Source organism: Peromyscus leucopus, chromosome 20 (assembly GCF_004664715.2).
Source record: "Peromyscus leucopus breed LL Stock chromosome 20, UCI_PerLeu_2.1, whole genome shotgun sequence".
In the NCBI taxonomy this organism is placed as follows: Eukaryota; Metazoa; Chordata; class Mammalia; order Rodentia; family Cricetidae; genus Peromyscus; species Peromyscus leucopus.
This window is the reverse complement of record NC_051080.1, coordinates 60884378-60956466: the sequence shown is the minus strand read 5'-3', so window position 1 is coordinate 60956466 and position 72089 is coordinate 60884378. Positions and strand designations below refer to the sequence as shown.

The 72089-nt window shown below is 40.9% G+C and overlaps 1 protein-coding gene across 1 annotated transcript; it reads right to left on the bottom strand.

The window, feature by feature from the left end:
- Positions 1-24712: 24712 nt before the first annotated feature.
- Ccn3 (cellular communication network factor 3) lies at positions 24713-33022 on the bottom strand. The gene is made up of 5 exons (XM_028871923.2): positions 32672-33022; positions 32312-32537; positions 30650-30901; positions 29436-29650; positions 24713-26213 (listed from the first exon to the last, which is right to left on the bottom strand). The coding sequence occupies exons 1-5, from the start codon at positions 32753-32755 to the stop codon at positions 25917-25919; spliced, it is 1074 nt and encodes a 357-aa protein (XP_028727756.1). The 5' UTR covers positions 32756-33022; the 3' UTR covers positions 24713-25916.
- Positions 33023-72089: the final 39067 nt, after the last annotated feature.

Genomic DNA, 72089 nt, shown 5'->3' with positions numbered 1-72089 from the left:
CATGAGCATGTCTGTCTTCTTACATCATTTCTTATTTTTCATATTTTATAATTTTCATCATGGAACTTTTGTGCTTATTGTATCAGATTTATATTTAGTGCTTTTTTTTTAGCTTAAATGGTGTAAATTATATTGAATTTTTGGTTTTGGTTTTTTTTCATTATTGCACTTAGAAATGATTTTTAAAAATATATTTATGTTGTATCCCACAGCTTTTCAGAACTCATTGATTAGTTAAAGGTTTGTGCAGGGTGGTGGCGTACACCTTTAATCCCAGCACTCGGGAGGCAGGGGCAGGAAGATCTCTGCGAGTTTGAGTCCAGCTTGGTGTACAGAGTGAGTTCCAGGACAGCCAAGGCTACACAAAGAAACCCTGTCTTGAAAAACCAATCAACCAACCAACTAAACAACAAACAAAAAAAGGTTTGTGTCCAGGCTTTGGACTTCGTGTTGATTTGTTTTGTTATTATTATGTTGGGGATTGCATGTAAAATGTCTACCACTGAGTTATATTCAAGCCCTTTTAAAATCTTTTATTTTATACAGGCTTACAGCACAATGGGAGAACCCCAGAGGGCAGAAGTTTGCTATCTATGTTTTACAATCTTGCATCTAAGCTGTTAACATCCATTATGCAGGATACACAGACAAGGAACTTCCCTTAAGCATTCAGGAGATTGAAACCCAGGAGGAAATTAGCATAGGGAGGATATCAAGGTCACGGTTAGCAAGCAAGGCAACAGTTACCCAAAACGGGGGCCAGGACCCTACAGGTCCCCCTTTTACTAATAAATGAGCTTCTGACATAGGTTGTATGGGATGTCAGGAGGTCACTTTACCCGTCATGGAGATGCCTGCCCAGGCCACACAGGCGCTCTGTCTTAGGTTGGTGAGCGCTGCCCAGGCATTACCCGTCTCTGAATACTCATTATCATACAGGCTTAATCATGTGTGAACTGCAGAGTTAACTGCTGCCAAAGATTTCAAAGTGGTGCTGGGCTTGCAATCTGTGTGTTCTACACAGAAAAGACCAACAGAAGTCCTAACTCACCCATAGCCAGTAGGCTAAAGGCAACTGAGTCATTCCCTTCCTTAATGAGCCTTACTGCAAATTGGAGTCCTTGTAAGATGATATCCCAAAAGCAAATGGAACTTGAGTTTATAAATTTATAATTTTGAAAGCCAATTGAAATGTTTGTAACTATTGAATTAAATTTATCATGCCCAAGGGAGGCAGAGGCAGGCGGATCTTTGTGAGTTCGAGGCCAGCCTGGTCTACAGAGTGAGATCCAGGAAAGGCACAAAGCTACACAGAAAAACCCTGCCTTGAAAAACCAAAAAAAAAAAAAAAAACCAAAAAAAAAAACACTTTTATTTTGTTCTGAGGCAGGGTCTTACTAAGTTGCCTGTGCTGGCCTTGAATTCTGTCTATAGCCCCAAAAGGATTTGGATTTGTGACCTTTGGCCTCTGTGACTCCACAAGCTGGAGTCACAAGCTTGTGTCACCAGATTGGTGTTAATTTTTATTTGCAGATTTGAATTTTTCAGGGATGTTATCTGGGCCTGACACTTCATGGGGGTTGTTTGCCTTTTATTTATTAAATCTTTACCTTTATGTCCAGATTTTCTTCTCTTGATTCAGTGTAATTGTGTCTTTCTAAGAATTTGTCGAGTGAGGTAACCCAGACTCAGAAAGAGTGAGATAACCCACACTCAGAAAGACAAGCATAGTATGTACTCACTCATAAGTGGATACCAGATGTAAAGCAAAGGATAACCAGACTGCAACTCAGGGAAGCTAACTAGTAAAGAGGACCCTAGGAAAGACACAGGGTTCGCCCAGCAACAGAGAAATGGATAAGATGTACATGAGCAAACTGGGAATGAACTGGGGTGCTGGTGGTGGTAACGGAGGGCAAGGGATGAGGGAAAGAGAGCTTAGGGGAGCAGGAGGTCCCAGCTGGATCAGGAACAGAATGGGAGAACAAGGAAAGAGATACCATGATAAATGAAGATACCATGGGAATAGGGAGAAGCAGAGTGCTAGAGAGGTCCCCAGAAATCCACAAAGATACCTCCACAATAGACTACTGGCAACGGTTGAGAGGGTGCCTAAGCTGACCTACTCTGGTGTTCAGATGTCTGAACATCCTGTCATGATAGAACCCTCATCCAGTGACTGATGGAAGCAGGTGCAGAGATCTACTGACAAGGCCCAGGTGGAGCTCCAGGAGTCTAATTGATGAGAGAGAGAGAGAGAGAGAGAGAGAGAGAGAGAGAGAGAGAGAGAGAGAGAGGAGGGATTCTATGAGTGAGAGATATCGAGACCATGATTGGAAAAAGTACAGAGACAACTAGCCAAACTAGTGGAAACACATGAACTGTGAACCAATAGCTGAGGAGCCCCCATGGAACTGGACCAGGCCCTCTGGATAAGACAGTTGTTTAGCTTGAAGTGTTTAGGGGGCCCCCAGGCAGTGAGTCCAGGACCTGTCCTTAGTGCTTGAGCCGGCTTTTTGGAGCCTAGTGCCTATGCTGAGACACTTTGCGCAGCCTTGGTGCAGGGAGGAGGGGCTTGGACCTGCTTCAACTGAATGTACTGACTCCCCAGGGGAGACCTGACCTTGTAGGAGGTGGGAATGGGGGTGGGTTGGGAGGGGAGGCTGGGGGTGGGAGGAAGGAGGACAGGGGAATATGTGGTTGATATGTAAAACAAATAGAAAATCTCTTAATTAAAAAAAAAGAATTTGTCCATTTCATTGGTGTAATTTGCTACCACACGCTTGTTTGTAGTATTTTCTTGTAGTGACTTTTGCTTTTTACTTTTGAGACAGGGTGTCATGTAGCACAGGCTAGCCTCAGCCAGGGATGATCTGGAACTCTTTATCCTGCCTCTACTTCCCAGTGTCTCCACATGGTGCTCTGTCCACTCCATAGTTTATTAACCTATTCTAGTCTCCATGTTTCCCTTTCTACTTACTTTAGATGTTGCTTGTATTTTCTTTCCTTCCTTCTCCCTTTCCTTTTCTTTCTTCTGCTGGCCAGAGCCTTGTACATGCTAAGCCTGAGCTACATCTATCTATCTATCTATCTATCTATCTATCTATCTATCTATCTATCTATCTATCTATCTTTCTAATGAGGTATGTGAGTGACCTCATGACATGTGACTGGTTTACCCAGTGGCAAATGGGCTAACAGACCAACAGGGAAGTCACCTGCCTTTTATGCTTTAGCTCTGGAAGTCTCTCACCATTACTCTGTTCATCTCACAGAGGCTTGTCTACTCAAGAAAATCCCTAGGAGAGACTAGGACAGGATGGAAAATGGGATCTTTTCGTTTGCATCTCTTCCATTTTCAAATCTGATTTGTTGCTTTCCCAGGTTGTCAGATGTTGAGCTAGTTTCTTCAGAAATTGGTGCACATAATCTCTGGACTCTTTCTTAAAAGACAGTGTGTTCAGGGCTGGAGAGATGACTCAGTGGTTAAGAGCACTGGCTGTTCTTCCTGAGAACCTGGGTTCAACTCCCAGCATCACCATGGCAGCTTATAACTGCCTGTAACTCCAATTTCAGGAGGTCTGACACCTTCAAACAGACGTACATGTGGGCAAAACACAAAATGTACACGAAATAAAAATAATAAATTATTTTTAAAAAGACAGTGTGTCCATACTGGCTGGAAATCAACAACCACTAGAGCATATGGGACACACAGTAGAATCGGGCTTAAGGTGGAAGGTCCTTGTCTCTGAGTCTCCTTGAGCTGCAGACTTGTTTGATGACGGGAACTCTTATTTGCCCTTTTTGTGTGTGTGATGAAGAGTGAAATTCATCTTCCTAAACTCACTTGAACTTGAACTCAGTTTGATGTGTCTTCTTAGCCTGCACCTGTACATATTCAAGATTGTATGTAATACTTATTAGCAAGTAACACCCTAAAATTTAATGTACTATGTATGTAGCATGCCTTAGCCCATACCTTATATAATGTAAGGTATTACATGTATGTTATGCCTTGTTGTGCTTTCTGATACGTAGAGATTCAGAATTTTGGTGAAAGTGGGATCAGTCCCAGAACATTCGTAGGCTTCCTGTTGCTGTATACTAACCTCCCTTTATCATATTCAGCTGTCCAGAATTCTGATTGGGCAGATGTTGGGTATTTCAATTCCATATTTAGCATTTTAAAACCTTTTTTCATAGCTTAACATTTTAGAACTGTTTACTCTATTTAAATTTGGTTAGTTTTTAATCTCATCTTTATTCAAACAACATCTTAAGCTGTTTTATATTTTGCTTCCAATGGTTTTGTCTCATGTGGTTTAATCCCATGTGTTGGTGACTTTTGATGATGAGATCATATATAGTTGGATTAAATTTCTGGAAAGTCCCAGAGCAAAAACAGGAAACTTTCTTCCAGATAGGATGTACATTTGCTTCTACTTGAAGGTAGGGATGGCTTCTGCTTTGAGGATCCTGGACTTAATGAGGCCTGTATTAGTCAGGGTTCTCTAGAGTAACAGAACTTACAGAATGAATCTTTCTATATATAGAGAAAAAGGGGATTTATTAGAATGACTAACAGGCTGTGGTCCAGCTAATCCAACAATGGCTAGTTATGAACAGAAAGTCCAGTAATCCAGTAGAGTAGTTGCTCAGTCCATAAGGCTGGATGTCTTAGCTGGTCTTCAATATACGCTGGAATCCCAAAGAAGTAGCCTCTAATGCCAGTGAAGGAATGGATTTGCCAGCAAGGTGAGGGCAAGCAGGCAAGTAACAAAAGCTCCCTTCTTCCAATGTGCTCATATAGGCTCCCATCAGATAGGATCTAGATTAAGAATCTGGATTAAAGGCGTGCCTTCCTACTTCAAGGATCTGGATTAGAAGAAGATATTCCCACTTCAAATTAATTAGAAATCCCTCACGGGTATGGCCTTTATTTTGGGGGATTAAGTCCATATGTAGTCAAGGTGACAACCAAGAATATCGATCACAAGGTATCAGTCTCAGCCTCTGCCTCAGCCTCAGCTTCTGCCTCAGCCTCTGTCTCAGCCTCAGTCTCTGACTATTTGTCTCTCAACTAGTAAGAGCTCTCTCTCTCTCTCTCTCTCTCTCTCTCTCTCTCTCTCTCTCTCTCTTTTTTAAACTTTCAGTAGGAAGAGGATGAAGGTTCTTTTCAGCACACCTTTAACTAGGGCATTTGCTTTACTCAGGATGGGCTTCTGTGGAACAGATGAGCTTCAATAGGTGATATGTGTGCTGTCATTTTGTATGTCCATGTATGTAGCCTCTCTGCAGATCTTTCTCCATCTTGAGGCATGGCCAACTTGCATGAGTTCAATCCAGCTGTTTCGACATTATTCTTTTGCTGCTGTTTCCATAACAGAAGAACAATGATGCATGCTGCTTTCAACTGCATTGATCACCTCTATAACATGCAGAAAGTGACTTCTCTTTTCTATTTGAGAGTGAATAGAGTAATGTAGATATACACACTATCCTATTACCCTGAACCTTTAAACTCTGGATCAGGCCACTGCACACATGATTGAAAATTCTGTCTTCCAAACTGTCTTATACACAGACTTGAAGGTAATGTTTGATAAATGATGAATTCACTGGAGTGAGGGGGAGAGTGAGGAATCCAGTTTCCTCAGAAATATCGCAGGTATGACAATCTGAGCAGACTGTGAACTGTGAAGATGGAACTAAAGAACAGCAGCTTCATTTTCTGTTTCATTTTGAAAAATCAGAATGACTAAACAAATGTTGACATTGGTTCCTTCTTGTGCTCAAAACTAATTTGACTGTAATTGACCAACTACAAAGAAATGTACGTAACAAAGGCGCCCCCTAGTGGCTATTTCCTGTCATAGGCAGCACCAAGTTAAGATGTCATTCACCAAATAGGTATTTATTTCACAGAATTCACCATTGCAGACTGGCATGTCTTTGTAATCAAAGTCTAAATGCAGATGTCCAGGGAAGCCTCTATTCCCCAAGAGAGCATTCCACTCTCCCTCCTAAAATTACATAATATTGTCCGAAGGAATAAAATACACCCTTTAAACAATGCATACTGAAAATCAATCCCAGGGTTGTTTCTCTAAAGTTGTTCACCTGTTCTCTGAGACAGTCCCTCCCTGGGGTTGGACTGAAGATGGCTGAGTAGTCTAGGATCACTGGCCATCAATCCCCAGAGAGCCACTGGTCTCCACCTTTCCATGCCCTCAGCACCGTGGCTGGCACGTGTGGTGTTCTGGGAGTCAAGCTCAGGTCCATGTGCTTGTGGGGCAAGCCCCACCCAGGTAACTCTTTTCCCACCAACATAGCAACTTCAGCTGTTTGACAATGAGAAACCTGGAGTGCTCATGACTCCTGTTCAAAAAGAGCTTGAAATACTGTGGGGAAGTATAGATTCTTGAACAAAACCTATTCCTTGTTGGGATAAATTAAAAGCATGAGTTTCCACAAAACTGAAAAGGAGAGAGTGCAGATAGAGAAGATTACCTAAAGTGTGTCCCACTAGCAGCGTATGAATCACGTGGCCATGTGCAGCCAGGGGTAGCTATGAATGCAGCCCAAGACAAAATCCTAAACTTTTTTAAAATGTGATATTCTCTCTCCTCTCTCCCCCCACCCCCCCGTGTGTGTGACTTGATTGTATGGTTCACTAGCATGAACTTTGTAGATGACAAAGTCGTGTTGCGATGTTAAAAGGTTAGATGCTTGTGAAGGTGACCCTTGGAAGAGAGAGCAATGGATGGACATTCCGGATGGGTAAAGTGTGCGGCACCATAGATTTGAAGGGGGAAGACATGGCCAACCAGGAACTGTTTGCAGGAGCTGCAAACGTGCATCTGTGACTCAAGCACAGGGGGACTGCAGGGCTCTGGAAGAGGGTGCTGGATGGAAGACAGGGCTAGCTGTCACATAACGCAAAGACGTGGGTTACTACAAAGGTGTACGGCTGCATGTGGAAATGGGGAACTGTGAGCATGTGTGCATGTGAACATGTGCGGTGGTCTGTGTGGAGGTCAGAGGACAAGCTTGGGTGTCATTCTTCAGGTGACACATACCTTGTTTTTTGAGACAGGGTCTCAGGCCTGGAATACCAAGTTAGTCAGACTGTCTGGGCAGTGAGCCCCAGAGACCTGCTTATCTCCATCTCCCGGTGCTAGTGTTATAATCATGCTATCATGTCTAGCTTTTTATGTGGGTTTTGGGGGTCAAGCTGAGGACTTCAGTGACTGAGCTATCTCCCCAGCCTCATAGACAAATTTAGCAAAGTTTTTAAAAAAATTATTTAATTTAGTGTGTGTGTGTGTTATAGCAATTCCATGACAATAAAGTAATGTTAATGAAAAAATTAACTTTATAAGTAAGAATTAATTATTAAAATAATACCTTTCAGAATGATTTGTGATTCAACAATAGCTAAGTAAATACTGGCCACATGGAGCTTCAAGGGAGGGCTGAAACTCTAGTTTGGTACAGTCCCATTACTGTGGAAAGGAAGGAAGGATTTAAATAAACAGATTTAATTTAATTTCATTTCATTTAAAGGTCTTTACCACCTTATACCAGTGGTCTTGGCTTTTGATAACAGTACAATAGCAAGCTTCTCAATTATGTTAAAGAGAAGGGTGGACTATTCCCAGGGGAGAACTATAGAGTACATACATATGTGTGCAGAGAGAGGAAATGGAAAGTTGTTGTATGATATTTTGTTTGTGTTCTGACAAATAAAAATTGCCTGGAGATCAAAGGATGAAACTAGCCACTAGTTAACCATAGAGGCCAGGCAGTGGGGCCACACACCTTTAATCCCAGCACTAGGGAGGTGGAGACAGGAATGTAAGGCAGGTAGAGACAGGATCGTCCCTATTCAGCCTGAGGATTCATAGAGACAGGATTCCCCCGAATTTGGTCTGAGACTTCATAGAAGAAAGACGTTTCTAGTGTCTGGCCCCTCTTCTTCTCTGATCTCCAGGCAAGCTTTGTCAGAACACAAGCAAAAGGTCACACAATAGGAAGTCGTCTTGGAAAGCTTTGGATGAGAACTGTTCAGATGAGAAATATTTGTGCCTGGAACCAGAGTGGAGGTAATGTCAAGAGGAACCCAGGAACACTCAGAGTATGCTTTTCTGAAAAAGTAAGTCATGAAGAAGTGTTTTTGCTCAAAAAATTAAAAAAAAAAAGTATGAGGCAAAGAGTGTGCTCGAGGCAAAGTAAAGAGACCCACATAAAAACACAAAATAGGACAAGGTCTTCTGAGGTTAGTACGGGAAGTGGTTTGGGGTAGAAAGCCACTTGCTGGGGGTGATCCTTAGCTTCACAGAACTGTGGTCACTCTTGCTGTAATTCCTGGGGTGTACTTCCTGGGGTGCTTCAGAGCACAGCGCAGCTGTAGCTTTCATCCCCAGAGCCAAACTAGAGTGTGGGACTAGCTAAGGGGGAACGATGCTGTGTTCTGGCCTGGGTTCTGATACCACACATATGATCTCATAGAAGACTCACGGCAACTTCGCAAGGCAGCTTGATTATGATGCTTTACAGAGAAGTAACCTGTGGCTCAGACTCAGTGTCTTGGTGTTCTGTTGACGTGAAGAGACCCATGACCAAAGCACCTCTTGTAAAGGAAAGCATTTACCTGGGCTTGGCTTGGAGTTCAGAGGTTTAGTTCATTGTCATCAAGGTGGGGAGCCTGGCAGCACACAAGCAGACATGGTGCTGGAGAAGGAGTTGAGAGTTCTACATCTGGATAGGCAGGAGAGTGACTCTGGGCCTGGCTTGAGTTTCTGCAACCTTAAAGCCTGCCCCCTGGAGAAAGTGGCACACTTTCTCCAACAAGGCCACATCCACTCCAACAGAAACACACTTCCAAATAGTGTTAGTGTCTATGAACCTATGGGGCCCATTTTCATTCAAACTACCACAGTAAATGACCTGAGCAAGGAAACAGAGACTAAGTAGCGCTTGAACCCAGGAGTACTGACACTGAACCCTAATGTTTTTGAGACACAGTCTCACTGTATAGCCCTGGCTATCCTGGAGCTTGCTATGTAGACCAGGTTGGCCTCTAACTCGCAGAGATCCACCTGCCTCTGCTTCTGGTGTAATGAAATTAAAGATGGCCCCTACCACACCGGCCCTGAGATTTCCTTTCAGCCACTCAGCTCCAATGCAGGTGCTCAATTAATATAGAGAGAATGGATGGATGAGTCAAGGGGTTCTGTTTTGGGCTTTTCTTCTCATTTTTTTTTCAGAGTCCAGTGCCTCTAGTTCTTCAAAGCAGCCAGGTCGAGGCATGCTATTGGCATTCTCAGGCTGGTTTGACAGTGAGAATGGGAAGCTTATCTCAAGTCATTTTCGGGACAAGTATTGACTCAGGGAAATCTGGGTCAGCTGGGAACAAGTCCGGCAGGATTTCAGTGTCAGTAGCTAATAGACTAGGTTGTGATTGTATATTAGTGCTTGTTTTGGAGCATTCTCAACATGAGGGAAAGGGGTGTGTGTATGTGTTGTGTTATGTTGTGTTGTGTTGTGTTGTGTGTGTGTGTGTGTGTGTGTGTGTGTGTGTGTGTGTTCCCAGTGATATATTTAGAGGTCAAGAAATGAAATTATGACTCTAGAGTTAAAGTCTCCATTTCTTATCTGCAAACAAGAAATCTCTGGTGACCTTGAGTTACCACAGGGCTAGATCCAGGGAGTAATTTGTGCAGGACTGAGATAAGACATTGATCTGAATAAAGCTGAGCTGACTTGAATGCAAGAGCTTAGTCTTGGAAGGACTTCAGGCCTTTGATTTAAATGGGAAATTACTCTCTAGAAAGGATTAACTGTCATTTCTTACACCCTGGCCCCAGAATGACTAAAAGGGTACAGATATTGGGCTGACTTAAGAAAAATACAGCTTTTAATTTACAGAATACATTTTGGACTTCTTTCATTTATTCTCTGATAATAACCTAGAAGTTGAGTCAAAGACTTGACCTATAAATAGTGGCCAAGTATTTGGAGCATCACAATAACAATAGTAACTGCCACTTAAAAATAACAACAGAATTGTTCTTTATATTGTTTGTTTACTTATTTTCCAGTGCTGGAGATGAAGTCCAGGCATTACATGAGCTAGACAAGTGCTCTGCCACTGAACTACATCCTTGGCTCTGGTTTTATAAGGCAGGGGACTGGCTCACTATGTAACTCTTGTTGATCATGAACTTGGTATGTAGCCCAGGCTGGCCTTAAAGTCATGACCTTCTTTTCTCTCTTTCTTGAGTGCTGGAATTACTGGGTAGTGACACCATTTCTGACTTAGGTGATCTTTCTAATAGAAAATTTCCTCAATTCAGTATTCCTTATCCTGATTCTCCTTAAAAATTTCTGATAGTATTATTTACTATCATTTGAGTTTGTGTTATAAGGTAACTGACTAGTTTGGACTGCTATTACAAAATATTGGAAACATTTATTATTATAGTCTGTGTCTCAGTTAGGGCTTCTATTGCTGTGATTAAAAAACCACAACCGAAACCAACTTTGGAAGGAGAGGATGTATTTCAGCGTACAATTCACATTACTGTCCATCATCAAAGGGAGTCAGGGCAGGAACTCAAGCAGGGCAGGAACTGATGCAGAAGCCACAGAAGAATGCTGCTTACTCGATTGTTCTGTGTCGACTGCTCAGACTGCTTTCTTATAGAGTCCAGCACCACCAGAGGTTGCACTGCCCTCATTGAACTGCCGCACCCCGCCCCCTCACCCAGCCCCACATCAGTCATCACGTGAGAAAATGCCCACAGGTCAATCTGCTGGGGCCATCTTCTCAACGGAGGTCTCCTCTTCCAAAATGACACTCGTGCTTCTGTCAAATTGACATAAAACAAGCCAGCAGAGTCTGATAGAAAATCCAGTCTCCAAGTTTCGGCAGCTGTGGGATTTAGCGAAGGCTTGTTTCCTGATTGTAGATTACTAGCTTTCTGTGTTCTCTTATGCACAGAGAGGCAAGCAGACACAAGAGACTAGCTCTCTTTTCATTGGGCCACTCATTATGTTTATAGGCTGCATTCTCATGACCTAATGGCCTCATTTCCCAATGTCGTCACACTGCCGGGTCGGGTTTTAATATCTGAGTTTGAGAAACTGCGACATCAGCAATTTCGAGACTTGCTGGTGTGTTGTTGTTACAGTGGTCCTTAGCACGGCGCCCGGGACCAGTTCAACAGCTGCTGGTTACAAATAGAATGTTGATGTTCTGTGTTTTCACTGTGGTGTGCATGGGCGTGCACACACATGACTATGTTATTGGAAGCCACGGTGCTTGGTGACATAAGTTCTAACGCTGGTTTTGCATGGGAACAGCAGAGCTGAGTGGTTTCAATAGAGATCATCTGGGCTACAGATCCTAAAATACTTACAGTCAGGCCTTTATAGAGAGGGTCAGTGTGTTTACCCACACCCTTCTCGTTCTATGTTTTCAGAACTTTTACTGTGTGGATTATTGACCATTACAAGGCTTTTAAATTGCTAAAAGTTTCTCCAGTGAAAATAAAAAGCAGGACATGGTTTTCACCACCTCCGTTAACTTATACCACTGGGTGTCTCTCTTCCCTAAGTTTCACAAAAGCAAGTGTTGAACCAGACATCAGCCAACTGGGGCTGTGACATACCAGACAAATATTGACAGTTGCTAAGGCAACTGGGGTAAAGTATTGGCCAGGGGATAATATAGGCGCCAATTGTGCGTGCCATGTTCCTCACATAGGGGAGATACAGAGAGAGACAAACGAATGAAAAAACATGTTTGGAGGCCTCTCTTCAACTGTGGCTTAGGGGTAAGTCACAGCTGATGTTTATCTTCGCCTCCATCCTGGTCTTTCAATTTTTCTTGAACTTCACACTTTGGGGACTTGGGGACTCTTAAGTCAGCTACAATGCATCACCAGAGGGAATTTTTTTTTTTTTTTGAGTATCAATTCTTTTGTTCAGTTGTGGCTGGAATTTACTTTTCTAAGTAAATTCTAAATCATAATGGTAGCTCTAATAGATCATGTGAATTTTTGGTCTGTCTGATTTTGTCACATGCATGGTTTTGTTTCTCCAGCTTTTCTTACCTTTCATTATTATTTGTCCTGCACCCTGTTCCTAGAAAGATGCAAAGAGGCAGGACCCCTAGAATACTACCTCATTTGAAGTGTAAAGGACCCAGAAACACTGGCTTGGGAGACTCTGGGGGAGACTACAGGACAGTTTGGGGGTAGGGGAGTGCTATATAAGTGGTGACATCTTTTCCTGCCACTTCTTCCCTTTTTATCACTCTCACATTTGATGTTTGGAGTAAGCCAAGACCTGGTGGAGCTTTGTAGTAGGAAATGGTTGGCTGTGAAGCAGGGGAGGTTCCATCCACAGACAGGAAGAGCAAGGCCATCCCCTTATCCTTCCCTCCTCTTGATGCTGACTACAAAGAAAGAGTTGAGAGTTTTCCCTCACAGAGTCTAGGCTTTCCTTCCAAGAAGAGCAAGCTTGGGTTGGTTTTCAGGTTCTCAGATCTGCCTCTTCATCTGCTTCCTCCTCATTCCAAGACTTTGTTAAGGGAGTGTCTGATCCAAGATCACTCATATTTGGATTGTTCAGGTCAGTGGGGGGCATCAGGACTAGAAGTAGGAAGGGTCTGTAGTCTTCACAGACTCAGATCCTCTATATGATCATCCACTCTTCCTGTTGAATAGCTTTGACCAAGTCATTTTTCCTCTCAAGGATTCTGCTTTCCTCCAGATGTATCAGGGGTTGGTGAAGGATCTTCATAAAGCAGGAACACACATGCTCCATCCTCATCCCCAAGATCAAGAAGTCCTTCTCACTCCAGCATGCTGACTTTCATGAGTGAGATACTACCTTGTATCTTTGTGACATCAGCCATAGGATGGAGCATGTATCTGCCACTTTTCTTTTGCCATGAATCACAATCAAAAGCAACTTAGAGATCAAATAGTTTATTTTGGTGTATGGTTTCAGAGGGATAGAGCCTATCATGGCATGGTAACATGTGGTAGGAGCAGGAACCTGAGAGATCACATCCTAACTGCAAACAGGAAGCATAGAGGAAGCTGGAAGTGGGGTGAGGTCCTTCCTCCAGCACAACTCTACCTCCTAAAGGCTCTGTAATCCCCCCAAGCAGCATCACCAACAGAGGAATGCTCAAATCCATGCACCTATAAAAGATGTTCCTCATTTAAAGCAGTACACCTCACCTCATAGCCGCACAGGCACATGGCCAGCTCATAATGCAAAATGTATTTAGTCTGACATCAAAACTCCCAATAGTCTTTAACAGTCCCAATACTGTCCAAAAATCCAAAACCAAAACGAACGAACGAACAAACAAACAAACAAAACACCCTTCCTCAAACCCACCCAACATGCTTCAAACTATCTCTGGCTATAAAATATCCTCATAGAATCTCTCCCACTCCCTAAGGCTGCTGGACTCTAGACCTGCATAAGGATTCGGGTCAGTGTCAGACCTAACAGTGTTGTCTGTCTGTCTGTCTGTCTGTCTGTCTGTTCCAGAGAGATGTTGTAGGCAGGGACTCAGATTTCTTATTGTTCACTATAGCAATCCATTTGTTCTATGCTTTGCTTCCTACAACATGATGTGAAAGCAATTTTTGTCCATTAGCTTTGAGCTTTTACCATTGGGTAAACTTAGTCTTTTACCATTATGCTAATTTAAGGTTCTCAGCAGTGACACTGTGGACATCTTGGGGACAGACAGTTCCTTTCTGTGAAGGGACATTGAGAATCAGATCTGGTCTCTACCCACTAATGCCAGTGACAGCCTTACATTGTTATGATTAAAATTGTCTCCAGACAGAACCAAATGACAGTGGGAGCAAAATCATCTCTGCTTGAGACACACGAAGTAGCAAGACTCTTCCCATGTCATCTTTGGATTATCCTTAATTAGAACTAAAGTTTCAGATGCCAATGGTGGGTATTTGACTATCTAAGCTGCAAAGGACGATATCAGTTTTTTTTTCCCTCCAAGATTAAAAATGTCAGGAATTAGAATTAGGAGACTACTCAATTGGTAAAATGCTTGCTACATAAACATGACGATCTGAATTTGATCCGCAGCACCCGTATGAAAACTTCAGGTTTTGCAGTAAGCCCCTCTCATGCCAGTTCTGAGGAGGTGGAGTCAAGAGGATCTCTGAGGCTTGATGGCCAGTCGGTCTAGCCAAATCAATAAGCTCAAGGTTCAGTGGAAGACCCTACCCTGAGAGATAACTTGAAGCGTGATAGAAGACAACAACTGGTGTCAGTCTCTGGCTTTCACTTGCACACTCACAAACATAAACACACACACATATACATATACAGGCCAGAAGTAAAAAAAAAAAAAAAAAAACAAAAAAAACAACACTGATAGAATTAGAAAGTCCTCATCTTCATGGAATGCTTGTATTCTGGATAGTGACACACCATTCAGGATGGCCTCTGAACATGCCCAAACTTTGCTGTTGCCAAGCATCTCCAGTGAGTAAGATTGGCTCTGTGAGTGTGGAGCACATGGAACTGATTAGGGCATGGCATCTAGGAAAATCCTACATCTGACATTTGTCTTCTAGAAAACCATCAACCTGTCTGCTGGCTCTGCAGTCTCCCCAGATTTTGAGTCTCTTCTCAAAGGCTGAGAAATTCCATTTTCTCCCACTGGACAGGAGGGGCTGGCTGAGGTCATTATGATGATTTGTAAGCAGCATGTTGGACTGTGACTCCCAAAGGAGCTTGAAATATTGATTTTATGCATGTCATGTTAAAGATTGAGCAGTTGTAGTTCTGCTTTGTATATTACTTCTTGAAATCTTTAAACAAGATAGTTCTGCCACCAACATAGCTGACGCATCCTAATTAGTCTTTGTGGAAAGAATCTGACATGTTTCAATGAGCTCATTCAAATAGCATCAGTTCTCCTCTGATACTGAGGATAAATTGGAACAAGGCATGGTTTATAGGAAATAGAAGTATCACTCCCATTTCTTCATTTTGCTTGGGTAGGTCAATCACCTGCAAAATGGGTTATGACTTACAGATTTTGTAGAAGTGTGCTATAGAAATTAGATATTCCCAGCATATGATGATGGACTGATGTAAAGTAAATGGTGATCATCTTTTCCAAGTTCTGTAATGGACACTAAAGAACTTTTCAGAAAAGGGCAAGTGCCACAAAACCAAAAGGATACCTTTTTTTTTTTTTTTCAGTTGGGAAAGTAAGATAGTAAGTCATTTGTGGGAAACATGACTGATGGTTCAGATGAACTTATACACGAGTCCTTTCAAGTTTACAGATTGTATGATCATACAGTTTTCTAATGAAGAAATGGTAAATGTCTAATAAATACGTCAAAAATGTTCAATGTATTTAGCTATCTTGGAAATGCAAATCAAAACTAGATTGTGATTTTATCTTACCCTAGCCAGACTAACTACTACCAAGGAAAAGGAATGACAAATCTAGCAGGGATGTAGGAGAAAAGGACTCCTTATAAACAACTGATGAGCCCCAAAATTAGTATGCTATGAAAAGTGCTATGGAAGTTCCTTCAAAAATTAAATGAAAATTCTATACAATCTAGCTGTAGCATTCCTGGGTATACATCCAAGAATTAGTGTCACCTTACTGTAGAGGTAACTGTATATCTCTATCTATTGTGTCATTGTTCATAATACCCAGATTAATGATTAGCTTAGGGCCCACCAGAAGAAGAATGGATAAAAAATATGCTGTATTATGTATATACACACATGATAGAGTTTTGCTCATTCATTAAGAAGAATGAAAACTTTGTAAGAGAACAAAGGGATACATATGTCTGTAATTCTAGCACACTTGGGAGACTGAGGCAGGAGGATCACACGTTTGAGGCTAGTCAGTGCTACACACTGAGACTTTTCTGAAAAACAAGCCAAATAAACACAAATTCAGGAAAACAGAATTGTGTCTTTTTCAAAGAAATGGGTGGACATGGCTATTATCCCAGTAAATGAACTAAGCCAGGCTCAGCAAGAAGGGCATGCCAGATTCTTTTCCACAAGTGGAGTCCAGCAGGGATGAAAAGACATGACAGTAAAATGGAACTAGTAAGAATGTGGAAATGGAAAACCAGGAAAGTGTGTAAGAAAAAGTAGTGGTAATGGTATGAATATATAAATTGCATACATTGTGGAAACAGCATAATAAATCCTTTAATAAAATTAAACAATTTTCAAGAGAATAAAACAATACTTGACTATTACTTTTGTCCTTACTTGGAGTGATCTATTTTATTAAATGTCCTACTTTGTACTAAAGTTCAACTCTTTTGTCAAAGAATCTGTGTCCCACAATGCAATGCAAGAATTCATCTGTGATGGCCAGTATAAGATGACAAGAGGCCCATTGTAAGATAATCCCAAGTTTTGGTTGAATGAAAGTAATAAATAATAAGCCTTCTTGCACAAACATTATAGATTGATATTAGAAATGGCACTGAGGCTCTACTAAATGGAGTTATTATTCTCAACATATTAAATCATTAACTAGTTAATAACTTGGGCTTCCAAAAGTTCCTTGGTCATAATGACCCATTTCCAAACTGACCTGACTAATTTAATGAATCTGTCTATAAATCTTTGTATTTATGATGCACCTTGATATCTCCTTTGGACAACCTGACAAAGCAAGTGGGCCTATAAAAATAACAAGTCAAATTTATCGATGAGTGAGATAATAGTGACTTTTTTTTAACAGCTTCTGTTATTTCTAGATATGCCATAAGTACAGTTTTAATGAATATTTCCTTACAGGTATTTATTCTGTGCTTTCAGAGACCAGAATGCATCTGAAAGCCATTGTGGTGTTTTTAAATTGAGAAATCAAAAGGCCTTTGTGACAGTATAGTCATCCAGATGAGTGTGTACCTGAAGAAGACAGAGGTGGAAGGTGACTAGAGTCAGGCACTCTGGGTGTGAATCCCTTTCTAGTAGATTGTAGTGAAGGAAAATCAGGATGTACAGTATTTACAAGTCTATCACATTGAGCAGTCTAATAAGTCTTAATATGTTGGGGCCACAGAAGTTGCTGAATCGAACATCTTTGTTGGTGGTCACAGAAGCATCAACAGTGGGCAACCTTGACGTGGTTTGGTTTTCTGACTGCAAGCACACTTTTTCCTAAAAGATTTTCTGATCATGGCCTTGCCTTTGTTGGTCTGTGTTGGGGGTGGTGAGAATCTTGGTAGAGAGTGTTTTATTGTTGGTATTAAATGATAGACAAGATTTCATAAAGCAACATCAGAGTAAGGAGGACACTTAGAAAACACAGCAACATGGAAAATATGAGCACAGGAAGACCGGAGCCTTCTTGGCCAAAGGGAAAAGGAGCAGAAGGTGAGGTCTCTGCACGGACCATTAAACATGTTTGGAATGAGAACTTTCTCTTCATGAATGAAGGGAATCATCTGAAGCTCCCCTTTCTGGAATCTTCTAGGTATGTATTTAGTAGGTAGGGGAGGAGTTAGCCTTTTCAAGTAGATAACCTCATGTCACCTCAGAAACTGGCATCTGAGGGATTCTCATAGGAGATGGGGTCCACATAGAAATGAACAGGGGCTCACCTGCATCAGAGTGACCTTCCAGGGCTCAGCTTTAAGATGTCTACCCCCATGATCATGATTCAAATAGCGATTGGGAGAGGAAAAGTTAAAATGACCAGGGAATTTGTTCTGGGCAATAAAGGATGAAGGAAAAATTCATATAACTATATAAGCATCACAAGCACCATATTGACTTCTCCCTTCCTTCCAACGGTTTTCATCAAATGTCAATACCTTTCCTTGCTAAAGGGCTATGTGTGACTTCCATTGCCTGTTGTTTTGGAGATTCCTTAGGTGGGGATCTCTATCTAGAACAAAAATCCTCCAAGCTCTGGAGCAGTTGACCTCCCTTTTGTATTTTTTCAGCATCCAATGACATATGTGCAGTCTAAGATATAGGAAGGGAGGCAGAGGGCTCAAATTAAATATTACTTATTTACTTTATTTATATTACCACACAAATTAGTGGATCTCATCATGGCATTTTCATACATAGGTCATTAACCCTTTCCCACCTTCATTTGCTCCTCCACTGGCTTTTTTTCCATGCTGATTGCTTCCCTCCGGGTAGCTTGTTTCCTTCCTTTAGATTGAATGTGGAGGACTCAGATCTTGACTTGACTACGTTATTACAATTGTAATCTATTGATTTACAGCCTTGTACAAACTGTTCATATTTTCAAAACTTGGTTTTCCTTAACTGCAATTTTGTGAGAACATAGCACCAGCTGGATATAATGCTTGGTAACTAATAACCTTGATAAATGTTAATTCCTTTCTTCTACCTTTCCCCCCACCTTATTTCCCCACTCTTTTCTATTTTTCCATTTTATTTTTTAATTTCAGTTATTTTGAAATAAACATTGAATTTTTTCCTTTGTATTAAAGAGAGAGGGAGAGAGAGAGGGAGAGGGAGGGAGGGAGGGAGGGAGGGAGGGAGAGAGAGAGAGAGAGAGAGAGAGAGAGAGAGAGAGAGAGAGAGAAAGAAAGACCCAAGTCTTGCAATTAATGAGGAGTTCTGTGTTCATTGATAGAATTTTAAATTTTCCTTTTGATATATGAATTACAGTTCATCTTAAAATCAGTGATGTTTACAGTGTAATCTTTTGGGAACTATTGCTAGTATTATCAGGACTGATTTGACATTATGAGGTACAAAAGAAGATGTGTGAGGCTTCAGTGTAAACATGTACATTTCTCAAAGAACTGATGTCTTTTTGATAGAAAAGGTTGCATACTCCAGCTAAGAAAAAATGTTAGAGATTGTTTTTATATTTTTTATATAAAATTATATATTGTTTATATATATATTTTTAAAAAGCTAAAGCATGCTAAGGAGAAATCACAATTTGCCTGAATTTTAAAGAGAACATATAACATGCCTCACAAACTTTGAACTGAATTCTACAATTTTTTTTTATGTGAGATTTTCAGATGGCAAAAGCTCAGCGTATTCCTCTGTACGATACATTGCTCTGGAAAAGATTGAGAAGTATCAGATAAAACAGTGGTGAGAAAAACCACATATGGTCCTTGCAATCACATATTGGAGTCTAGTGAGAGACAAATGTGGAAGTAGTAACAATAATAATTGTTATAAGAAATAGTTGACCCCAAAGAAGGGACTGGGGCCAGTGAGATGACTGAGTAAGAGAAGAGCACTTGTTGAGCCTGATGACCTGATTTTGATCCCTGGGATTTTGAGTCCATATGGTAGAAAGGACCAACTTCTGTGGGTTGTCCTTTGACCTTTAACTTCTCCCAAACTTCTGAAATGTTACCAGCAGAACCCGCTTTTTAGATTCTGCTAATAAAATATAACTCCAAGTAACATCTTCGTCCTGAATTATACAGTATTTATTTCTAAGCTCTGGTACGAAGTCTTGCCATTAGAATGGAACTGCATATGGTATGTGGACCTTCTTGGACTGACATTCAGTCCTAAGGAGAAACACATCTATTAGGAAGAATGTGTCAACGTTGCCATCCTTGCCCTTTACACCTCCTGATTATCCCTTGAACAGCTGGCTTAATGTAACAGTAATTTACAGTCTGCAGCTGGAAGGCTGCAGAGAATTCTTCATTATCCATAGTTTGGCCGATGCCAAGCAATGTTATTGAAGTGACAATTGAATTTTGTGAACCCTCTGTGGTCCAGCCAGCATAGCATGCAGTGTGCTGAAGATGAACACGTGGTTTACAATAAAGGATCTTCTGCCGAAGCACGGTAGCACTCAGCCAAAAAGAACATACTGATTTGATGACTTGACTTCTGATACTGAGTGTTTTGGACTGGGGTCCATTCAGAAGCATGATGATTGGTACCTACAAGAAGGATATTTAGAGCAAAATCTAATCTTTCCCAGAAATCTTTATCAAAAACTTCATTGAAAATTTCATCAAGTAGAGCTTTGCATATGACAAATTATCTCCTTGTCTAGTCAAGAGTATCCTTGCCTCACTCTTTAATTGAATCCTTGTGTGGGAAAGAAAATTCCTGAAATAAATTCTGATGATAATTTTCAATGACGTCGTGCCTTATCACAGCTCCAGTGACCAAGTGCTTTCAAAATTTCACACTCGCAGAATGACCTCACACTCTCACTGCTTTGCAATGCTGTTGCTAAAAGAGAACGTTTATGGCTTGGGAAAACAGCTCCAAAAATGAGAACTGTTGGAATTGTTTTGGTTGCTGGAAATATACTTGGCCTCAGTGGCTGCAGCACTCTTGAAAGGAAGCAGCTTTGGCTCTGAGCTTAGGCAGACCCCGAGTTTGAACCCTCCCCTTCTCATGCACTCTGTCCTTAATAGGTCATTCAGCTTTTTGTGTCCCTTTCTCTTTCCTGACAAAACTGAGCTTCCCAGGGCCTGGGGAAATGGCTCATTTGTAACGTGCTCGCTTCATAAGGATGAGGATCTGAATTTGGACACCCTGGACCCATGCAAAAAGCTGAATATGGCAGTGTACCCTGTCATCCCCGTGCTGGAGAGTGGGGGATGGAAGGGTCCTTTGGGTTTGTGGGGGCAGCCAGTTTAGCCAAATCAGTGAGCTCCAGGTTCAGTGAGAGACCCTCCCTTCCAAAATAGGGTGGAGAGCAATTGAGAAAGACACACAGTGCTGATCAGGCCTCCACACACATTCTGACCAACACATACACTGCACACACATACACAAACATACACACAACTCAATAATCTGCACATGCATTAACTATATGTAAAGAAGGGCTGGACATTTTACAATAACATTTGTCATGGACAAGCCTGCTATGTGACAGGCACAATCCACTGCACTGAGCACATATTATTTTAACTCTGTAAGTCTTGTGTAGAATAACTGGCCTGACCTCCTTTGTCTGAGACTGGACTGAGTTTACAACGGAAAGTCTTCAATCTTCAGGACCATCTCAGCTGAGGACAAAGTAAAGCAGTTCTTCACCCATCACTTTGTGGTCTCACTTTACAGGTATGGAAACTGAGACTCGGGCACAAACTACTGCCTAATATGTCAGAGCTGGGCAAGAATAAGCCTGATATTCAAACCCAAGCTTGAACACATCCCAAGCCAGGGCTGTCTGTGGTCCTAAACTAGGCTCAGTCAGGGTTGGTTCCCCTACTGTGTTACAAGAACATCTTGAACTTTACAAAAATTCAGACGTCAGATCACATTTTTCTAACCTTTAATTTTAATTTCAGGAATGCATTTGTGAGGGGGTGTTTGTATGTGTTGGAGAGTGAGAAATAGTGATAATAAGAATGAAAGCCTAAAAGTCTGGTCTTTGTTTAATAGAGCACCCTGTGTTTTGTGAATGTAGAAACCATTCATGAATTATTTACTCATTCAACAGGTATACAAGGAGGTGTGCTGTGTGTAAGATACTTGGGGAGATATAATGAAGGCTAAAACACTCAATGTGTCTGTAACAGGAGTATGAACAATCAGTTGCAAAACAGTGCTAGAACTTTGGCAATAGTGACAAGTCTCAAACCCATGCCCTGCAAGGACATTGCCTAGCTGCTTTCTCTCATGAGATGCTTGAACTACATGAAGCCACATGGGCCTTCCTTCATGCTTCCAGCTCCCCCCATTTCTCTCCTCTTCCCTCCTTCCCCCTCCTTTTTCTCCATTGGCATTAACTGTTATTTTTTGACTGGAGGGTTCATTTTCTTATCTTTTGTTATTTGGAGGAAATGTCAACTCTTCAGGAATAACTGAAGGGTGGTCATTGGCTGTCTGTGCTGGACAGTTTTATGTCAACCTGACACAAGCTAAAGTCATCTGAGAGGAGGGATCCTCAGTTGCGGACATGTTTCCATAAGATCAGAAAGTAGGCAAGCCTGTAGAACATTTCTTAATGTGATTGATGGGGAGGGCCCAGCCCCTTGTGAGTGGTGCCATCCCTGGGATGGAAGTACTGGATTCTATAAGAAAGTGGGCTGAGTAAGCCATAAAGAACAAACCAGTAAACAGCACTTCTCTGTGGCCTCTGTATCAGTTCCTGCCTCCAGGTTCCTGTCCTGTTTGAGGTTCTGTCTTGGCTTCCTCTAATCAACTGTGATGTGGAAATGTAAGTCAAATAAACCCTTCCCTCCCCAACTTGCTTTTTGCTCATGGTGTTTCATTGGAGCAATAGAAACCCTAACTAAGACTCTACCTCAAGCTAAATTAGCCACTGTTTTGATTGTAGGATGTACGTATTCACTACCAAATATTTATACTCATTGCTTTTTGTTCTAGCTTTTCCAAACATAAATACCAGAAAGAAAGGGGAACCTATTTAAATTATTTCTTGTTTTGTCTTCAGCTGTATTTGCAGGATTTAAAACAATGCTAGGTGCATAGAGGCAAACTAATATTCATTAAATGAGGAAAATGAATTGATTAGCAACTGTTTCTAATGGGCAGCTAACTCTACATGAAGCAGTCATCAGAGGCTTGAAGGAACATCTTTGTCCAGTCTTATTTTTTTCTAGTTACAACAATAGTGCATCCTCAGTTTAAAAAATGTTGACAGTCATAAAAATTGTAAACATCATTAACACTAATCTTTTTTTACACTCATAATATTATGCTATACATTTTCTCCTAGATCTCCTTTGACTGATGTTCATAGATGCTATTGTTTTAAGACAAGGTCTTGCTATAACACCAGCTGGCCTTGAACTTGTGATTTTCCTGCTTCAGCCTCAGCTGGAATTATATGTGTGTACTACCATACCAGGTTCCCAGATAATCTTTAAACTAAACAGTAACAATTTCTTTTTTTTTTAAATAGCTCTTTGTTTGGAGGTATGTACTTTATCTTTTTTTATGTACTTTATCTTATTTTTCCATTCTCGTGTTAAATATTGCCTTGTTTTTCCTCAAAATTGATACATTATAATTTATCTAGTTAAATCTATGTTGTAGGAACTCACTATGAAAAGCATGGACTTAAAGAGCTCCAAAGTAGATAATTCTGTCGGGAACTCACTCAGCAGCTGAAACACAGTACAAACAAGATTTTGGTTTAAATTATATATTTTCTTTGAACAGTGTTTGTGTGTATTTGTGCATGTGTGTATGATGATTTTGTGTGTGTGTGTGAGTGTATGTGTGTAGGTCTGCGTGTGTTTGAGTGTATGTGTGTGTGTTTGTGCAGGTAGGTATGCGTGTATGTGTGTCTAGGTGTGTGTATGTGTGTATATGTATGTATGTATGTGTGTGTGTGTGTGTGTGTGTGTGTAGGTCAGAAGTCAACGTTGGGTGTCTTCCTCTTTTTCTTTTCACCTTCTGTTTTTGATACGGAGTCTCCCACTAAACCTAGATCTTGATGTTTTAGTTCGACTGTCTGGTCAGTGAATCCCGGGATCATTCTGTCTCCACCTTACTCCACCAATGCTGAGACCACAGGTGTGCACTGCCACACACAACTTGTAATGAGTGCTCAGATCCCTCAGGCTTGTGTAGCAGGCACTTGGCTTACCTTGAGACTTCTCCATGGCTCTGTCTTTTAACTTTCTGTTTTTTTAAAAAATGTTTTTTTATGAATAATAAGAGGATGCAAAGAGTACTGACTTCATGTTATTATGCAAATTAAATGACGTCACAGAAGTGAAGTGCTTGGGCCAATGTACAAATGCAATAAATGTTAGATGGCCTTGATAATCTGTGAATCAACTCCTACTAGTCCAATTTGCTTTCCAGTTTATCTTGAAGGCAAATATGAACTAGCTGTAAAGATGGATGGGAAGGAGGCTATAGTCTGAGGAAATGGAGTCAGAAAAAAATTCTTTTTTTTTTAATTATGGAGGAACTGTGGGTTTATTCTGCACCAGCCAGAAACTTCAAACTATAAAAGCTCATATTAACTGTGGCTTGGCTCTTATATCACCCAGATGGCAGCTCTGGTTATGTTCCTGCTTTACATCATCACTGGAAATACAGGTGCCTCTTGGTATCTCATAATCCACAGATGCTCAAGGCCCTCATACAGAACAGTAGTCTTTGTATAGGACACGCACACACCCTCCTCTATACCTTATCATCTTTGGATTATTCAAAATGGCCAATATAACACTTATGCTATGCAAATATAGTTGTTACCTATGCAACCAATCTAGGCCAACCTCATGGTAGAAATTAGCTACAAAGTAACCTTTGTTTGCCCTAATCTCTTCGGTCATAGTTGGCCGCATCCCTTGGTACAGTGCTGATGGATGGGTAACTGTATGTTTTTCTGGACATTTAGTGCAAACTGATCAAGAGAATACTAATGATTTCACCTGGGTAATGGGAATGGAGGCTGGGATGTCCGTTAATTTGATAAGCGAGTCAGAGAAGTGAAGATTGATCCTCAGACAGCAAATTAAGATATCAGTGTATAAGGATGAGGGGGGCCATCTGGAAAATGACCGGGGTCGAAGATAACGGTCTGAGCAAATGGCACAGAGAATCTTTGAGACTTTGGGAATGGTGATCACGGAACACAATAAAAGCTGTCTTTCATTTCCTTCTGATAAAGAGTTATGAGCTCATCACAAAATATCCACTTTGCTTTCAATAGATGCTACTGGCTGATGTCCTATTTAATTCATGGATTTTTATTTTCAGTAAACAACATTAAACTTGTAACACGAAACTAATACCAGAGTCACGCACTGATAACATCGTATTTTTAAAAGTTGTGTCTGACAACTAGAGAAATTAAGAAGAATATTTTACAAAATGTATAATTTATATTTTTATAAATACTTTAAGGACAAAAGTTGATCATGTGTGGTGACATTAGAGGGTTGTACAAATTGTATTTTGCAGCACATTTGGTGATCTTCATCTACTAGACACACATACGTACTCATGCATATCTTGTATTTTCATAATTATGACCAGAGGATGTATTTTAAGCAGGTCTTCAGTAACTTTAAGCTCTCATAAAATTTGCAGCTTCTGCCTTTCCTCCTCTAAATTGCACTAAAAGCACATTTGAAAGTCATCAGAGATTGTAATTAGGTGGCTTGAGCCTCAGTGTACTGTGTAAGTATGAGAGAATCCCTGCTGGATTATGAAGGAATGAGCCTCAGCAGCCTTCAGGGTACAAATGATGGCCTGAGAGGCCCAGTCATCTCTGCACTGGGAGTTTTTGGTTCAGCTTCTTTCGATTAGAAAGGAGTCAGTTTGTCTATGATGGAGAAAGTTCATGACATCAGTCCCACTTAATTAACAGACATTCCACTGCTGTAGATACAGCACATTTTTTACCACTAAGTAGAAAATTAGTCTCTGAACTTCATGAGCAAGAGCTGCATGTAGCTTTTCATCTTAGACTTGGGAGTGCAGAGTTGACCTATCCCAAAAGAGCTCAGTAGAGATCCCTCAAGTCAACGTCAGTATATGGTGATAGATATATGTACATGGCCAAGGTGAGCTTAGATTTCACTGTGTCATTCATTTCTGTGACATTTATTGGGGTTGAACTGGTGCACAGAAAATGAGTGTAATGTGACACATTCAACAGATTACATCACCTATCTGACTTAAATTTATACAAATTTACACTTGCTATAAACAGCACAGGAAAGCAAGACATCCTTAAGCCATATCCTGTGCTTACCTCAATTCCAAGTTTACATTTGGAACACCTTCCATTAAAAAAGACAAATATAAATGACCTCATGTGATCACAGAAACATACATGGGACACTCCTTCATTATGTTTCTTATATTCAGGTGATGCTGGGTCATGCAGCAGCAACAGTTTGCCTCCATCTTCAAGCTTCCTTGGACACCTGTTACATGTCTCCTCTGCTGGTCTTCAGCTCCAGCTCCTGGAGGAAGGCCTCGTTGTTCTGAGGGCAGTTGGAGTGACAGGTGCAGGTCCCGATGACCATGACTGGTTTCTTGATGGTTTGCCCGGGGGAGCACTGAAACTCCACCTGGATGGTTTTGGTGTTGTGGGGGGTGCAGCACCGACCATCGCTGCAGACCCCACAGAACCTGGGCTTATAGGTATGCAGGCTAGTGCAGTTCTTGAACTGCAGGTGGATGGCTTTCAGGGACTTCTTGGTGCGGAGACACTTTTTACCTTTCTAAGAAAGAAAAAAAAATTACTGAGTGGAAATCCTGCAGTTCTTCTGAAGGACCACTTTAGCAGTAATCCTGCCCACCTAGCGTCCTTTGTTCTTTCATCTTTTTAAATAAATCATTAACTTTAGTTGGACAATCTTGTCAGCTAAAAATCAGTTGTTTCCCTAGAGTACGTAGGAACTCGTAATAATATTTAACTAATAATAACACCAATCCAATAATTCTGGACAATCCTCTGCCTTTTGGACAATTCTTACTCCTCTCTTACACTCATGTTCTCTTCTGCCTAGAATTTGAACATAATGCTAAATATGCAGAATGCCCCTTTGTCTTTGAGGTTGTGAACATGAGGAAGAAAGAATCTTTCTCATTTAAAGCCATTATTTTATTTAGCTAAATACATTCTTTGGTGTTATTGAAAGAGGGACTAAATGTGGCATTATTAAAGTCTATTCATGTTTAAAAGACTTTCTAGGCATCAATTCATTTAACTTCAACAACATTCATTCACAAAAGGAATAACTGTTAATACAAGACACAACCAACCTAATTTTATTTGAAAAGCAGAGTCTCAAAGGACTGAAATGATCAGAAAATATCAAGCACTGGAATTTGTCTGATGCAAAGCCAGTTCCTTCTAATACATTGTGACCTTGGAAATTCTAGGACAGTGAAATTTAAGATTCTTTCTATGAAACTGAATTGGGTGGAGAGTTTATTCAATATCCTACCAGTTCAGATAATAAAGAAACCATCCAAGTTTCATTAAATAAGCCAACAAATGACTTTTATTTCCTACTCCACTTTGAATTTGCCACAATTTTCCACTGCACACTTTCCTGGGTGAGGCTCATGGTATGTGGGGTGATGATTAGGAATCCCTTCATGTCAGTAGCTCTCAGACCCTCGTGCACACCAGCATCACCCTGGTGGTTTGTTAGAACACGACTGTTCTTCCTACAACCAGAGTTAGCACATATGATACGAGGCCCATGAATCTGCAGATGCTGCTGTTTACCTGGGGGACTACACAATAGGATCCTCAGTCATAGACTTAAGAAACCCTAGAAACAAGGATCTAGTTCTACATTCCAAACACATATCCAGAACCTGTATAAAACAAGCACATCATATAAACACCTTAAGTATAGGATTTCCCAATATGACGTGAGGTGTTAAGTTAAAAGAAACACTGATTTTGCAAGGGAATGATACAAAAGACCAAATTCTAGAAGTGTTGTGTAAAAAGGCCTTCTTTAACAAAGAAGTAACCATGTTCATGAAGATATTACAGGGCCTATTTCTCCTTTTTTGTAGCTAATGTTTAGGATATATTCTATTCTATGGCCATTGAAAGCCAAAGGGAGCAACTTTGCTGCAAATTGTGTGTGTGTATGTGTGTGAGTGTGTGTGTGAGTGTGTGAGTGTGTGTGTGAGTGTGTGTGTGTGAGTGTGTGTGTGAGTGTGTGAGTGTGTGTGTGTGTGAGTGTGTGTGAGTGTGTGTGTGTGAGTGTGTGTGTGTGTGAGTGTGTGAGTGTGTGTGTGTGTGAGTGTGTGTGAGTGTGTGTGTGTGTATGTGTGTGTGTGTATGTGTGTGTGTGTGTGAGTGTGTGTGTGTGTGTGTGTGTGTGTGTGTGTGTGTGTGTGTGTAAGTAAATGTGTGACTGCTTATGTGGGTGAACATTCATTGTGAAGCTACACATATGTCTCCTAAAGTGTCAGGAGGTACATTTCTAGGGTATAATTTTGGAGAAAAGGTGTTTCTAAGTGTTCTTTCAAAATTTGCAGAAGGAACTCAAAGTTGAGGTAATTATGTCTCTAAAATCCTATAGCTGGACAGCCACATAACCAGTGAGATCACAACAGACTCCTGTTTTAGTGGTAGGGAAAAAATTTAAGTCTTTGATGGCTAAAATTAACAGAATATTTGATCTATGTCCCACAGTTTGCAAATCCATTTTGTTTAATCCTTATGACAACCTCAAGGTAGATGTTTTCTCTTCTTCCCTTCCTCCCTTCCTCCCTCTCTCCCTTCCTCCCTCTCTCCCTTCCTTCCTTCCTTTCTTCTTTCTTTTCTTTTTTTTTTGTGGCAAGGTCTTTCTATGTAGTCCTGCCTTTCTTGGAACTCTCTATATATATCAGGCTGGCCTCAAACTCACAAAGATCTGCCTGCCTCTGTCTCCTGGGTGCTGGGATTGAAGATGTGTGCCACTATACCCAGCAAGAGATATTTTCAATGGTCACACTCTCTGGGGGAATAATTGAAAATAAATTGCCCCAATATCACACAGCTAGCTAAGTCATGTTGAAAGGATTTAAAGCCAGGCTGAACAGGTCTAGTGTTGTCCCCTTAAACATTATATGATACTGCTTCAGAGTAGAGATACACAGAGCTTGAGTTTCTAAGGGCTGTTCTATTTTGGCCTCAGGCTGATATGTGGATCTATGTAATAGTGAAATCTGATATTACATTTATCTGATCCAGTTCTGTAACAAGACCTCTTATGTCATCAGGAACCAATTAGGCCTCTTGAGCTGCACACCTTATACCCAGAATCAACATACTGTGTTGACATAATTCCAAGCCCCTCCCCTCCCCCACACACAAAAGAAGGAAAAAGGAAAGAAATATGTTGTTTCATTTGGCTCGTGTTGCCTTACTCTGGCAAGGGTACTACTTCTACCAGGCTTTTAAAAATATTGTTGGTAACTCCCAGACACCCCTTCAGGCATGTCCTGACAGCTGTTTATTGTGTAGACAGTATGTTCCAGGGTGCACAGTAGGATCTGGTGACTTAAGATGAACCAAGCAGACATAGCCTCTATTCTCCTCCTTCCTATAGCTTGTACCTGATTTATTTAAAAAAAAAAACAAAAAAACTAACCTTGCTAAAGTCAGCATTTGACGACCGAAGAGCTATTTTATTTCCCTCCAGGCGTGGGATGGGATTTACTCAAGCATCCTAATTTGGAGGAAGTATTAGAAGTGTGTGGCCTTTCCCATTTGTTTGTAGAGCTTCTGTGAGTTGCTTGAGGGGGGGCATTTATGTAGATTAAAAATGAAAGATAGAAAGTACAGTTTTGATTCAGGATGCTCCCTGCCCTTTGGGTGGAAGCTCAGCTCGAGCAGATTTTTCACTAGTGTGACAATGACTTTCTGAAGGTCAGGCTTCAAGGAGACCTCTAACAGCTGTAAAAGTGGCAGGCTTCCTCTAGACTCTTACCTTGTCTGTCGGTTGCTTGGGCTCTTGTTCACAAGGCCGAACCATACAGAGACGAGTCTGCTTTACCATCTCACACTGGCGATTCCTGTTGGTGACCCGGGTGGACAAGCCCATCCCACAGCTCTTAGAACATGCGCTCCACTCTGTGGTCTGCTCGATGCAGTTGACACTGGAGTCAGAGACTTCGACTCCTACGGTGGCTTCTGGTCTGTAGGCTACCGAAGGCATAAATCCAGTTATTTGAGCAAAATGTGGGGAATCAATAAGTGTTGACCCCCTGCCAGACAACATTAGACAATGGATTTTAATTCTGTAGCTAACATATACCAGTTCATGCAGAGCACAGAACTAGGTTTATTTGTAAACCCCTAACAAACAGGGAAGGCACAATACAGGATATCAGGAATTCTTTATTCACTTGACCCTAAGATGCTTAGGACAACTTGTCATAGAAACTTAGTAATTATATGAATATAGGACCATATTGCATCATAAGCTGAATGTTTTCAACACGTGATTTGGTATACAGGAAGGTCATGCTGACAATTTAATTTTTTGTGTATATATTCAGGTGTGTGTGTGTGTGTCCATGTGTTTGAGGGTGTACATGTATGTGTATGTATACACATGTGTACAGATTTACTTCAAAGGTTGTTCCTCAGGAACTCATTTACTGAAATCTTGGGCTAATTGATTAGGTTAGTCCAGCTGGCCAGTGGACTCAAGTCACCTGCAGATCTCTGCCTCCTCAGCATTAGGATTACAAACAGGGTGTTTTTTTTTTTTTTTAAGGGTCCTGGGGTTGCAAGTAAGGTCCTCACACTTGCATTGCAATCAGTTTACTAATTAAGCTATTTCCCCAACGTTGCATTTTAATTTTGGTGAGTAGGTAGAGACAGCCAAATAAAAATTCCAGAAAAGAAGTTTTTACTAAGAGCCAGTCAGGAGAAATAGTCAAAGAATACCTACCCAAGAAGGTAAAAATTAAACAAAAATGACTGACTCCATCAGGCCCCTTTAAAAGAGAAGCTGTGTGGATATTTCTGCAATCTAGCTCAGACTTAAATAAATGATGCATTTGATCTCCGTGGGGGCCACCTGAAATTCACAAGAGAATGGCCAGAAGCTAGCCGGCTTCCCATCCCAAACTCAGAGCCATGCCTGCTTTATGACTACATTTACCCTTACTCCCCTACGTCTGCTGAGTTCCTCACCTGGAAGGGCCAGGCCTCCCAGGGTCCCCTGCTCATTTGGGCCACAGGTCCACTTTTCACAGCACTCTCCAGGCACTGCAACTTTTCTTGGAGCTGGGCAGTCTGGACCCGGCAGCAGCACATCCAGCTGGCAGCGGGGCACGCAGCCAATCTGCCCATCTCTGCAGGTGCAGTGGTATTGACAGTTTGGTTCAAACTTCTCTCCGCTGCGGTAGATGACGCCATCGAACACACAGTTGTCTCCCTCTAGAACTGGAATATTCAGGAAGGAAGGCAGAGGGGGGGGGAGAGAGAGAGAGAGAGAGAAAGAGAGGAGGGAGGGAGAGAGGAGAGAGAGAGACAGAGAGACAGAGATGGGGGAGGGAGGGAGAGAGGAGAGAGGGGAGAGAGAAGGGGGAGAAAGAGAGAGAGGAGAGAGAGAAAGAAGAACAGTTAAACTGGATTGCCGGGACATGATTAGAAGTTGTTTCTTTTCTATTTCAGGTGAGTGACTTATACATCTCAAGGAGAAATGTGTTTTGATGCTTCCAGAACAGGAGGAGGCACCAATCTTTTTCTTCACCTAGTTCTAATGATAGGCAAAGAGGTGGACTCTGGACACTGCCAATATACATGATCTGACTAACTGATGGCTTCTAATACATCTCTACTTCCTTGCCACATCTCCTACTCTGAAATAATCTCGTTTCTTTCTTTCTTTCTTTCTTTCTTTCTTTCTTTCTTTCTTTCTTTCTTTCTTTCTTTCTTTCTTTCTTTCTTTCTTTCTTTCTTTTTGTTTTTTTGAGACAGGGTTTCTCTGTGTAGCTTTGTGCCTTTCCTGGATCTCACTCTGTAGACAAGGCTAGCCTCAAACTCACAGAGATCCACCTGCCTCTGCCTCCCATTTCTAAGACAGAACAAAGGCAAGGACAAATGGTAAGGTCATACTCCGGAGATCCTATCTCCAAAGACAACATCACTTCTCCAGAACCGGCTTTGATTCGCCTTCTGCAGTAGTTTAGGATTTTAAACCCAATGGTTTCACTGGTCAGATTGGGAAGGGCATTAAGAGTTCTTGGCACTGGAGCACAGGAAGTCACCACTAGCTTGGAGGGAAAAAAAAAAAAGAGAAGACTCATTTCAAACTCGTACCACAGGGAGGTAGGGCTGACTGACCCTATTACAGCCGTGGACCTCGTGGGAAATTGATCTCCCATTGATTTACATGAGCCTGCATTGGCTCGTTGCCTGCATTATATTTTACTGCAGCCCAGCCGGGAGTGACTTAGTCCTCCCAGGAGACAGGAATTGCTTTGGCTCAAGTAGGACAATTACAGGTGTGAAAACAAATGTGCAGGGCGACAGTCGGGGGAACTGGAGACCTATGAGTAAGCTCATACTTCTATGACTCTAAGTGTTCCCTTGGAAATGGCCAAATAAAATGACTTCCCTGGCCCTTACACTCTGCTTTCGTCCCCTCTCTAGGCGGCAAGTGATGTACCTGCGCTGAGTATGTTTCCTTTCAGTCTGATGCCTGCTCCGCAGTAAGCTCTCCTTACATGTCACTTACTGTACTGTACTATTGCTACAAATGTTTTCGCTTAGTTCTCTCCGGGGAAAGGGAAGACGAGGGCAAAGGGAGGGAACAGCTTCGCTGACAGCAGGCAGGGCGGACAGGATTACCCATGCATATGCCAGTCTGGTTGCTGGGGTCTGCGCTGCGGTCACAGTAGAGGCCACTGCTCTGGTCGCAGGGCTTCAGCTCCGAGCAGCTCTCTCCGCGCTGGCGGGCGCACACCAGACAGCAGGAGCAGCCATCCAGCACCGAGCGCACCCCGGGGGCGCAGGTCGGCGGTGTAGTAGGGCACTGGAGCGGGCACGAAGATGGGCAGCGCTGACTTGCAGACGCCTAGGAAGAGAGGCAAGATAAGAAAAGGAACCCTGGTTATCAGGGACAAGCTAAGGCAGAGTGAGCCCGAGACCGATTAGGGGCAGTCCAGGAGGACCAAGTAACCGGGGGCATCTTAAGCGTGCGCTACTTACTTGATTTATGAGATGGAAGAGCAGGAAGCCTAGGCAGAAGCATGGCTTTCGCAGGAAGGTGCTCATGGTCTGCATGCTCCGCATTGCTAAGGCTGTCAGGGGCTGGAAATGGGGACTGCCCCTTCACTCAGGTCAAGCTGAGCAGCGAGCGCCACCCGTGCAAGGTTTTATAGCGCGCTCCCGGGACGCGCACAAGCGGGTTGGCTGCGCTGGGAGGGGTGGGGGGAGTCAGCTGGGTGGAGAAGTGGAAGGAGCTCCGCTGTTGCCATGGTGATGGGCCCCAAAGCTGCTCTCCTCAGGGCGTGGCGCCGGGTCTGCATGTGCCTGTGTGTGGCGACTGGCTTTTCCCAGAGCACCGGGAGGGGCAGGGTGGAGCCCCGAGGCCAAGACCTAGAGCCAGCAACAGCTCGTGGGAAGGAAACGCCCTCTTCCTCTGAGTAGTTGTTTCACCTTCCCCCAGGACGAAGACACCGCTACTCCCTCCGCCCTCGCTGTTCAAGAACCAGGGCTACAAAGGAGGAGCTCCTGACTGGGATGCCTGAAGTTTGGGGCCATATGAGCAGGGCAGGGATTGGCCAGAGGCCCAGAAGTTTAGTCATAAGGGAAGCACATGCAAGTTTGTCACCGTTTATTAGGGCACTCTTTGAAATGTGTTGACGGGGGTGGGGATGAAGAAAGGACGCACACACACACACACACACACACACACACACACACACACACACACCACACGCTCTGTCAGAGTGGGGGATGCTATTGGCCCAAATGGTTAAATTCTTCTGATTGTAATCATTCCAAGATTTGCAAAGATTTTTAGACCCAAGTTCCACATGCTTGGTAGAAATAAACACCAAACAATGAAATACCAATAAAGAGAGGAGGGGGAAACGTTTTGTGGTAAAGGAAAAGCCTTGAAACACCTGCCGTATCGCACCAAATATAAAACCACTTCAAAGAGTCCAAGGTCCTATGAAAGCCTTACTGGGTTGCGCACGATGCCCCGATGAATTGAGAAGGTTTTTTTGCTAGACTTAACAGAACAATAGCTCTCCAACCTGGTATTCATTGCAAAAAGGAAAGAAAAGGTGGGCTGCTGTGCTATGCTTGCCGTCTCTAGTGACAAAGAAAGAGCTGGTTTCACTCCATCAAAGGTGACTCTGTGTGACCGATTTAAAACAGGTTTTTCCCCTGTACATCAACATTGCCCCCGAGAAAACTATGCCCAGCCCCGTTGAGAATAGCTACTTCAGAAAGACACTTTGTGAGAAAAATTATGTAGTCCTGTGATGGAACTCTAGACTTTACAAAGAAACAAACTGCCCCTACATGACTGACCTTCCACAGCGGGGAGACCAGTGGCAGCATGTCTCGTGAAGCTGGGCTGTTTCTACAATGCTCCAAGATGGCAAAGTCACTTCCATCGCCTTCATGGTATTTTTTTTTTTTTTTTAACAGCTGGAAACTAACCGGATTCACTCCAACAGCAGCAATTCTGCTTTCTTTGAGACGCACTCAACGTTTACACAGAGGTGGGAGAGCTAATTCGCACATCCGATTGGGGGCATTCATGTACTTGTCAGGTTAATAGGCTTCATGCGTCACCTGGCTTGGGGATGGCTCCAGCCGGCTGCACATCAGAGACCATTAGGCTGTATGCTTTCCCAAATTACAGATTCTTGGGCTTGACACTTGCCCCTCTTCTTGGTGGTTCTTGGTAGGCTGAGTGTGTGATAAAACGGAGGCCAGCTTTGGGGAAAGCAAGTAGGAGCAGAGCTAGTGGGGAGTGGGGGCAAGAGTGTTGGCCATGCTCCCTAAGTATGGGTAGACTAAGAAGGGATGAGGACAAGCGGGGCAGCACCAGGTTGAGCTGACTCTAGGAAAGGGTGCGGAGGGGAAGAAGGTGGAAATGGCTGTCCCTGCTGCTGGGACTCCTGCTGGTGAACGAGAGAAACCAAATTTGAATGAGTTTTGCCTGAAGGAGGGTTTTGTTAGAAAGATGCTGTGATGTTTCCATAGTAACTGAACGGGATTAGTGCAACTTGGTCCCAGGGTCTTGAAAGCGGTCAAGACCAAGTCTCTTTAACAGCCCTCACAGCTTCTCTGTGTTGTGACAACATAGGCCAGTTTCTTCCCTCCAAATCAGTGGTTCTCAATCTTTCTAACACTGCGACCCTTTAATACAGTTCCTCACGTTGTGGTGACCCCCAACCGTAAAATCATTTTTGCTGCTACTTCAGAACTGTAATTTAGCTACTGTTATGGATTGTAATGGAACTGTCTAATATGTGACCCCTCTGGGGTCATGACACACAGGTTGAGAAACACTCACATAAAGAGAGACCCGATCCTTCCAAGTCTCTGATTTTTATGGCCACATCCCTATTCATTAGACTCAATTTAGGGAAACTGAGGAATAAGGATCCAGGAATCCATCTGGGCTCATCTGAGAAGGTGAGGTGTGATGAGAAGGTGAGGTGTGTTGTTAGTTAACATGAATGATTGGCAGAGAAAGCAGAGGCAGTTTCTTGGGAGAAGGGGGCTGTTCTTTAGGAAGAGAGTGGATTTGACAAGCAAAACAATACACCTCTGTTCTATGATCTGCTAAGCAGGGTGGAATGAAGACCCTGAAATTGAAATAACTATACACTGAAGACAAGACCATCTGGCAGTACCCAAGGGACATCAGGCTTTGTGTTGTCCTTGGAGCCAGCCAGGTATGGCTTGTTGGTCTTTTACATCACTTTATAATTTAGATGCTGCGAGAACTGAAGTCGCTGGGAAGGGAGTCCTTATGAGAAAGTCTTACTGAGTTACTGGGTTAGGCAGCCAGCCCACGTGGTATGGGGTTAGAAGCTTCAACTTTGGTTATCTTTTTCCTTCTTCATCTCTTTCTCTCTTCACTTTCCCTCCTTCCATATTTGACACCAGAGGCTCTTGTCTGCATTTTCTGTATCTAATGCAACCTCATTACTTATCAGTCAGTACTCCTACCCAGAATGCACTTGGAGAACCTTCCTTACTTTTTGTATGTGAGATGCTATTTCATTAACTTTCTCATGATTATAAAAAGTTTTTGACTATTCTGACAGGTGTAAGATGGTATCTCAGAGTCATTTTGATTTGCATTTCCCTGGTGACTAAGGGTGTTGAGCAATTCCTTAAATATCTTTCGATCATTTGAGATTCTTTTGTTGAGAATTTTCTATTTAGTTCTATAGCCCATTTTTTAATTGGATTGTTTGGAATTTTGATGTCTAGTTTCTTGAATTCTTTATATATTTTGGAGATTAGCCCTCTGTCAGTCAAGCTGGAACAGGGACAGAGTGGGAGAGCAATGAAAGAGATATCTTGATAAAGGGAAACATCATGGGGATAGGGAGAAATCTGGTGCTAGGGAAGTTCCCAGGAATCCACAAGAATGACCCCCCCCCCCCCCCCGCTTAGATTACCAGCAATAGTGAAAATGGTGCCTGAGTCGGCCTACCCCGGTAATCGGATTGGTGAATACCCCAACCGTCATCCTAGAGCCTTCATCTAGTAACTGATGGAAGCAGATACAGAGATCCACAGCCAAGCACCAGGCTGAGCCCTGGGAGTCCAGTCAAAGAGCAGGAAGAGGGATTCTATGAGCAAGGGGCATTAACATCATGATGGGGAAATCTACAGAGACAACCAAACCAAGCTAGTGGAAACTCATGAACTTTAGACCAAGAGCTGTAGAGCCTGCATGGGACTGGACTAGGCCCTCTGCGTAAGGGAGACAGTTATGTATCTTGGTCTTTTAAGGGGCCCCTGGCAGTGGGATCAAGATCTATCCCTGATGCATGAGCTGGCTTTTTGGAGCCCATTACCTATGGTAGGACACCTTGCACAGCCTTGATGCAGAGGTGGGGTGAGGGTGTCGGGGGTTGTGGGGGTTGGACCTGCTTCATCTGAATGTACCAGGCTTTGCTGACTCCCTATGGGAGGACTTACTTTTATGGAGGAGGAGATGGGGGACAGGTTAGGCAGGGAAAGGAAGGAGGGATAAAAGGGGGATCTGTGGTTGGAATGTTAAAATGAATAAAAAAAATTCTTAATAAAGAGAAAAGCTTTAGAGAACACTGGAGCTTACTTCTACAGTAGACAACTAAACCAAGAGCCTCCTTATTTAGAAATGGAACAATGAAGAGCAGTTATAGACGTTGCCATCTTTGGGACAACACGCAGTGTCCGCTCTTCCTCAGCCTTGTGTTTTCTGTAAACCAACAGACACCCATGGCATTTTAAGTCAGTCAGACTTTGTTCAACCCCATGTGCTTAACTAGCATAATGGGCCTCATAGGTCACCCTCACTGTGTAAGAGGTAGGTATCGGCAGCAGAAGACTCCCAAGGCCAAGTTCTCAGCACAGAGAAGATTTATCTGCCCCAGAGAGACAAAGGGCAGGGGATAAGAGACAAAGGCAGGAGCTAGAGGATGAGGGAGAAGGGGAAGGGAACAAGGGACAGGGGAGAGAAAGGGTAAAGGGATTTTGTCCTAAGGGACAAAGGACTGCCTCTGGATAGAGAGGAGGCAGACATGGCCCAAGACAAAAACGGCAGTTTATAAAGGTAAAAAGGGGGAAACCCCTTGTTAGGATGAGGTGTTTAATTTTAATGGGGCATGTTAATTAGGTGAGCCAATGGGGGATTTTGATTGCTGGGCTTCAATACTTTGATAGCTGGACCTTGGTAGTCAGCCTCAGGAAGAGAAAGTGTCCATATAAAGGAATAGACCTTCTTGGCTAGCTTTAGGAATGTAATCTAGCAGTTGTTAGCAAGGTAGAGGGGATGGGAGAGAAAGGCAAGACCTGTCAGAGCCATATACCCAAGTGGGCTAATATCCCTTCAATTGGCTTTTTCATAATTGTCATACTCTTTTCTGAATTTCCTTCATATGTGCCTTTTCTGGGGCCTCAGGGAGTTGTTAGCTCACAGAGTAATTCCCATCTTATCTGAAGCAGGCCAGCTGCAGCTGATGTCCAGTTATATGGATCATGTCAATCAAATGTCGTACTTTTCAGACAGGTCTCCTATTCTTGCTTTTCCAGGAACACGACAGGCCATTTAAAAATATGGTTATGGGAAATAAAACATTGAGTTTATAATGTTCATGGTGTGCAGCAATGGCTCAGCAGGTGGTGTTTGGTCTGCAAACACAATGACTTGAGTTCAGATATCCAGCACCCACATGAAAAACTAGGAGTTGTGTGCTTCTCTAAGGCTGGTACCAGGCAGATAGAAACAAGTGGCTCCCAGGGACTCACTGGCCAGCCAGTCTAGCCCAGTCAATGAGCTCCAGGTTCAATGAGACCCTGTCCCAAAATCACAAGGTGAAAAGTGATAGAAGAAAACACCCAACCCTGACCTTTGGTTTCTACTTACACACACACACACACACACACACACACACACACACACACACACCCTCTTATATTTAATCTTCCCTTCTTTAACTGTAAAAAACAGATAGAATTTAATGAATTTCTTAAAGAAAAAAAATGTCCAGAGATTGAGAAAAGATTATGCAAGTGAAAATTGCTGGATGTGTGAAAAATAAGTTAGCTAAGGACTTCCTTTTAGGGAAATGGCACCAAATTTAGGTATTCAAATCATGTTTTTAAAGTTTTCTTTACTGGAGGGGACTCTGTGTGTCTTATGTTCAGGCCATACTCACAGCTCTTGGATACCAGAACTCTCTCCTTTTCAAGACAGGGTTTCTCTGTGTACCCCTAGCTGTCCTGGAACTCCCTCTGTAGACCAGGCTGGCCCCGAACTCAGAGCTCCACCTGCCTATGCCTCCTGAGTGCTGGGATTAAAGGCATGCACCACCACCACCTGGCCAGAACTCTCCTTCTTTATGTACAGTTGAAGTGGCTTTGGACTACTTGGCAGAGAGAAGCTAGTCCTACTTCTAAGACTTGAACACTTGAGACTAGAAATTGACACTGGAGACAAGGCACCCATGTATGGAATGCACATCAGGTCATCTGATAGTCTGTCTACAGTGCTTCATATTGGTTGATAGGAAACTCAACTCATAAATGCCGGGGACAAAATGTATATCAAAGAAGGAGGTCATAGTTAAATACAGGTAAAGTCCCAATTAATTTGTTGTTCTCAGAAAAAGAAGATAAAAATCACATTCTGTGTTTGAGAGAGGTCCTATTTATATTTGGAGCCTGAAAATACTTACATAATCTCTCCCACTTTAAAATTTCTGAATTTTCAGCTGGGAATACTAGGAGATGTGTGAGGACAGAACTTTGGGGAAGTTGACAATGTGAATGCACACACTGTCCAGTCCTTCATAGATAACTGTTTTATATTTCATGGTGTGAATCAAGGATAAATAAGATGCTTTGTTTGAAGGATTTTATAACTTAGTAGGAAAATGAAGTAAAAATAACGACTGTGTGGAGGCAGCATGTGACAATTCCTATAAATAAACATAAGCAAAGTGGCATAGCAGTGTAGAGAAGAAAGAAATGTCTTTCCTGTGAGAATATGAGAATGGTGGAGGATGAGAAGAGATAACTCCACATGCATTATCTTCTCAGTAAATTGCTTTGTAGATTGAATGTCATCAAATTTGGTTAAGTTTAGAAAGGTGTGTTGGACACAAACAATGTAAACAAAGGTATGATGAGGGAAATCCTGAACTTGTTCAGGAGATCACAAGTGGTTGAATGTGTCTGGAGCATGTGATGGTAGCAAGAGATAAGGCTGGAAAAGAGTCCACAGGAAGTATCTTGCATTTGGAAGCTGAGATATCAGTAAGGTGAGGTTAGCTTGTGGCTGTTCCTCTGTTCCTATTCCTCTGATCTCTCTCAGGCTTTAACCCCTGTACCTGACTCAGTGTTTTTTTTTTTTTTTTTATTTATTTAGTAAGACTGTTTAGAAATTCATCTACACTTATCACATTGGCTTTTCTGTTCTTGGAACCCAGGTATTACTTCTGAATTTATTTTCTTGTTTTGGTGGAATGCCTCCTCTAGTAGAGTCTGCACCAAATGGGCATGCCAAGTAGATTTTCTTTTCCTAGAGTACATAAACTTTAAACTATTCTGACTAATGTCTTTGGTGGATGGCATGCCTAGGCATATTGTTGGAATCTATGGACTCTCTGAACTTTGAAGTAAATTTCTTTATTACCTTCCAGCTTTTAGTTTTGCTCCTTATCTTTTTACATGGTATGTTATCTTTCTTCTCTGAATGCTTTTAGAAACTTGTTTTCAACTAGACCTTTAAAATGTCAATAAGCCATGATTTTCTTGGTTTATCACCTTTGTATATGTGCATGTATCATCTATCTATCTGTGTATCTATCATCTATCTGTCTAAGAACCTATGAATGCATATGTTTATCTATCTATCATCTATCTATCTATCTATCTATCTATCTATCTATCTATCTATCATCTACCTGTCTGTCTGTATGTCTATTTATGTATCTTTCTGTCTATCTACCTATCTATCTATTATCTATCAATTTATCTATCATCTATGTATCTATCTATCTACCTATCTATCTATTATCTATCTATTTATCTATCATCTATGTATGTATGTATGTATGTATGTACCTATCATCTATCTATCTATCTATATATCTATCTCTATCTATCTATTATCTATCTATCTATCTATCTATCTATCTATCTATCTATCATCTATCTATCCATCCATCTATCTATCATTGATCTATCTACCTAGCTCTCTGGTTTCATTTGGTATTCTCTGAGAATCTGGTTATACTTTCAGTTTAGAGATGTTTATGTTCACTTTTTGTGAGGTGCTGGAGACTGAACGTCGGGCCTCACAGATAATAGAGAAGTAATCTATTGCTGAGCTATATTCCCAGCACCCAATTTCCCATTTCTATTATCTTAAAAAACAAACAAACAAACAAACAAACAAACAAACCAAAACTGGTGATCAAAGTATAAGAAGACTTTTCAGACTTTTAAAACCTCTTAGCAGTTTTTTTCTCGACTTTCTAGAAAGTCTACACCTTGACTTCATATACAAAACTCTTATTGAGTTTTAAATTAATTAATTAACTAATTAATTAATTAATTGTTTTAAATACATCCTGATGGTAGTTTCCCTTTCTTCCATTCCTCCCATTCTCCAACCCTGCCCTACCTCTTCTCTCCCCCAGATCCATTCCTCCTCCATTCCCCTCCAGAAAAGAGAGGACCTCCCAGGAATATTCACCGAACATGGCATAGCAAGACGGGATAAGACTAGGCACAAAGCCTCATATCAAGGCTGGGTGAGGCAACCCAGTAGGAGGAAAGAGGTCTCAAGAGCAGTCAAAAGAGTCAGAGGCACCTCAACTCCCACTATTAGGGGTTCCACAAAAACGCCAAGCTAACAACCATAACATATATGCAGAGGACCTAGACCCAGGCAAGCTCTGTGATTGTTGCTTCAATCTCTGTGGACCCCTGGGAGCCCTACTTAGTTGAAGTCTGTGGGCCATGTTCTCCTGGTATCCTTGACCCCTCTGGCTCCTACAATTCTTCCTTCCCTTCTGCTGTGGCATCCCCCAGCTCCAAGGGAAGGGACTCAATGCAGAGCTTTAATTTGGGCTCTGTGGTGGTTTGAAAGAAAATGGCCCCCAAAGGGATTTGCACTATTAGGAGCTACAGCCTTGTTGGAGGAAGCATGTCACTGTGTGTATGGGGTCTTTGAGGTCTTTTTTGCTCGTTTCCCTCAGTGTGACTGTCAGGAGACTTCCTGTTGCCTCTGAGTCAAGGAGTAGGATTCTTAGCTCCAGCACTACATCTGCCTGCACGCTACCTTGCTCCCCACCATAATGATAATGGACTGAACCTCTGAAACTGTAAGTGAGCTCCCTCAATTAAATGCCACTTTTCAGCAACAAAAACCTAAGACGGGCTCTGTGTAGTTGGAAAGTTTCTCTGGTTCCACCAGATCTCTGCAGTCCCATGGCCTGCTTATAAAACAATCACCCAGAAGCCTACATCAATTATAACTGCTAGGCCATTAGCTCAGGCTTATTACTGACTAGCTCTTATACTTCAATTAACCCATAATTCTTATTTATATTTAGCCACGTGGCTTGGTACCTTTTCTCAGTTCTGTCTTGTCATCTTGCTTCCTCTGTGTCTGGCTGGCAACTCCTATTCAGCCTTCCTCTTCCCAGAACTCTCCTTGTCTGCTTACCCCACTTATACTACCTGCCTGGCTCCTGGCCAATCAGTATTTTATCAACCAATCAGAGCCACACATATTCACAGCATACAGAACGACATTCCACAGCAGCTCTCTAATTGGCTAATGTTTGACTGTGGGTCTCTGCATCTGCTCCCATCAACTGCCCTTGGTAGCCTCTTTGATGATGATTGGGCTAGGCACAAATCTATGAGTGTACATGTACATCAATAGGAATCATTTTATTGATTCTTTTCCTGTCATAGGTCTCTGGGCTATCCAAATCTCTGATTCCTGATCACCAAGGCATTGTCAGGCATGGGCTCCCTCTTGTGGTTGGGCCTCAGGTTAGACCAGTCATTGCTTGCCCACTCCCACAAGTTCTATGCCTCCATTGTCCCAGTACATCTTGCAGGCGGAATGGCTAATAGGTTGAATGTTTTGTGGCTGGGTTGGTGTCTCAGTCCCACCTCTGGAAGCCTTGCCTGGTTACAGAGGATGGCTGGTTCAGGCTCCAAATCCTCCATTACTAGGAGTACTTGCTTGGGTCACCCTCATCGAATCCTGAGAGTTTCTACTGCATTAGGTTTCCACATCAACCCCATCCCCCCAAATGCTCTGGGTAACTATTGCTGGAGGCAAGGTCTCCATACATAGTTTAAGTTGGTTTGGATCTCAGGATCCTCTTGTCTCCATTTCCCAGGTGCTGGAATAGATGTGCAACACCATGCCCAGTTTGGGGTGACTTTATACACATTAACCTTCACACACATTTTCCTGCTCATTTCCATGTCATCTTATAATGGTTATGTAGTCATTACTGCACCATGGCACAGCAGTCCTGCCACACCCCAAATGGTTCCCTAACATCTTTTAGGCAGGCTCTCTCTCTACAACTGGACCCTGACTATCACTTATCTGATATGTCACTTTATACCTTTGCCTTTCTAGAATGTCACTGAAGCTTCAGATGCTTTAGGTAGTTGTTCTTTGTATGCCATACAAGTTCTTCAGCTGGGAGAGACAGAGAGGCTGCCAGGCTTTTCCACGTTGACTGATGTGGCTGTTTTCTCCTGAATTTGGAGAAATCATTTATCTTCTCCTATAATATGTTAATCATGTAATATATTATGTAAAAGTTGCTTTAATGGTCTTTCAAATGTTGAATCCGTCTGGTATTCAAAGAGAAATCTCATTTGGTCTTATTTTTACTGTTTTGGATTCAATTTGCCAGTTTTGTTGAGAATTTTCATAACTACACTGATGAGAAATATTGCTTTGTATTTTTCTTGCTTCTATCTTAATTATTTGTCTAGTTTTTATAGCAGAGAAATGCCAGCCTCAGAGGCTGGACTGGGAAATATCCTTCACTTTTATTTGTTATAGAAGAAATTTCAGAGTTGATATTGATTTTCTATGTAATGCTTTGGCAAAGCTTATTGATAAAGCTGTTTGAACTGGAACTTTTCTTTAAGATTTATTTATTTGCATGGAAACAGTGATACTTCTTGAAGTCTGAAGAATAATTTTTGAGAGTTATGTAGTACAGAGTCCATATATGACACATCCACATGCTGGCGGAGAGTTGTTATTCCATAATTAATTTACATTTTCTCATAGTAATTATGGATCATTATACAATAAGGCTACAAAGCTAGAAAACTTTAAAAGTGGATGTTTCTTTCAACTCACTTAACTATATGGTTGATTTTGTTTGATAGGACATTTCTTCTACTGTGCCATTTTCTGATCATTTGCCTTTGCTTTTTTCTGATTTTAAGGTTCAATTGAATCCAAAGGAATTGGCATACCAGATTTTCTCTCATTACTTGGATACAGTGTTAGCATCACTCCAGCCAAACCCGCCTGTCCACACCAGCATTATATTCAGGGTGGTACTTGTAGTCCATCAGTGTTCTGAGTTTATGAAAGATATCATTCTGGTGAGTTCCAGTCATGATTTTTTCAGGAAACAAGCAAAATGGCTGTATAATTACCCATTCCAACTTATCCTGAACCAGTATTTTTAGGTTGTTAAAAAGTTGTAATCATTTTTGTCAAGCTCATAATGCCTTGTGCTCGACTGTAGGTATTCAATACCCTGTACCACGTCTTCCACATCTGGAGCTTCCTTTGAGTTGTAGAGAATAACATTTTTCATCCAGTCATGGAGAAAGGTTTTCTTACATGTGTTCTTAATGTCCTGAAGATACAGTCAATTTTCATTTCATGTGGATTTCATTTCTTCTGAACTCAACTCTGTATACCTTGCATGCACACAAGATGTAGATCACCAGGTGGGAGGCAGGTACTCATGGATGGTGATCTTTTTCAGCTTTTATAGTGATACAGACATTGTGTACAGATAAAGCCATGTCTGTGTACCACCTTCAGAAAAACAGAGTCACCGTGGATAGGGTACTCTATGATGAAGTCTTGTTCTATGTTCTCAAGTGTCTCCCAAAGTCTTTGTACAAACAGTTGTACACCTAGGTCTTCAGGATTAATTGTTATCATTATTGCTTTTGAGGTGATCATCAAATTTTGCTTAAGTCAAGCCTCTACTAAACTCCCCGTTATTATTTTTACCTCTTCTTAGTGTCTACATAATGTATCGTGGCTTCAGATAAGTGCTTTAAACCTAGTTGTTCTAATATTTCTTTTGACAGTTGGCTTTTTCATATACAGATTGACACCTGTGGTTATCACTTCACCGGATTCTGTCAGTTTTTTGGTTGTCCTGTTACCAAGTGTAAACACCAAAGGCCTACACTACAGGTTGCATTGTACGATGGTGTTCATTCATCCCATGTTTTGAGTACTGGCCAATAGACTGCATGTGCACCAAGGCACCAAACACAAGAAGCCAATCCCGGGAGCTTCACGGTCCTGTTACACAGTTGGTTCAGGTTTAAGGACCCCAGGAGACATGGTCATAATGATGACTTTAATGAAAGATTAAGAGTCTAGTTCAATTTTCAAAATTAGCAGTAGGAATACATGGGTAATTTAATTCTTACTAATTCAATGAACTTTGGTAGTATGTGTCCTTTGATAAGTTTGTCCATTTTCATCTAAGCTGTGAAATTTATGTGCACAAAACTGTTCATAATGTTCCCTTCCTGTCTTTTTAGGCCTCTGGTCACTGTAGTGAAAATTCCATTTTCATTTCTGATACTGGCACTTTCTTTCTCCTTATTGATAATTCTGAATAGAGGTATATAGTATTATTGATGTTTTCAAAGAACAAACTTTTAGATTTGTTGTTTATTTTCCCCACTGCTTTGAATGACATTGGTTTCTGGTTTTTTTTTTTTTTTTTTTTTTTTATGATTTTTCCATCTACTGTCTGATTTGCACTCATTTTAACCTTTTATTTCCAGGTTCCTAAGGTGGGTCTTATGTTTTTTTGAAATCTTTCTTGTTTTCTAGTATATAGGTTAATGATATTTTTTAAATAAATATTGATTTAGCTGAATCACAAATATTTTGATAGCCTCACCTCAATTTAAATTATTTCTCTAGTGACAATTGCTATCACTAATAAATTACTTATAAAAACACTGTTTAATTCTTTAGTATTTGGGGATTTCCCCGATAGCTTTATGTTACCTATTTCTAGTTAAATTAGATATGATTAGTGTGGCGGATTGAAAGGAAATGGCTCCCATAGGGAGGTGGGGCCTTACTGGAGTAGGTGTGGCCTTGTTAGAGGAAGTGAGTTACTCTGGAGGCGGGCTTTGAGGTCCCATATATGCTCAAGTCATGTGCAGTGAGACAGTTTACTTCCTGTTGCCTGTGGATCAAGATGTAGAACTCTCAGCTCCTTCTCCAACACGATGTTTGCCTACATTCTACCATGTCCTGTCATGATGATAATGGACTAAACCCCTGAAACTGTAAGCTGCCCCAATTAAATGTTTTCTTTTATAAAGATTGGTGTGATCATGGCATCTCTCCTCAACAATAGAAACCCTAACTAAGATAATTAGAGACTGTACTCTGTATAGTTTAATTATTTTTTTTAAAACTTTGGTATGTATTTTACTGTTTAAAATTTTTTATCAGTCATTATAATTTTGTTTTAAGGTATTATTATTCACATAATTAATAAAATAACCTGATTTGTTGAATACTCTAAAGTGAAGGGTTTTTTCTTTTATTAAAAATAGTTTTTTTCTCATATAATGTACACCGATGACTGTTTCCCTTCCCTCTGCTGTTCCCAGTTCTTCTCCACCTCTCCTCCCCTTTAAATTTACCCGCTTTGTGTCTCTCATTAGAAAACAAATAGGCTTCTAAGGGATAATAATAAAATAAAATATAATGAAGCAGAACAAAAACTAGCAGATCAGAATAGGATAAAACAAACAAACAAACCGAAGGAAAGAGCTCAAGAACAGGCACAAGAAGCAGATATAGATACAGAGACCCATTTGTTCAGGTGCCCAGGAATCCTGTAAAAACACAGAACCGGAAGCCATAGAAGACACTCAAAGGATTTGCAGGATGAAGGAAGAGAAAAACAAATAAATTAAAAATAAAAAGGGATAAAATTAAAAAGAAAAAGAAAAAAAGGAAAGGAAAGAAAAGGAAAGGAAAGAAAAGAAAAGAGCCCTGACCGCACTATGAGACAAGGACCCTACAAAGATGCTCCTGAGTTCATCTCCTGTTGGCCATCTCCTGCTGGGCATGTGACCTATCTTTTAAGAGGAGCTTGTTTGTTTCCCCAGTGAGACTCACTTGGAGGAAACTAAATTTTCATTTGCAAGTGCTTACTAATTGTTTTTAGGGACACAAGTATGAGCTATATTGGTGACTATTTTTGTGTGCACTTGAAAAAAGAGTGTTTACTCATTTTAAAAATGGAAATAATTATTAAGTGGCCTCCAGGGGCTTTTTGAAGAATAAATGATGTAATGTTTATAAGAGTTTAAGGATCCTCACATATGGGAAGAACCAAAATAAAATAAAAAAAAAAACCCCTCTATTTTTATTGTTATGATTGTTTTCTTCTCCACCCAAGAACACACTGACTTAACTTCCTTTTTTAGTAGTTTTTTTCAAAGTAAACATTTACCTCATTAAAGCCTAATTTTTGCTGGCTAAATTTGTTCCTAATCATATAATCTGGCTACTGTAGAAAAAATATTTTGTAAAACATTACTTGTTACATTTGATATATGAATCTGTACAATATATTATTAGGTCTCAATCCTTTCATGCATGCAGGGGTCTTGCAGTATTGGACAGCACTGGCTATTTCCTGCTCCTTTTATTACTGTCCTCTTGATCAGTTGTGTATTACCACAGCATTAGTGTCTGGGCCAGTGGCAGAGGATTCTGCCTTCTCTAAGGCTTTCATAATAATTTTTCTAATATTTTGCAACCAGGGTCCTATAGATTTAAAGAAAATGTTGTAAAGTCATGCTGTTTGTTCAGCCTCACTGGGTCCGTTTGTGCACGCCATTATGTAGATTTGCAGTGATTACATAGATTTTCCCATTAACTTATGCTGCATCACATTAATCGACCTTTTGGTTATTAAATGATTCTGTATTCTTGGAAAAGGCTAAGTTGGTTATAGGATATAATGCTAAGTTGATTTATTAGCTTTTATTTAGAACTGTTGTCTCCATATTCATAAGTAAAATGTTATCTTATGCATTTGGAATAGAAAGTTCTTCTTTTTATGTTTTGGAAGTTTATTTTGCCTGAAGATCATTTTTTTCCTCCTAAAGTTGGGAAAGAATCATTGTAAGTTTGTTTACCTTTCAAGAATTTGAAAAGTTTATTTTCTAAGATTAAAATCAGCATATGGAATTAAGATTATTTCTGATGTTACTAAATTCCTCTATATATTACTTTATGCACACTAATGTTAGTTGTGCCAAAAGATTGTTAGTATTTTCCATAAATTTATTTTCATCCTTTCTATATTTGCAGCCATTTTCAACATATTAAATGTATAATACATGTAACCAATTTCTTCATAGCAAATTCCATTCTTTCTCCATGAAATTTTTCTCTTCTGCCTTTTTTTCTTTTTTTTTTCAAGACAGGATTTCTCTCTGTAGCCCTAGCTGGCCTGGAGCTCCCTCTGTAGACCAGACTGGCCTCAAACTCACAGAGATCTACCTGCCTCTGCTTCCTGAGTGCTAGAGTGCTGGGATTAAAGTTGCATGTTACCAATGCCCGGTTTTTCTCTTGTGTCTTTATATAATTTCTCCTTGTATTCTTTTTTTTTGGTCTGGGAAAAATATTTCAACTCCTATCTTCCTTCTGTTTTTCTGGTGTCTTCTTGATGATTTATTGGTTTGAAATATCCAGATTCATCTTTTTGTGTACATATTTCTCTATTTCAAATTCCATTTTTCTATCTCAAGTAGCACCCAGAAACACTATTATCATTGAATTGCTTTTCAACTAATTTGTAGAATCATTGCTTTAATAGGTGATACTCATATGTATTTGCTCATTGTCAAAATCATCAGGACAGACTTTCTATCTATTAAGTTGTTCTGCATCCTCTAATATTTGTGGTATTTTGTTGTTTTGTTGTAGTACTTTTTCGCTGCTTTTATTTTCTCCAGATAATTTCATTGTTGTTACATTTTAAAATCAACACACTTTCCACATGTGTATTTGGAAATTAAGTTGCTCAGTTTATTTTGTTAGTCCTTATTTTGAAATGAAAATGCCTGTTTTATGTCATGAAGCTTAAGAGTGACTATTTTGCTTTAAACTAAAAGACCATTTTGCATCCTAGGTTTTGTTTGTTGAAATTTCTGTATAAAATTTCATATTATATTTAATATATTGTTACACATTTTTTATAGTTTTATTTTTATTTCTTGATGTTAAGGTTTCTTTATGTAAAACCACAGAGCTATTAACACTTAAATGTATTTTTCCTATTTACATAGTTTTAAATTAACTTTCTATTATAGGGTATCATGTGACATTTTCATATCATGTATGATTTTATACTATATATTTATAAACAAAGTTAAATTAAAAATTGTCATTAACATTTCATTACTATATTTAAAGTATTATTATGACCCCTGACTCCTGCATTGATTTCCTTTTTGTCGCATAACTTGCTTTGGCTCATTTCTCAGATCTTTGGAGTATAATATCAATAACTTTTTCAGGAGGCCTAGCTGAATTATGCATTTTCTGAGGAGCTTTTGCATATAGAGTAGTCCTTTTCAGCTGAAGGGCAATTTAGCTGGACACAGAATTTTTGGATGAAAATGTTCCCTTTAGGGCTGGGGAGATGGCTCCATGGGTCAAGTACTTGCTGTGTAAGCTTGAGGACTGAGTTTGGATCCCCAGCAGCCTATCATGACAATGTATGTCTGTAACTCCAATGACAGGAATGGAGACAGGAGGCTTCAGTGTGGTGGTATTGTGTTCCCCAAAATATTGTGCACCCTAATAAACTTATCTGGGGTCAGAGATAGAACAGCCACTAGATAAAAAGGCTAGAAAATGGTGGCACTCACACCTTTAATCCTAGCACTCCAGAGGTAGAAATCCCTCTGGATCTCTGTGAGTTCAAGGCCACATTGGAAACGGCCAGGCATGGTGACACACGCCTTTAATCGCAGGGAGTGGTGGTAGAAAGCAGAAAGGTATATAAGGCGTGAGGACCAGGAACTAGAAGCATTTGGCTGGTTAAGCTTTCAGGCTTTCAAGCAGCAGTTCAGCTGAGAGCCATTTGGATATGAGGATACAGAGGCTTCCAGCCTGAGGAAACAAGATCAGCTGAGAAGTTGGCCAGGTGAGGTTAGCTGTGCTTTGTTCTGTCTCTCTGACCTTCCAGTGTTCACCCCAATACCTGGCTCAGGTTTGATTTTATTAATAAGAACTTTTTAAGATTCCTGCTACACTGCAGTACTTGCTGGTCAGCCAGTCTCGCTAAAGCAGCTAGCTTTAGGTTCAATGGGAGACCTACCTGAAAGCCATAAAGGTGGAGAAGTTATTAACAAGACATTGTTGATAAAACAAGGCCCTCATCGTGTGCACATTTGCATGTAACACAAAAGAGAAGGGGGGTGAGGAAAGAAGAGAGGTGGGAATGGAGAGAGAGAGAGAGAGAGAGAGAGAGAGAGAGAGGGGCATTATACAGCATATACAGAGAGAGACCATATCCAGAGCTGTTCTGAGTAGTACATATGTATTGCATGTATCAATTCATTAGGAACATACATGAAATCCTGCGTGTGGTATCCTGGTGTAAAGATGCTTCATTGGTAACTGTTTAGGTAACTTGCCAAAGGTTTACGACTGGCAAGTTGAGAATTTAAACCCAGGGGATTTTGTCTCAAACTCTGTGCAAATAACCACTAGGCATTTGGTGTGTTCGATGGTCACTTGTCAATTATTGTCTCTAGGCATTTGTAGATGTTAAATCATTGTCTTTATATGTTGAGTTTATAGAAGAGATCACCGAGGCAAGTTATTCTCTTTCATGGATTGGGAAAGAATATAAAGGAATGCCAAGCAGAGAGAGCAAAATGCATGATGACCTCCAGTAAGGCAGACACAATGAACTATAGACCAGGTAAGGGATAATGAGCTGTGGGAAATGTACTCTGTACTCAGAAACTAGATGAATGAGTCTGTGTGGTTTGTGTTAAGAATTGTTGCTCTTTAGAAAGGAGAAGAATTTAAAGTTTTTACACAGTGGAGTTAGATAATTTCCAAATATCCTACCTCAAGAATGGGTTGGGCAGAGCACACAGGCAGATGAGGAACACAGTTAGAAGGATGTGCAGTTATAGATGATAGTGCCTGGGTCCAGTTTCTGACAATGGAGACAGGAAGAAAACACAATTTCAGAAGTGATTACAAGCTAAATATTCCATATGTATAGGTTGGTCTGATTTGAGTCTTGATAGTGGATTCAGAAGGATATTTCATAGTAAATATCAAGATTCTGGGACTAAGCTTTGGATTAAGGGTGCATGGGAGGGAGTTATAATTTAGTAACTTCATCTCTCATGAAGCAATAGACAAGACGGACTGTTGTGAGAGTCTAAGAAGGTGGAAGAGTCAAGGTTTGAAATGACCATTCCAGAAAGACGAAACCAGTAGAGTGCGGCATGCAAATGTTGAGGTACCAAGGGTTTAAGTTGTAGATTCTGACAAAGGTGAACCATGTGCTTTAAGGATGAGGAGATTTGCATAGACAGGAAACTTCCAGGTTGAACAAATACTCTGAAGTAGGAGAGCTTGGGAGAGTCTGAGACACCATGAGAAATTAAGTACAAGATGAAGTTGCAGGTTGGCTTTGCTGTACTCCACACCCAGCACAATGCCTGTGGTGGTCAGGCCATATGCAGTAGCTAGGTGATGCATGAATCTAGTCTTAGCTGTGTGAAAGCTAATGGTTTTCCCTTAACACCTCAATTCTCTAGATGAAATTTTTTAGCTTAATGATTGGGGCTTTTTATATTAAAAAGTGGCTACATTATCCTGGGTTCCAGTCCCCTTTTCTGTTAAATATGGATATAATAATAATACCTGCCTCATGGGTACTTGTGAAGCTTCAACCTAGTTATTTGTATGAGGTGTTAAGCTTCTGATTTAGTAATCAGTCAATACCTACTAACAATAGAATTATTAAAATTTTATTGCTATGGTCATCCTTCCAATCTGTGAGTTCATCTGTGTTTGTACTGGCTGATTTTCTTGTTGCTATGTCAAAAAGATCTGAGAGAGGCCGGGTGGTGGTGGTGGTGGCGGCGGTGGCGGCGGAGGCGGCGGCGGTGGCGGCGGAGGCGGCGGCGGCGGCGGTGGAGGCGGCGCACGCCTTTAATCCCAGCACTCGGGAGGCAGAGCCAGGCGGATCTCTGTGAGTTCGAGGCCAGTCTGGGCTACCAAGTGAGTCCCAGGAAAGGCACAAAGCTACACAGAGAAACTCTGTATCGAAAAACCAAAAAAAAAAAAAAAAAAAAAAAAAAAAAAAAAGATCTGAGAGAAAAACTTAAGATGTACTGGGCTCACAGTTTCAGAGGGGCCAGTCCATGGTTACTTGCTTCTTGGGTGTAGTTGCATGTCCTCCACTTCATGGTGATAAGGAAACAGAGAACAAGATTTGGGAAGAGGCTAGGGCAGAGAGAGATCTCAAGAACACATCCCAGTGATGGTCTCCCTCCAAAATTGCTAGCTAGATTAATTCAACAAATATTTACTTTACACATATTATGTATGGATAGTAGGTTGGTCTGCTATTAGTTCCACCAGTGGGTTCAAGCCCTCACAATGTAATTTTCTCTGTAAAACCCTCACAGACACACCTGAAGATGTACTTTATTAATCTCTTAGTTGTCATCACTGTCTTGCCCAGAGATCTTCCAATTTTGACCAAGTTAGGTAATTTGGAGGACGCCAGCACCCTTTTCCATCTTGATTGTACCACATACAAGTTCTTCTTTGAGAGGCTAACAACTTCCAATTCTGAGTCCATGTTGAATGGGGTATGTAGCTTCAGTTTCAGGGCAGGAAACTTGGAGAGTATGTAAGTGCTCATATTTTATCCTCCTGACCATGGATCAACATGTCCAAGCAGAGATACTGACATTGTGAATTAACATGGAAACACTTAAATGACTAAAATATCATTGTCTCTTCTCTGTGGAAACTATGTAGATATTTAGTTTTTCCCTATGGTTGATAGTGTGAAATGGGACTGTGACATGTGTGTCTATGGAAGCCATTACTATCACAGGAGAACAAGGGAACCTTCAGAGGAACCCCATGAAAGGACCTAGCAGAAAACATAGCAGAGCAATGCTTGGGTAGAATATTTTGAACTCCTGGATTAGACCTACATAAGGATGATTATATTCCAGAATTCCCATTATGTGAATCAGCACATTTAATTTACTACTTAACATAGTTAAATTAGGATTTTGTTATGTGTACCGTGCATTCATAATTGATTTACAATTTTCATTACAAATGTAATTTCTTTACCTCATTCTTATATTGAATGAAGAAGATTTATTCATTTAATAATCTCATGTAGAAATTCCATTTCTGGAATAATCAATAGATATTAGGTCATTAAGTGCTACTTATATTTATTTCAGAATAAGTTAAACTTCTAGATCAAAGTAATATTTTGAAAACTCATTGTCTTTTTGAATGAATTATGTTATAATTCTCACAAGCTATAATCAGGCCAATTATATTTCTACATACAAATTAGTTTTACTCAATGATTTATTTCAGTTTTAAATACAAAACAAGTGTATCATACAAATCTATTTTATTATGCATTATAAAGCCAAGTTCAACATTTTGCTATCTAATGACCAATACTAAATTTCTATGTTTTTACAGTCTTTAAAACTTGAGAGACCATGTTTTATTATCCAGAGAGAACCTTTGAAGGACCAAGCAGATTGAACTGGCTTCTGAACTCAGCCCTGCCACTTACTTGCTCAGTGAATCTGAATGAGTAATTTAACTCTGAGTCTCAAATTTTTCTTCACAAATTGGAAATGACACCATAATTTCCCACGAAGGTATGCAATGAGGAATATACAGACATGTGAAGTTCCTAGTCCTTGGAAAGACACTTCAATGGAGCTTAGAGGACTCCATTCTTTTCATTGCCGCTGCCCAGTTAAAATGCATAATATTTACTATAAGGGCACACAAGTTTTTTTTTTTTTTAATTAAATAGGCACTCCAGGGGATGGTGGCGGTGCATACCTTTAATCCCAGCACTCAGGAGGCAGAGGCAGGTGGATTTCTGAGTTCGAGACTAGCTTGGTTTACAGAGAGAGTTCCAGGACAGCCAGGACAGAAACTCTGTCATGACAAACTAAAAAAAAAATATGAAATGACTTCTTTATTAGATTCTAAACATTCCATGAAAAAGGGCTAGTGTTAGATTTTTTACTTTGGTTCTCATTCTATGCAATTTTATGTCACTCTTACATTTGCTTTAAATAATGTATATTTATGGATCATTATAGAAATGCCCATGGTTCAGGGAACCCTATACATTTAAGAGGAACACAGAGAGAATTTTGATTTGTTTTCCGTATTATGATATCTAGCCATCAGTTTATTTGGATATTGTCCTGTTTTGTTTTTGTTGGAGGGCTCATGTTGCTTCATTTAGTGTTTGACCTCATACTATTTTGTGTTGCTAACTGTGTAGCTCATAATAAGGAAATTGAAAAAATATGTGTGCAGTCAAGCTGAAAGCTGTCCACTTTAGGCAAGCACTCAGAGGAGTACCTCCTCCTTTGTTTTATTCTCATTTATGATGCAATTCCAATCCTTGGATGTGAAGTCCAGTGGAAGGGCTTTGTCTTTTGTAGTGCCTTGTTCTTTCTTTCTATAAATATCTTGAATGATTTTCACGTGAAGGAGATTTTACTTCCCCTTTGGATCTCAAGTCTAACTTAGACAACCAGAAACCATTTTCCATTTATCTGTCTTGTCCAGGGGCCCCATGGCCTTGACATGGTCATGCCAGTTGGATCCCTCCTTGGTTCCCAGCTGGGGACTGAGCAGTAGCTAAGTAGCTCATCAAACACAGGGATAAACATACTCGAGTCTGAGTCCATCTGAAAACTGGTATACCCACCCAAATGACTGAGCTTTCCTTTCTATTGTGCAAGTTGAATTCAGGAGGGAGAAACGAGCCTGGGAAAGGCAGCAAGGACAAGAGTAGGTAAACAAAACATTGCCTTTTGCAATGCTTTTCTCTAAGCAAGAATCATGATAGGGTCATGATTTAAAACCCTAGATCTGGTGTCTTAAGTTCAATTCCTCAGCTGCCAGTTACTTATCATGAGACATCAGGAAGAAGCAGACTCTTTGCATGCTTATACAATGGAGCAGCAACAAGTAGGAAACTAAGGTAAGCAAAACAGAAGCACTTGTAACAAAGACTGTCTTAGTCACTTTTCTGTTGTTGTAACAACACATGATGACCAAGGCAACTCATAAAAGAAAACATTTAGTTTGGGGCCCATGGTTTCAGAGGGTCAGAGTCCATGACCTTCATGGTGGTGAAAATGGCAGCAGGCAGGCATGGTGGTGGAGCAGTAGCTGAGAGCTCACATCTTGAGACACAACCATCAGGTGCACCCCCCACCACACACACACGAGAGAGAGAGAGAGAGAGAGAGAGAGAGAGAGAGAGAGAGAGAGAGAGAATGAATGAGCTTTTGAATCCTCAAAGTCAAACCCCAAGTGTCATACCTCCTCCAACAAGGCCACACTGTCCTTCTCAAATAGTTCTACTAACTGGGGACCAAGAATTCAAATGTATGAGCCTATGGGGGCCATTCTTATTCAAACCACCAGAAAGCCTTACGCTGTAAGTTCTAAAAGTGTTAATTCTGCTTACTATTATATTCTTGAATGTGTATGTATGTGTATGTAATTTAAGAATATTATGAATAGATGTTTCATATGAATAAATTAAAATCATATTGAGTTGATATAAGGTGTGATATTAGGATTATATAAATCTGATCACATAGGAATCAGTGAGAACATTTTATATTAACTTAAACTATCGAAATGATAATTGTGTCTCATATAAATTTTAATGACATCTCTCATTCAGAAATTTCTTGATAAGCACAGGAAACATACTTTATAAGCCAGACCTACAGGGAAAAAAGACCAAAATGTTGTCTTGCAGCACAGCACTTTTGCTATTGTCCTATGCACTGTGTACAGGCCCTCCCTAAACCACTCCTGCCTTCCCTTACCGTCTCCCCCCCAGCTTTACTTGTGATTCCTGAAAAGAGAGTTTCCACTGGATGTTACAGTTTATTACCTACGTTTCTCTTGGCTCGAACACAGTCATTTCACTGCCTGCTGTTAAAACAAAACTACCACCACCACCACAAATCCCAGCATGTCCTAATTGATCTTGACTGGTGGACAGTTGAAAGAATCTCATACTGTGTGTTTTCCTTTCCTTCCCGAAGCTTCTTTTTCTCTGGCCTTCCTTAGTCCTAATTTCTCCTGCACTCTTACTGCCACCTTAATCTTTCTGGATATCATTTGTTGTTATTTATTAAATTATAGTTTTGCAGGATTCCTCTCTCAGACAAATCATTATATCCCATTTAGATTGTTAGATCTGAGCCAATCCGAGCCTATAATTTCATGTATTACCTCTAAACTGCCCCTGTTTATGGTAATTTAGAGGAAGTGATAAACTAACCTCCAGTGGAAATAATTCTGCCAAGACTCTTGATTAAAATAGGAGGTACAGAGAGTGCTGGACCACTTCAGTCAGGACATAGGGTGTGCATCACACAGTATATAATCATTTCCTTGCATGTCACCCAAACTTGCCCTTTGGGTGAATCTACTTTATGAACAATGTGACTGCAGTCTTTTTCATCCATAGTCTTACTATTTAGTTTTAGCCTTTCTCATGTCTCCCTTCCCCCTCTTCCTTCTCCTCCTCCTCCTTCCTACAAGATACATTGTAGGCCTAAGAAAAGGCTACAAAAATAAGAGCATCAAATTCTCAGAAAAAGAAAAGATAGGCAAACAGATGCTTTGATTTAAAGTGTGGTTGGTTGGCCTCTGGTTGTCTGGGAAATTTTGGGACAAGATGAAATCCAGGGCTATTGACCACCAAATGTGATTAAATATTCTAAAGATGAATAAGTTAGAGAAGACATGCTCAACATTCCAAATGGATTGTATGCTCTACTAAACAGCTCTGGCACTCAAAATTGTCTCTCTGTATTATTAAAAGTATTTATTAAGTGTGCACTAAAAATCTTTCAGGCACACATTCAGAGTTCACCCTGCCACCTTATTTCAAAGCCATCCTTTCAAATCTGTAGATGTCCCCTCCTCCACTCCAGCAATGTCAATAGTTCATCCATCCTCCTATCCTAGAAATCTCACCTTGAATCTCCATTACCACAGGTTGATGCAAGACTTGTCATTTATTTTCTAGGGAGAAGCCTTACCCATGTCATCAACACTGTAGCACTCTACTAGACATTTGCCATTCTTCTGTAGTAGACTTTCTTTTGGGCCACCAACCAGCTTCTAAATCATGATACAGAGACTTGCTATTAGTTATGAATGTTCAACCTTATCTTATGCTTGTCCCAATAGCTCTTATAACTTAAATTAACCTGTTTCTCTTTGTCTACATTTTGCCTCAAAGCTTTCTACTTCTCTTTCCTTCCATATGTCCTACCTCCCTGCTTATTCCATGTCAGTCTAGTTGGTGGCTACCTGGCTGGCCCCAGGCATCTCCATTTTTTTCTCCCCCATTCTCTCTTGTTCTCTTCTCTTATTCCTAGATTTCTCCTTTTACTTATTCTCTCTGTCCACCAGCCCTGCCTATCCCTCTATGGTCTAGCTATTGGCTGTTCAGATTTTTATTAGATCAATCAGGTGCCTTAGGCAAGTAAGGTGAATAAGCAACACATCTTTACATAATTAAACAAATGCAGCATAAACAAATTAACACATCTTCACATAGTTAAAATAATATTCCACAACATATTTGAATAAATACTTGTTGATTTTTATTTTTACTTATTAATTTTGTTATATTTTTCACTATTATTTCATATATATAAAATAGGATCATGTCCACCCCACTTTCTCCCTCCAACCCCATTTCCTTTACCAACATGTTTTCCTCCCATCTCCCATTTTCATCTCTCTCTCTCTCTCTCTCTCTCTCTCTCTCTCTCTCTCTCTCCCATTTTTTCTTCTGATGACTCACTAAATCGTTAATGATGCCCATATGTGTGTTTGGATTTGGGGCCATCTCTCTGCTGTGACATGGGAAACATACCAGTGACCATATCCTCACAAAAGAATGGCTCTCTCATTTCCCCAGCAGCTATCCGATTCCAATAGCTCCTCAATAAAAAGTGTGGAGAGCACCTCTTTCATCTATGCCAGAATTTTGGATGGATTAATCCTGTGTTGTGGTCAGTTTCTGTGAGTTTGTGAATACAATAGTCACAGCATCCTCTCTCATCACTCCTCTCCGTCCTGGTCCTGGGATCCTTTCCTTTGTTCTACCTCCCTTTTCTCTGTGTTCTCTGAGCCTTGGAAGTGGTGATAGTAGAAGGGTGGATAAAGATGTATCATTTGGGGCTGAGCTCAGGTCTGTTATCCTGAGCACTTTGACTAGTATGGGTCCCTGCATTCACCACCACCAACTGCAAAAAGAAGTTTCCATAGCCAAGGTGGAAAGAAGCACAAATCTGTGGATAGACATATTTAGAAGATCATTGAGCAAAATGACAGTAGCAGATTCTGCTCTAGGACACATGACCTCCCATCCATGGGCTTTTGTTTAGGATTACAGTATAGGGAATGGCAGAGGCTCTGATGGAGTAGTAGGCTTCAAATCCAATCAGAAAGAGCTCCATTATTGCATCAGTGGGCATACCCTGCTGGCCAGGTAGGTGTTACAGCACACAGGGGAGAGAGAGCTAGGTAAGATTATTGATGTTTCTTCTCCCCCAGGAGACTGAATAACACCTGCTGGCACTGTGAAATTTCTTCAGCAGGGAGGAAGTCTGCAGGTCAGTTTGAGTAGATTTCTCTATGTCCTGAAGCCAATGAGTGTGATGTTTTCAGCAATAGGGTTTTACCATGTAGTGATGGTAGGTAACCAAGAGCCATGGCAGTAGCATGTATTATTTTGGGTTCCTTTTTGGTGGAAAGAGATATCAAACCAAAATGGCAGGGACACGATAGAATATTAGAGTAACATGGGCATAAATATTACTTGGCCTCAGAAAAATTCTTCATTCATCACAACATTTTTGAATGTCTCCTCAGGGTCACTGCACAGTGTCCTAATCCACTATTTCTTCTGTATCTATTTTCTCCCACTGGTCAACATGATTTATTCATTACTAAAAGCAGTTCTTTAGAGTCTACCCACTCATACTCTATTCCTTTCTTTAGCAGGGTGATTTCACTTCTGTCCAACCTTACCTATTCAAGCCCCGCCCAGGTCTTACGATGTTGATTTCTCTGTGAAGGCTTTCTTCACCTTACCCCTGATTGACAATGAGTTCTCTTCTTGAACAATCTTCAGATCGGCTACTGTACTCATTACTTTATTCTGTGACCCATGTTGTGGTAACCTATGCACTTGTCTTTTCTTATCCATGAGGGTTTAAGCTTCTTAACCCTCAAGAAAGTTCTTTTGTGCTTATTCTCATCTCTTCCAGCAGTTCTTGGACATTCAATAAGCATTTGCAGTATAAAATTGAAATTCCTTATGGATCTGGGGGACCCTGAACTGTTTAGTGCACACATATCTCCATATCAATCTGTACTACATTTTACAGAATCTCCCTGTCTTCTTTATACTAGAAACTTTTATTTTATAATCAAAATTATGTACACATTGATGGATATAAGGATCTTTGCAAGAGCACTTTCTGGACTTAGCCCTGAAATGTTATAAAGTTGTAAGGTAGTTAGGTGTGTCATCAGGAGCACAGGCTCTGATTTTGTTCTTGTTTTGTTTTGAGACAGGGTCTCATGTAGCCCATCTTGGCCTCCGATTTATGATCCTCATGCCAACACCTCCCAAGCACTGAGAGTATAATCCTGTGTAATCATGCCCACCTTGAGAGCACATACTCTAGATCTAGACTGAACCTCGTTTCTGCCACTGATCATCTGTGAGCTGAGTTAAACCACATACCCCAGACAGGCTTCCTTTTAGTATCTGTGCTACAGGTAGAGTAGCCATTCCCTTTCTGGAGGTTGATGAGAGAACAAAATAAATGAGTATGTACAAAGTGCTTAGGACAGTACCTTCTTCATGGCTAGTGCTCAATAGATTTTAGCTACTAGTTTACAGTTATTAATACTAGTTCACTTAGTCATGTGTGTCTGTTTCTCCTTTGAAAACCATGAACTTCAGAGTGGGTAACGCTGTCTTTTTGTGACTTTGTATGTAAATGACCACCACTGTGCCCGGTACACAATAAAGACTGAAGAAGAAGAAACTGGAAGAAAAACTCCTCCCTGCCCTCGATGTGCACTTGATTTCCTTGTTTCCTGCCACAGGGCATTCAAACAACTTTCTATGTTGCCCACATCAACTTCCTATTCAACCCTGCTGTTTTTCATTTACTTTATAATTCAATCATAATGAATTTGAAAACCCACTCTAACTTCCAAGAATCTCTAGGGATTTGCTTCATCAGTCTGACATCACAGTCATTTACATTTCTGATTTTTTTTTTCATTTTCTTGTATGAGATCTAAGCATGGTTCCAGTAAAAGACTTTTAAGATTGCATTACGCATACTGTGTGCTATTTATTTCTGGCTACATGTTCAAATTAACAAGCAAGGAATTGCTTATGCTCTGGTCAGCTATTACAAACCAGAAAGCTATATCTATTGCAATTGAAAAAAAAAATTGGATCCTGGCTATTCTTTTGTGACATCTAAGCTAACAGTCTAAGTGGAAAATATTTACATGGAAGCATGGCCAACTTGAGTTCATGGAGAAGTTGATCACTTTCCCAAGCTGGTAAATTCTTCTGTAGTCCCCATGATAAATAATTATCTGTCCTCTGGCAGGGTTGTTTGGGAAGAGCGAATACATCACTTCCAAAGTCATCTTCCTTTGCTGGTTTATTTTGCTTGGTGGGCAATTACTTCTTATATTGTCCTGAAGAATAATATAGGCTTGAGCGAATTACCATCTTCTAAAGTAGCACCTCAAATACTTGAAAATGGGTATTTCAGTTTCGGATATGAGTCAATATATCATATTGGTGACCTGGATTCTGGAAAGCATATAACCTCATATTATTTTACAGGTAAAAAATAAAAACAATTAAATTTAAAAAGCTGCCAATTGTCACACATTTGTCCAGTGAATTACTCTGTGTACTCAACAACCAGCTTTGGAAATTTGCATTTTTTTTAGGAGGCCATGAATTTGAAAGGGAGAAAGGAGGAGTATACGGGAATGTTTCAAGGGAAGAAAGGGAAGAGGAAAAAGACTTTAAATGTTGGTCTTAAAAATAAAAGGAAATAATAATAATCTTTAAATAAATTTGCATTTTGAGAGGACAGTGAGAGGGCTCGGTAAATCTTGCTGCCCAGCCTGATGACCTACACTTGACCCTGGGAACATACATAGCGGGAGATAACCAACTCTCACAACTTGTCTCCTAAAGTTCACAAGTGCAGCATGACACATGCCTTCCGGCTCCCCACCAAAGGAAATAAATGTAAAAATTTCCACTTTATTTCTTATAACATATAGAATTTTATAACGTATTATACAAATAAATCATGAAAAGACTTAAACTTTGCTGCTGGATATTTGATCACACTGTATGAAAATGTGTTGCTGTTTTATTCTGATTGGTTTAATAAAGAGCTGAATGGCCAATAGCTGGGCAGATGGATGGATGGGACTTCTGGGGAGAGAGAGAGAAACTCCGGCAAGACTCTGAGGCACTTGGATTCACCAGTGAGACATCAGGCCAGTAGGACATATGGTATGGAGGAGAGGTAACAAGCCACGTGACAGAACATAGATTAAAATAAACAGGTTAATTCAAGTTATAAGAGCTAGTCGGGAATAAGCCTAAGCTAAGGCCAAGCTTTCAAACTTAAGTCTCTGTGTCAATTTTTGGGAGCTGGAGGTTCAAAGAAAGCTTGAATATATTACTTTATTATGCAAATAGTGTTGAAGATCCTAGTGAACCCTGACCAGTCCATATTTTTGTCATTCCTCAGAAGCTACCACTAAAACACACACACACACACACACACACACACACACACACACACACACACACAACACATACACATACAACTTAGCATTCAAACAAATGCTATCAGTTAGTGTTCTAGCAAGGAGCAGATCTATCTTGAGAAACATGGAAAATCAGGTTTATTAAGGGCATTAGATGTTCTGTGTTTGTGGGAGCTGACAAGAGGTAGAAGACTCCTGTTCCTGCCTTCTGCCTTTGGTTGTAGCCTGAAGTCACTGTAGCTTAGCCAGGTTGGCAATTAGAAAACAATGTAGGGACAAATGAACACATACACCAGCCAGTCATTGACTGCCTTCAACCTTGATGGTGAGGATGCCATGGAAGAAGAGAGTCCCCTTTGTCATGGAGTGGTAACTGTCTTAGTTATTTTTCTATTGCTGATTAGACACCATGACCATGGCAACTTATAAAAGAAAACATTTAATTGCGCTTATGGTTTCAGAGGGTTAGAGTCCATGATGGTGGAGCAAAGGTATGGTGGCAGGGATGCATAAGAGCTTACTTTTTGATCTGCAGGCAAGAGGCAGAGAGAGAGAGACTACATCAGGAACGGTTTTGGGAATTCAAAGCCTGACCCCAGTGGCACACCTCCTCCATCCAATAAAGCCACATGCTCTAATCCTTTGTAAACTGTTCTGCCAACTGAGTACTAAGTATTCAGGCATATGAACCATTCTCATTCAAGCCACCAGAGTGCCTATACCCTACTACTGGACTTGAGAGAAGCTGCAACCTGGCAGGAGGTGTGAGCATACCTGTTGCTCTATGACAACAGGGCCAGCATCACTCATGCGCCATGCATAGGAGCTATTCAGGCTCCTGTTCCAGTTCTAACCTCTGGAGAGAAAAGGGTGCTTCTTTTGTCCCTTTCAAGTAAATAGAGCACCATTTGTCGCCAGTTTTAATTTACTCACTTTGTATTTGTCTATAAGCGATATGTGAAATTATTTCCTGTGTTTTCAACATTTGCATTAATGGTATCATAGATGCGTTCTTCTGTAAGTTTTGACCTTTAATATATGTTGGTAAGATTTAACTAGGTTGATAATTGTTCTAATGCGTCTATGTTTTATTTTATTCTGAATAATGTTGCATTGAAGAATGGAGCACCATCTGTCTACAGGCTGTTACCAATGTTGAGACTGTTCACAAATCTCCAATATTCAGTTGAGGCTGCAGTGGTTTCAGCATGCCTCTCTGAGTATACATGTGAGAGTCTGTCCAGTGGGAGAGTTTCTCCAAGATATACACACTGGAGAGCACGTTACTAGATAATAGACGCTGCACATGCCAGTTTTACTTAAAAATCAGCACAGTTTATGTTTTCACCAGCCATGTTGGCCACTGGTGATATCCATGAAGTGAGGGGTAAATCTGCCTGTAGGTGAAATTTGGGAGTGTGTAGAGATAGTTTCAGTTGTCATAGATATCAGAGGAGTTCTATAAGCATCCAGTGGCAAGAAACAAGGTCTGTGTGGTAAAACAACCACAGTGCAAAGGAGTGAACCCCCAATGAGAAGGGATTTCATATCCTAAAAGCCAGTGGTGTTAGTCTAGAAGCCCTGCTGTACCACCCTCTAGGTGGTTGACACTGTCCTTCTTTAATTTGGCCAAGTTGATGCATGTGAATTTCTATCTCATTGTTGTTCTAACTCTTAACCTCACTGACGTTTAGAAGGTTTTTCACATATTCATTGCCAGTTCAGATTCAGGGTTCTTAATTATGAGACTTTTACTCATGCCTTCTCACTGTTTTTCATTAATCTTTTTGTGTTTGATAGAAATAGGGAGGGAGGAAGGGAGGAAGGAGGGAGGGAGGGAGGGAGAGAGAGAGAGAGGGAGGGAGAGAGGGAGGGAGAGAGGGAGGGAGGGAGGGAGAGAGGGAGAGAGAGAGAGAGTTTTATGTATGTTGAGTACTCAGTAGTACATATATTAAATATATATTTTTCTAGTCTCCAGCTTATATTTTGACTTTTTTGTTTTCTGTATTTTTAAATATTTTTTTTTGTGGCAAATTTACTGGGTCTTTGTAGTTTTTAAAAAAGTTTTATACTCATAATTCATAAAACTGGTTTCTTACTTTCCTTCAGAAATTCTTAAATTATGTCTTTCATATTTTAGTTTTAATCCTCTTTATTTTTATGTATGCCATAAGTCATTCTTTTTATATATAGCTAATAAAATATCAGCAATTTTTTGGGGCTATTTTCTTTTTACTTGAAATTTTTATTCCATTTGTTTTCCTGTCAACTTTATTTCTTGTCATTTTTAAAAAAAGTTCCCTAAGGTCTGTTTCCATTTTTCCAAGAGTTTTTTTTTTCTCTGCTAACTTTAGTTTTTGCATTGATTGGTAGATCGTTCTCACTCCTCCTCCTTTCTGTATTATATGGCCGTCATGAAGGGGTAACACTGCCAGAACTTAGACCAACATTTTCGCTCGGTTTTGGCTCCTTGCCTCAACTTTGACCATCTGAAGGACCACAGACACCTTACAAGCAGCATCTGTACAACTTAATTCACTGTATTTCCTCTATGCTCTTCTTCCTAGATTCCCCCATTTCTTATCTTCTCTCTTTGGTGGTCTAGGCATCCAGCATTGGGCCCTCACCAGAGCTAAAGATCGCCCTCACCTCAAATTCCCAGGGCACTTGCCAGTACATGACTGACTCTAAAGAAATTCACTGCTGACCTTAGAACTGTATGTGTTTCTTCCCTCCTGGACTACTGAGGCTGGTCTTGGCCATTTACATTTTGACCAAAAGCACCAGGGTGACCATCCTAGGTAATTTTCCACTTAAGAAAGAGGAAACTTCCCACCACTCCTAGTCCACATGAGTCAACAGAAGGAAGCACACGCAGATCATTGGTCAGGGCCCCATTCATTCTCATGGCTAAAATCTACATGGCTGTCTTAGTTCAGTTTAAACTCTCTACACAGGGTATTCATGACCGGCTGATTAGCAAGGATGATCTACAGTTGTCTTCTTGTATCCTATTGACTCCAACCAATAGTGTTCTGTAGTGTTAGGCTGGAGGTTTCGGGACAAAAAGATCTCCCCTCTCCCTTCCAGCCAGAAGCCAGAGCTTGCAGAAATCCACCAACCAACTGGACGAAGAGATTCCCGCCAGAAGCCAGGTCTTACAAAAGCCCGCACAAAACACTGGACAAAATGGACTCAGTTCTGGATTCCAAAGTGACCACCGGGCCCAGGACACACCTACCGGACCCCTAACCCAGGCAATGCTCCAATACTTTATGAAGCACGTCACTGCCTCACACCCCTCTCCTACAAGAAGTCCCTAGCCCAGTCCATCTGAGTGATTTCATGTACCTCCTACTGTGAGACTACGAACTCACTCAAGAGCAACTAATCCCTATAGAAACCCGCCTTTTCCGTTTTAATTCGGCTCAGTTGAATTTATTGCAGCGGTGGTGGAGAAGCCATTTGTGTAGGACTGATGGCTTGGACTAGACATGGTGCCAACTTATGTTTCTTTAATCACTCATAAATGGTGAGTAGGTATAGACAAATGAGAGTAGGGAAAGCAAACATTGTCCTTGGGAAATGAGATGGCATGCTTAATTAGGTGAGAAATATACAATAAGTGTTTAATAAATAATAGTAAATAGTAATGTGTTTATTGCACCAGAGCTCTTACTGCTTTTAATTATGGGTTTCATAGTTAAATTGTTTTCTAAAATAAACTCTAAGCTGTGGTAGTACACAACTTTACTCTCAGCCTTCAGGAGGCAGAGGAAGATGGATCTCTGTGAGTTTGAGGTCAGCCTGGTCTACACAGTGAGCTCCAGGCTAGCCAAAGATTAACAAAATAAACTCTGGTGATTCAGCCCGATCCCATAGATCTAGTTTCACTCCTATTGTTAGGTAAAATACCCTGGCAATAGCAATTGAGGGGGAAAAGGACTATATTTCTGCTTATAATTCAAGGAAGTTAAGACAGAAACATCATAGCCACAGTAAAGAGCAGAGAGAAATGAAAAGATGAATGCTCACTTGCTTGCTTGTGCATCGTTTACTTTCTCTGCTTTTATACATACAGTTCAGGACGTCCTGCCTAGGGAATGGTACCACCCACAATGGGCTGGGTCTTCCCATATCAATCGACATAATTATATCAGCCCCCCATAAATGTGCACATATGTAGATACCCAATGTAGATACCCTTGGTTGAGAGTATCTCTCCAGGTGATATTCGTTATATCAAGTGGACAAAGTTAATATCACTCATGCATAGCCCAGTTTAGAGCATGGCCTACAGAAAGTATTCTGTACTTGGAGACTAAATAAATTACCAGAATCAATGCTTATTGAAAATGACTCGGTAAAATTCTCTCTTTGGAGGTTTTAGGAGAAGGAGAGGAAATCACAAGAATATTAGGCAAATCAAAAAGACCACTACTACTGGGAGAAAAGCATTCAAATATCAGCCATTGTGTGAACCCTTGAGATTGTAACATGTTCGTCATTTACTATGGAAGTGGTGTTGGTAGAGCTGGCTAGCAATTTGGAAAAAATAGACTATCTAATGCCATATAGTAAAATAAGATCCAGATGGATTAATCATTTCTGTGGAAAAAGTAAAACCACCAAATTTTGGAGGAAAATAGGGGTGAGTGAATACTTGACCTTGAACAACAATTTCTAAGAATGCCACCAAAGAAGGCATTGTTCTGTTAAGTTAGTCTGAAAATATAAATAGCCATTTTAATTATATTTTTTATTTTTTGAGATTTTTTAATATAATTATATTATTTTGCCATTTCCTCCCTCCCACAAAGGAAGAGTCTTTCAAATTCATGGCCTCTTTTAATACAGAGACATTTTTAAGAAAGGAGAAAAATAAATTGCCAATAAAAGTGTGGGGAAAAGGTTACCATTAGTGATTCCAAAATTTCCAATTAAAACAAAGAAATATTGGGAAATATGAGCAGGAGCATCAGGAATGCAAGGCCAGCCTTGGCTACATAGTGAATTTGAGGCCAACCTGAGTCACACGAAACCTTTAGAAAAACAAAGGTAAAACAAACTTTTAGGGTCCCACTCACCAACCAAATCCAAGCAAGCCAAAACCTCACAACAAATAGAATTGTAGGCTTGCAATTGTTTGTTTCTTAGGTTGGAAAGTTCTCCAGAAATATCACTAATGTCCCTGTTGCAAAATATATACAGTCAGTCATTAGGCAAGTAAGTTCCAGAGAGGTCTTATCATTGATAGTTGTGATGGCTATTCTTGGTTGTCAGCTTGGCTGTATCTGAAATGAACTACAATCCTGAAATGAAGGGCATACCTGTGAGAGATTTCCTGCTTGGTTTGTCATGGGTGAACCCACTTCTACTTCAGACCTTTGAGGTAGGAAGACACACCGGATCCCGATCTTGAGGCAGATGACCCACCTTTAATCTGGGCCACACCTTCTGCAGGAAGTCTATATAAGAACATGGAAGAAGGAGCTTTTGCTCCTTGCCTGCTTGTTTTTGCTTTGCTAACACTTTCCTTCACTGGCATCGGAGCCTACTTCTTTGGAATTGCAGCATATACAGAAGAACAGCTGAGACACCCAGCCTTGTGGGACTGAGCAACTGCTTGATTTTTGTATTTTCTGTTCACAGCTAGTCATTGTTGGATTAGTTAGCCTTCAGCCTGTAAGTCGTTCCAATAAATTCCATATATATATATATATATACACATATATATATATGTATATATATACATATATTCATTCCATAAGTCCTGTGATTCTAGAGAACCCAAACTAATACAATAGTTAATAATAATAAATTGTATCAATAATGTGTTATATATTTGAATTTTGCTAAGACAGTAGATTTTAAGTATTCCTCCCCCAAAGTAAAAAATAATGCAACTATATGAAGACAAAGACATGGGATTATCTCTGTCATTTGGTTATATTTATCAGCATGTGGTTAATTAGCACGTGTTCTTTTCGCAGTGTAAAGAGGAAAGAGGCATCTCTGTGCACTGTGGCTTCACTAAAACATGATGCCATCTTTCTGGGAGGCAATTTGGCAATCTTCATCAAAACTCTTAAATATGAACTTATTTTTATCTTGGGAAATTAACTCAAGGCATTTATAATATTTTATCCAAGATTTAACTATAAGAACATCAAAGTGTTTGTGAAGGGAATTACCATTGTATTTCACAATGTTGATAGTGTTCTTGCAATTTGTGTCTTAGTTTCTTGGATGTTATGTAGGTCGATGTGAGTCAGGATCAGCTAGTTTGGTTTTATGTATCAGTACTATGAGCTTGACCAATAGGAGTTTGAGGTACATCTGGATATATGAAAGAAAATGTGTCTCTGAGTCTACAAGTCTGACACTTCAGATTAGGAATATGGCAAACTCTCCAGTGTAATAAATTCTACTCCAAGAAACCTCTTGGGACACAGCCAGACTCCCCAGATGATAGATCCTCTGCCTCTCCATCTGGCCAGCAAGGATAAATTTTCTCTTTATTGAAACTTCTGCAATATGTATTAGTTGTCTATTGCTCACTAACCCAAGACTACAGGCTTAGCAGCTTGCAAAACATGCACCCATTAGCTCCCAGCTCTACAACTCAACAGCAGAGCTCACGTCTTCTCTATTTAGAGTTTTAGCAGACCCATCAGTGCTAATTGGCTGGGTGCGTATTTGGAGGCTGGCATTAGGAGTCCATTTCCATAGGCCTGCAGATTGCTAGCAGAATTCACATGCTTATAGCTGTGGAATCAAGGTCGCTGTCCCTGGTGATTCTCATCATTCTCATCAGGCCAACTGTCAGCTCTCTAGTCCCTGTACACGCCCCTCTCCATTATCAGAGGCCCCCACAGTTCATTGAGTACTTTCCTTGCTTTGGGTCTTTTTATTTTCCCTTCTGTTCCCAGTCATAGAATTCTGGCTATAGTTCCACTGGGTTCATCATGATTATTTCAATTCCTATTAATGTAGTCAATTGATTGATGACCTCTAATTTCATACTCCAACCCCGTTTTTAGAATAATAATGCTCATATTCTGAGTGTGATGGTGAAGAATCTTGGTGGGGAGGGCATCATTGGATTCTGGTGCCATGTGTTGCCTCCTTGTGAGTTACATTGTTTTCAATCTCTGCCCCCCCTCCCCCCAGACAAGGTTTCTCTGTATATCCTGTTGCTGTCCTGGAACTCACTCTGAAGACCAGGGAGGCTTCAAACTCACAGAGCTCCACCTGCCTCTGCCTTCCAAGTGCTGGGATTAAAGGCGTCTGCCACCACTGCCGCTGCTGCTGCCGCCGCCGCCGCCGCCACCTCCGCCGCCACCACCACCACCTGGCTGTTTTCAATCATTGGCAGTTGATAGGAAGAATAAAATTTTAGAATGTAGGAGGCAGTCTTCCTGTATAGAAGTGTGACCACACATTCTTTGAGTGCTTGTGCAAATGTGTGTGCATGGTGTGTGTGTGTGTGTGTGTGTGTGTGTGTGTGTGTGTGTGTATGTAAGCACCCATGCACATTCAGAGACCAGTGGAAGACTCTGAGTATTCTGCTCTACCACTCTTTGCCTTACTCCCTTAAGAAAGGCTCTCTCATTGAACCCGGAGCTAGGCTGGAGTCTAGCAGTCCCCAGAGATCCCTTTGTCTCCATCGCCACAGTCCTGGGGTTACAAATGCCCTCCCCTATAACTGTGGGTTCTGGGGATTCGAACTCAGGTCCTCATACCTAAGGCAGCAAGAGCTCCCCCTCCGCAACCATCTCCTCACCCTAAGAGGTGAGAGCACACATTCTTACAATTTGGAATTCTAGGTCCAGATAGAGAGTAGCACTGGGTGAGGCTGGTTAGGTGGGGACTGTGGAGAGTTAGCCCTGGCAGATTATTGCCATTGGGAACAGTGCTATCTGCCAGAGCCTCACTGTTTGCAAGAGCAGTGCTGTCTGCAAGAGTCTCACGTTTATATACGCATATCCTTGATATTTGCAAGAGAACAGATCACGCAGACCCAATCCAAATTATATACATCACCCTCCTTCAGGCATTGCTTTGATAATCCCTCCTACCATTGTAGTTCTGAGAAAATCCAAATGGAGAGAGGTTAGATGATGACACACCCAAGGCCACCTAAGTATCAGAGCCGAGAAGGCCAAGGGAACGAACTCAGTTCCCCTCACTTTTTTCTTTTCTATTCTGTTTTCTTTACAAATGTCATGATTTCAGTTTTCTTTATGGCCAAATAAAAAACAATCCCACTGTGTATAGGCATACCTTCTTTATCCGTTCATCTGCTCACGCCCAGCTCAGCCTTTTGTTTCCTGGCTATTGTGAATAAAGCATCCATACACACGAATGTGTAAGCACCTCTGTGGTGGGACTCGGAGTCTTCTGAGTTCAGACCAGGAGTGAAGTAGCCGGGTCTATAGCACATAAAACAAGTAATGAACTCAGAGAGATGAATACTGCCTGCTACGTATGTATGTATGTATGTATGTATGTATGTATGTATGTATGTGTAGGGGGAAGTTCATGAAACTAGAGATAACAAAAGGTTTTAAGAAGGGGAGATGGCTGCAGAAGGGGGCTACTGAGAGGAAGGAGAATAGCTGGAGGAATATAGGAGGGGGAGGGAGGGGTGGGGTGAGAGGGAAGAGGAGAGGCAATAAAAACAAAGCACATACAAAAATGCTCCAAGGAAACCCATTATTCGGTCCACTAAAAAGCTGAAAAAAGTGAAATCTCTCTAGCTATACTCATCTTCATTGCTACTATAAGAAATCATGATGAACTTGGTAGTTTCAAAACCACAAATACATTCCCAGATACCCCTGGAAATGAGAAGTCTAAGTCTTATGAAGATAAAATTGAGGCTCTGTTTGGGTTGGATGCAGTGGAGGTTTCGAGAAGAAAAATCTCGACCTTGCCTCTTCCAGCTTTCAGAGGCTGCCAGCATTCCTTGGCTCGTGGTACCATCACCCTAGTCATGGCTCCTGTTGTCACTTAGCTTCTGCTTTGCTCCTCCTGTATTTTTTTTTTTTTTTGTAAGGATCCTCATAACTATACGGGTCCCATCCAGATAATCCAAGAGAATCTCAAGATGTAAATTATACTTGGGCAGTCCCTTTTATGTGGAAATCAGTGTGTTCACAGGCTTCAGGGGGGCAGGCACAAACACTTGGGGGACATTACTCAGCCTACTATACTAGCTTAACACTAGTTATCTCTATATCTCATATTTCTCTACTTTGAGTGAAAACTAGAACCCCAAAGTCAGTCAGAGAAGGCATTTGCCATGGAACTTTGTCAAGTCCTGGTATGATGACCCCACCACAGCTTTATCATGTCTCAAATGGAAGTCAGTTTCTCAGAGTGTCAGGTCAAAAAATAAAAACAAAAACAAAAACAGAACTCTATCAAGTAACCAGAAATCCAAGTAGTTGGGAAGCTGAGGCAGGAGAATTACCATGAGAATTCAAGGCTACATAGCAAGTCTTGTCTCGGAAGGAGAGAGAGAGAGAGAGAGAGAGAGAGAGAGAGAGAGAGAGAGAGAGAGAGAACCCACATCATAAATGTTAACGTTTTTTGCCTTTTCTCCCATCCCTCAGCTTTATGGTGTGTTGAATATTGTTTTATACCCAAAACCATTTTCGTTTTTGGGAGTATTAAATTTAGGGTCAAAACAAAGAGAAACACTTCATCAGGGCGTAATGGGTTTACCGTGCAGTCAGAATGAACAAAATTCCTTCTGATCCAGGCTCGCAGAGGCCACCATCCTTCTTAATCGATTTTACACTTCTACTTCCTTCAAAGACTCAGAAATACTTGATCACAAACAGAAATGATAAATCACAGTGGCCCACCTTCAAGGTTTGTGAGTCAGCGTGGATGTCTGAATTGCTCATAAGAGGCAATGCATTAAGTGAGAGACAGTCTGGTGGCAACTAGGCTTTGTCTTGGTTTCCCCTTTTTATTAAGAATTTTTTCATTCATTTTATACAACAATCAAAGATCCCCTTCTTTCCTCCTCCTGCCTCCCTGCAGCCTCCTCCAAACTCCTCTCACCTGCCCCCCACAAGAAGGCAAGGCCTCCCATGGGGAGGTATATCTAGTAGAGTCAAGTCCAAGCCCTTCTTCCTGCCTCAAGGCTGCACGAGGTGTCCCATCATAGGTAGTGGGTTCCAGAAAGCCCAATCAATATTTCATGCAGCCTGATACACGTAGAGTCCTAGAGTTCAGTTTTGTAGACAGTGTTTTGTGATCTTTCTTTGTTCCCAGCATTTGGTCTGTTTCACAGCTGCTGGATTTCTCACAAGCACCTATTCCTTCACTAAATACTTCTGAAATACTTGCTTGGTGACACAAAAGGCAGGCTGGAGTTTCATAGGCAACATGACTACACGGGTTAGCCAA

What these genes read in the sequence shown, in the direction of transcription:
- Ccn3 (XM_028871923.2), bottom strand. Translation starts at nt 32,755, where the DNA reads ATGCGGAGCATGCAGACCATGAGCACCTTCCTGCGAAAGCCATGCTTC. An exon ending in TCTTCCATCTCATAAATCAA is followed by an intron (nt 32,538 to 32,671) that starts GTAAGTAGCGCA and finishes CTCTCTTCCTAG; the next exon opens with GCGTCTGCAAGTCAGCGCTG. An exon ending in GGGAGGCCTGGCCCTTCCAG is followed by an intron (nt 29,651 to 30,649) that starts GTGAGGAACTCA and finishes TGCCTTCGGTAG; the next exon opens with CCTACAGACCAGAAGCCACC.